Source organism: Salmo salar, chromosome ssa17 (genome assembly GCF_905237065.1).
Source record: "Salmo salar chromosome ssa17, Ssal_v3.1, whole genome shotgun sequence".
In the NCBI taxonomy this organism is placed as follows: Eukaryota; Metazoa; Chordata; class Actinopteri; order Salmoniformes; family Salmonidae; genus Salmo; species Salmo salar.
The window spans coordinates 30,827,937-30,891,053 of NC_059458.1; the positions used below are offsets into that span (position 1 = coordinate 30,827,937).

The 63,117-nt window shown below is 40.3% G+C and overlaps 3 protein-coding genes across 7 annotated transcripts; 2 read left to right on the forward strand and 1 right to left on the reverse strand.

Annotated features, from left to right (window-relative positions):
* Window positions 1–548: 548 nt before the first annotated feature.
* On the forward strand, window positions 549–13,385 carry LOC123728199 (uncharacterized). 2 transcript variants are annotated; one of them, XM_045699399.1, is made up of 5 exons: window positions 549–835; window positions 3,691–4,008; window positions 4,338–4,458; window positions 5,425–5,488; window positions 12,725–13,385. In XM_045699399.1, the coding sequence occupies exons 1-5, from the start codon at window positions 769–771 to the stop codon at window positions 12,815–12,817; spliced, it is 663 nt and encodes a 220-aa protein (XP_045555355.1). In that variant the 5' UTR covers window positions 549–768; the 3' UTR covers window positions 12,818–13,385. The 2 variants fall into 2 exon arrangements, with proteins under 2 accessions (XP_045555355.1, XP_045555356.1); XM_045699400.1 differs by having other exon boundaries at window positions 5,425–5,461.
* Window positions 13,386–13,940: 555 nt separating this feature from the next.
* LOC106575941 (OX-2 membrane glycoprotein) lies at window positions 13,941–19,001 on the reverse strand. Of its 2 annotated transcripts, XR_006760063.1 has the most exons (9): window positions 18,733–19,001; window positions 17,247–17,582; window positions 16,762–17,046; window positions 16,404–16,439; window positions 16,127–16,232; window positions 15,964–16,029; window positions 15,446–15,764; window positions 15,243–15,290; window positions 13,941–14,992 (listed from the first exon to the last, which is right to left on the reverse strand). XR_006760063.1 is itself a non-coding variant. In XM_045699398.1 (7 exons), the coding sequence occupies exons 1-6, from the start codon at window positions 18,884–18,886 to the stop codon at window positions 15,987–15,989; spliced, it is 960 nt and encodes a 319-aa protein (XP_045555354.1). In that variant the 5' UTR covers window positions 18,887–19,001; the 3' UTR covers window positions 15,334–15,764; window positions 15,964–15,986. The 2 variants fall into 2 exon arrangements, 1 of the variants encoding a protein (XP_045555354.1); XM_045699398.1 differs by lacking the exons at window positions 13,941–14,992; window positions 15,243–15,290 and having other exon boundaries at window positions 15,334–15,764.
* Window positions 19,002–28,907: 9,906 nt separating this feature from the next.
* On the forward strand, window positions 28,908–52,728 carry LOC106575847 (gastrula zinc finger protein XlCGF17.1). Of its 3 annotated transcripts, XR_006760064.1 has the most exons (4): window positions 28,908–29,153; window positions 32,893–33,136; window positions 43,862–43,939; window positions 51,812–52,728. XR_006760064.1 is itself a non-coding variant. In XM_045699401.1 (2 exons), exon 1 carries the CDS (start codon window positions 44,239–44,241, stop codon window positions 45,373–45,375), a length of 1,137 nt encoding a protein of 378 aa, XP_045555357.1. In that variant the 5' UTR covers window positions 44,030–44,238; the 3' UTR covers window positions 45,376–45,413; window positions 51,812–52,728. The 3 variants fall into 3 exon arrangements, 1 of the variants encoding a protein (XP_045555357.1); XR_006760065.1 differs by lacking the exon at window positions 43,862–43,939 and having other exon boundaries at window positions 28,927–29,153; XM_045699401.1 differs by lacking the exons at window positions 28,908–29,153; window positions 32,893–33,136; window positions 43,862–43,939 and adding an exon at window positions 44,030–45,413.
* The last annotated feature ends 10,389 nt before the right edge of the window (window positions 52,729–63,117 follow it).

Consider the following 63,117-nt stretch of genomic DNA (forward strand, 5'->3'; position numbering starts at 1 on the left):
AATAATGTTAATAATAATAATAATGTTTATACCCTGTTTTGTGCTGCTACCATGTTGTGTTGCTATGCCATGTTGTGTTGCTACCATGTGTTGTCATGTTGTATTGCTTCCATGCTATGTTGTCATGTGTTGCTGCCATGCTATGTTGGTGTCTTAGGTCTCTCTTTATGTAGTGTTGTGTTGTCTCTTTTGTCATGATGTGTGTTTTGTCCTATATTTATTTAATTTATATATATTTTTAAACCCAGCCCCCAACCCCGCAGGAGGCCTTTTGCCTTTTGGTAGGCCATCATTGTAAATAAGAATTTGTTCTTAACTGACTTGCCTAGTTAAATAAAGGTTAAATAAAAAATGCTAATTAAAAAATCTGTTAAAAGATCCCTTCAGCCTTATGGTGGTGCAAAATCTATAATTGTTGGTGTCTAAAGAAGGAAGTGGACCTGTTGATGTGTCTGTGGTTGATCATAAGACCTCTCTGTGGTGAGAGCTCTACAAAGACCCGGAGTCACAAAAACCAGGTTGCACTAGCAGAGGTGCCATTGTTTCTGCATAGGAGTAACATAAATACAAGCTAGACAACAGCACCTCCTCCTCTCAGCTCTCAAGGCCCATTATAACCAAGTCAAGCCAGTGAAATGAGCATCACTTTGGTTTGATTGAGTTTTATTTTGTTCCTCTACTGAGTAAATAACGTTGTATTGAAGTCATATCTGTAGTCGGTCTGAGCAGGAAGTGTCGGGTCAACGTTTGGTTGTGCAGTTGGTCAGTATGTGTGGAAGTGTATCCAGACTTGCTCTGCTTCTGGTGCTGTGGGGTCTATTCACAGCTGTTGACGGTAAGAGAGATGTATCCCATGATCTATTTAATTTGTACACAAGCCCTGAACCTTACAGGAATACCTACAGGAGTTAGACCTACACAGTAATAAGGACACTGTATTGTAAAGTGTAACCAAATTGTTCACTACAGTTTTAATGCAGTTATTCAGTAAGAATAAACTGTCATTTTTACTACCACTAGCTACTCATGCTCTTTATTTAATTTTTTTAATCAAAAACAACACAAAAACAAAATGGCAACTATACAACATTTTCTCTGAGATGGTGAACATAACATTTCCAAATTCTTTAATATGTATGGTGTAATATGTATGGTTTAATATGTATGGTGTAATATGTATGGTTTAATATGTATGGTGTAATATGTATGGTTTAATATGTATGGTGTAATATGTATGGTTTAATATGTATGGTGTAATATGTATGGTTTAATATGTATGGTGTAATATGTATGGTTTAACTCCAGTTTGTTATTGAGGGTGGATATGGGGCTTTCCAATTGATGGCTTTATTTATTTTTTGCAGCAAGTAGACCTAGATTACAAAAATGTCTATCATATTGATCAGCAATATTTACATTTCTCAACAAACATAATCGTGGAGATGAATGGATAAAAATTCCTAGACACTGTGAAATGATTGCACATATATTATCCCAGAATGGTGTCAGTTTGTCACAGGACCACAGCATATGTAATAGAGTTCCTTTGTGCTTTTTGCATCTCCAACAGAGATGTGACATTTCTGGGTGACATTACATGCATTCTGGCAGGAGTATAGTAAGTCCTATGAATGATCTTACATTGCATTAGTTCATGTCTTTAGTTGTAGGAGCAGGTATGAACATTTTCACGTATCTGTGACCAATGGTGCTCCTCAATTTCTTCATTTATATCTGTTTACCATTTGTTCATTATAGGTTCTGAACCATCAGGTAGAGTTTCAATCAGCTCTTGATATAACTTGGCAATCAACTTCTTTAGCGTAGCAGCTTCTTTCAGTATGTTTTCTATGCTAGATGCCTTAGGTTCATCCAGATTCTGTTGAAGTGATTGAATATGATTTCTGAGTTGTGAGAACTGAAATAAATCGGCCTTGGATAATGTAATTCATTCAATGACAGTAGAGACCCATCATAGTAAACATGTTAAAAATTCATGATGCCACTTCGAAGCATGGTCATCACTAAACGCTGGAGGTAAGGTGGGTTATTCCAGCTAGGGTGACTGGCAATATTGGTTCTTTCCACCTCATGAATTTGATGGTGGTATGATAGATTACATTGAAAAAAAACTGTGGAGATTGTCTGAGGACATCCTATTTCTTATAAACCCTGTTTGATCTGAGTGAGTTAACCTTTGCATTACTGTTTCTATGCCAATGAAAAGCCAATACCTTAGCAATGATTTTGTAATCCACGTTCAAAAGTTATACTGGGCAGAAGATCCGCATGACAGTGGATCATTATCTTTCTTCTTAAGTAGGGTGATTTTAGCCAGACATAGTGACTGGGGAAGTTCATTTTTCTCTAGAGCTGCTGTGAGCATAAGTAACATAGGCCTTAGTAATCTGGGATTAAAGTGTCTATAACATTCCACTGGGAATCCATAATTACCAGGAGATTTCCCAATCTGTAGATTATTTACGGCCTCCAACAGTTCACCTGGGGAAATGTTTTATCCATATTCCTTTTCTCTGGTTCATTTATAATTGGTCAAATGGCCTTATTGAGGAAATTGTCTATATATTCCTTTCAACTTTTGTTTTCAGATTGATACAGTTTGTCATAAAATGTTTTAAAGACTGAGTTAATTTCAGAAGGATCCATTCTTATGCTACCATCTGGGGTTTGAATGCTATGGATGGTATATTCCTCTTTCTTAATTTGCCAAGCAAGCGTTTCCCCTGCACTTTCACCTTGCTCAACATATTGTTGCTTGGATTTTATGGCAGCAATCTCTGCAGATTGAGAGTTTATTGTGTTATATTCAAGCTTCAAAGTGTTCAACTGTTGAAGGGTGTCAACATTTCTATCTAAACTGTGTTTTCTTTCTAAGAGGTGGATTTTCTGTTCTAGTATTTCTAATTATTTATTGGTCTTATTTTTCTTATGTGAAGAGTAAGACATGATACAACCTCTCATGTATGATTTAAGAGCTTCCTAGACTACAGTTGAGCATACTTCATTGTCCACATTTATTTCCAAAAACATGTCTGTGTGTTGCAATATGAGGTAAACTCCTTATCTCCAAGAAACATTGTGTTGGATCTCTATGTCTCTGCTATTGGCATTGGAGGTTTGAGCTTAAACGTTAAAGACAATGGGCTATTGTCCGTAATTGTTCTAGGAAGGTATTTAGATTCAGAAACACAGTCAATTATAGCCAAGTTTACAATAAATAAGTAAATGACTGAATATGAGTTTTGGAGGTGAGAGTAATAGGAGTATTGTCTTTCAGTTGGATGTTTCTATCTCCACAGTTCACACAGACCCATCTCTTTAATGTTGTGGTTTAATACCTTAGACATGTTAGGAAGAGGATATAGTTTAGTTGATGACTTGTCTAGAGTTGCATCCCGTACACAGTTAAACCCCCCATATTATATTTATGTTACATTGAGATAGTTTTAGTATGAGGTTATTAATTCACTTTGGGTCATCTTCATTTGGGCATTAACAATTCAGTAAAGTGACTTTTTACCATTATAAAACATCCATTTGTGTCTGTAGTAATTTCTGTAGACTGAAATGGGACTTTTTATTAATGAGAATTGATAGTACTACTCATGCTCAATCAAACCGATCTCATGAAATAATATACTCACAAACTTTTTCCCTTCCTGTTTACAGTGACCCAAGAGAAAACATTGGAGACAGGAGGAGCAGATGCCACTCTTCTCTGCCCAAACCAAACTCTCACTGACATCATGACAGTAGTATGTCACAAAATAAGAGGTATAAGTGAGGGTCATGAGTGTAGAGTTTCACAAGACTTTGAAACAAATCATACCAACAGCTCTTGTGACCCCAGAGTCACACTGCAGATAGAGAATGACAGAGTGTTTCTACACATCACCAACATACAACCATCTGATGAAGGGAACTACACCTGTGATTGTACATATTATAAAGGCAGTTCTGATATAAACATACATATTTCTGTCAATGGTAAGTGTTTGGTCTGATGGGATTGTTCACAATCATTTTAAAATGAACTCCAGCATATCTTATCACCACATATTTAGTGGAATGCCTGTCATGTGCTTACCTTTATGTTCTGTCAGTGTTTTGTGGTCTTGTTTCGTAACGTCTGTCATAGAAGTTACATCTGACTGAAGTGAGAATTTCTGTAGTCACAATATTGGATTTTGTCATCAATACATGTAATAATGTCTTAAAATATAGAGACTGTCAACAACACGTTGCCTTAATGTAAATGAACAAGATGGCGGAAGAGAAACATACAAGATCATAATATATATTTTCCCCTTTCTCAGGAACCCAAGTGCAACAGGCCACAGACAACAGTCTCTTCTATTGGGGGATGATAACAGGCGTTGCAGCATGTGTAGCTGTCCTGGTGTTTGGTGGCGTAATCATGAGGAAAATTCATCTCAGGTAAGATAATATTAATACATTGGTAAAAGAGTTGCTGTAATGAGTGTTTGACAGATTTTTGGTATTTGAATAACTACTTGGAAGCACTGTAGTAAAAATGGTGCATTCTCAAATACATATTAGATCTACAATGAGGATAGAGTACTGAATTGTTGTCTCAGAAATACATGCAATGATATGAGTTCAGGTGGGCCTTCGCTCTTCAGCAAACAAAGGAAAGGAGGGGTGCTCAACAACAATGATGAAAGACATGAAAAGGGCTTACCAAGAAAAACATCCCAAAGGACTAATTTGAGGCAGAAAGTAATTGGAAAGGCAGACATGGATTTATTTTAGGTCACTTTAATCCATTTTATTGGATGATAACAGGTGACAGTTGAGTGCTCCAACTCCTTTCTGTCTCGAATTAGTCCTTTTGGGAGTTTCTATGTAAGCCCTTTACATACAATACTATATATCCTACTGACACATTTTAAATACCCAAACACAATGTATAACACACAGGCTACTTGACCTACTTTAAGTCTGACTCTATGAGTTTGTGCTGATCACTACCCCCTGGGCAAAAACTGGTTGGAACAATGTTGTTTCCACTTCATTTCAACAAAATGCAATATGATGACAACATAGGACTGATTGGATTCGCAAAAGTAATCAATGTAAGGGAATTTCCTATTCCCCCCTCAACTTTTAACCTAAAAATGCAATAACAATTATTGTTGAATCACTTTAGTTGACAACTCAACCAAAACGAAACTAGGCTAGATGTTCAACTGACATCTGTGACCAGTGAGTAGTTTCCAATAGCTGCACTGTTGTGGCTTCTCACTTCTCATTTCCTGTCAAAAACGAGTGTGGTAAAAAAAACACGTACTCTGCCCACAATCATTTAGCTCCGGAAAATGTGCTGTGTAAAACAGGTTTCATTTGGTGCTATGTTAACTCTTGTTATTTTTTGCTCAACAGGAGAACACAGCTACAAGTGTCTGGAACCGTCAACGAGGTGCCACAACACTGCTTGCTGTTGCCTGTTAGTCAGATGAAGGCATCTGGGTCCTCATTTATAACCGTTGCGTGCAACGGTTGCGTACAATGCGTGCGCCATTTCTGAAAATACCGCACACGTACAAAAATATTGAGATGTATAAACTTGCCGGATGCCATACATACGCATGTTTCCCATTATAAATCAGACCCATTCTGAACCTGTTCAAGCGTGAATGAGCATTAAAATCCGCCTGAAAAACGTCCATAATTGACCTTTTATGGTGACAGTAACGCCCTATTTTGCTGTGTACTGGAATTAAACCATGGCAGTTTCCAAATAGAAATGGTGAGCTTGATCAAATGTCTTGAGAAACTGGCAGAATGTTTTAAACTTTTACAGTGACGTTTGCTGTATCTGACAATTTCTGAAAGAAAAAAACAATTACAAATTGTTGTGAAATTGTAAACAGATTGTTTGAATTCAATAATGTTTTGCATTAACTTTTTAATATGCTGCACTGGCCGTGAAATCTGAAACATTGTCTACTCGGAACAAAATGACAGTATAGGCCTACTTACAGTGGTAGCCTACTCACTTCATTACAAAATATCAACTGTTTGTTCTTCAAATTCAAACCGCGCTCCCTTTCAGGTGATGTTATAGCCAATAGGCCCAATTAAATGGTAATTTATGTTATGGCTACTTTAGGAATATGAACTCATCATGGCCAGAAAAGGTGAGGAATCTATTCTGCAATGGTGATGATACACGTTTTATGTTCATAAATTAAATATTGACTACTCGAGAAATTTGACAGTACAGTATTCAGACGTAGCCTACAAACGTCAATGGAAAAGGTGAACAGTCTGTTCTACTGTTAAACTGTTCTTCGGATCGCATAGAGCAAAATAGTTGAAATAGCTTATCTATTTACTACTGTAAATTGGGTCTAATTACATTTACGATTTAGTCATCTAGCGGACGCGGTTATCCAGAGCGACTTACAGTAGTGAGTGCATACATTTTCATACTGGTCCCCCATGGGAATCGAACCCACAACCCTGGCGCCATTCTCTACCAACTGAGCTACACGTGACTTAAATAAGTTATTCGATGAATTGTAGCCTATCCTAACTTATAGGTCTATAGGCTATGAAACCATCAGTCAGAAAAGGTGAGGAGATTATTCTGCAATTTATTTAACTAGGCAAGTAAGTTAAGAACAAATTGTTATTTACAATAAGGGCCTACCCCGGCCAAACCCAGAGGATACTGGGCCAATTGTGCACTGCCCTATGGTACTGCAGTGACACCTCTTGCACTGAGATGCAGTGTCACTCGGGATGATCATGGAAATTAAATAAATAGTAAAAAGATATCTATTTCTAACTAGAAAATGACATTTACTGAACTAAATGTGGTGTTTGCTCGTCTTGTAGCATTTATGGTTGTGAAATAGTAGTAGTGGTAGTGAAGGCAGTACTAATGGTAGTAGTAGCAATGGTAGTAAAAATGTTTTCATAGGCTATGTGTTAGTTATAGTGACCTATGTTGGGGTGGTTTGTAGGTGTGGAGTTATAGTGGGCTAGTATAGTCAGCTACAGTGAGTACTATATCATCATAAGCCATAGAATTGTCACGGTTGTGTGGAGAGACGGACCAAGGCGCAGCGTGCTCTGAGTTCCACATCTTTATTTTTGTGAAACTTACAAAACAAAAAGGAAACAAACAACGAACCGTAACATAAGCGGTGCAGCATGCACTAACTCAAAATAAGATCCTGCCTAAATATGATCGCTAATCAGAGACAACGATAAACAGCTGCCTCTGATTGGGAACCATACCAGGCCAACATAGAAATAAACACACTAGATCACCCACCCTAGTCACAGCCCGACCTAACCAAAATAGAGAATAAATGGTCAGGGCTCTCTATGGTCAGGGCGTGACAGTACACCCCCCCCCAAAGGTGTGGACTCTGGCCGCAAAACCTGACTCAATAGGGGAGGGTCCGGGTGGGCGTCTAGCGTCGGTGGCGGCTTCGGTGCCGGGGCGAAGTACCCACTCCGCTCGCGGATCCGCCAGCATCGGTGGCGGCTCTGGTGCGGGACTTTGCCCCCGCCCAGACCGTGGGTCTGGCCATGGAGCCGGGTAGGACGCCGTACTCGGACTGGGCATCCACGCCGAGGAAGGCTCCGGCCCTGGAGCTGAGTTGGGCGCCGTGCCTGGACTGGGCACCGGCGCAGAGGAAGGCTCCTGCCATGGATCGGGACTGGACGCCATGCCTGGACTGGGCACTGGTGCAGAGGAAGGCTCCGGCCTTGGAGCTGGACTGGACGCCGTGCTTGGACTGGGCATTGGCGCGGGGAAGGCTCTGGCCTTGGAGCTGAGTTGGCCGCGTGCCTGGAGTAGGCACCCGGCGCAAAGCGAAGGCTCCGGCCTTGGAGCGGGACTGGATGCCGTGCCTGGACTGGGCACCGGTGCAGAGGGAGGCTCCTGCCCTGGCGCGGGACTGTACGCCTTGCCTGGAAGCTCCGGACCGTTGACCCCCGTTGGAGGTTCCAGACTGGGGACCGTCGCCGGAGGCTCTGGACTGGGGACACGCACTTCAGGGCGAGTGCGAGGAGCAGGCACAGGACATACCGGACTGGGGAGGCGCACTGGAGGCCTGATGCGTGGAGCCGGGGCACAGGTTGCAACGGACTGGTGACACGCTCTTCAGGGCGAGTGCGGGGAGCAGGCACAGGACGTACCAGACTGGGGAGGCGCACTGGAGGCCTGATGCGTGGGGCCGACACAGGTTGCACCGGACTGGTGACACGCTCTTCAGGGCGAGTGCGGGGAGCAGGCACAGGACGTACCGGGCTGTGGAGGCGTACTGGAGGTCTGGTGCGTAGAACCGGCACAAATTGTACCGGAACGGTGACACACACCTCAGGGCGAGTGCGTGGAGGAAACACAGGATGTACCGGACTGGGGAGGCGCACTGGAGGCCAGATGTGTGAAACCGGTGCAGATGACAGCGGACTGGTGTCACGCTCCTCAGCACGCCCACGCTGCAGCTCTCTCATCGCCACCACCTCTCTCCGGAATCTTTCATCGAGTTCCTCCTTCGACTCCCTAACGGTCTCTGGCTCATTGCTTGGCTCCGCCCACCACCCCGTGTGCCCCCCCCCCCAAAAAAAAAAATGGGGCTGTCTTTTGGGCTGTCTTTGCGGCCGCGAACCCCGGCGTCGTCGCTGTCCTCCCTTCTCTCCTTGCGTCTGCTTCAACGGCAGGCTTTCGTATCTTGCCAAGATTTCCTCCAAAGTCCAGGATATTCTCTCCTCGATCTCCTCGTAAGTCCAGGAGGTCATCTCCTCCTGGGCACGCTGCTTGGTCCTGTTGTGGTGGGATCTTCTGTCACGGTTGTGTGGAGAGACGGACCAAGGCGCAGCGTGCTCTGAGTTCCACATCTTTATTTTTGTGAAACTTACAAAACAAAAAGGGAACAAACAACGAACCGTAACATAAGCGGTGCAGCATGCACTAACTCAAAATAAGATCCTGCCTAAATATGATCGCTAATCAGAGACAACGATAAACAGCTGCCTCTGATTGGGAACCATACCAGGCCAACATAGAAATAAACACACTAGATCACCCACCCTAGTCACACCCCGACCTAACCAAAATAGAGAATAAAAAGGCTCTCTATGGTCAGAGCGTGACAAGAATAGGTTTTTAAGTTCACAAATTGTTTTAGTTTGAACATTCGGAAAGTTTTATGGCAGTGATTTCAGTTTTGAATGTTGAAGCCTGCATTCCGCAATTGAAATGATTGGGGATACAACAAGCTTTATCGTTCATGAAGTAGGAATGATAGCAAAAAGCTGTGTTGAAGGAACCTACGTTTTGTCAGTCTGCACATGTCATCGTTGGGGTGGTGTTTGTAGCTGTGACTGTGTGGTTGTGTGATTGTGTTGTTGGTTCTTTGGGCCCTACAGTATGGATGAGGTAAATAGTTGTGGTCAGTAGTTGTGTGTTTGTTGTCAGGAGTTGTTGTCAGTAGTTTTGTTGTTCTGTTGCTGGTTCTTTGGGCCCTACAGTGTGGACGTGGTCAGTAGTTGTGGTCAGTAGTTTTGTGGTTGTGGTAAATAGTTGTGTGGTCAGTAGTTGTGGTTCAGTAGTTGTGGTCATTAGTTGTGTGATCAGTAGTTGTGTGGGTGTGGTCAGCAGTTGTGTAGGTGTGGTCAATTGTTGTGGTTCAGTAGTTGTGGTTCATTAGTGATCAATCGTTTTGTGGCTGTGGTCAGTAGCTGTGGTCAGTAGTTATGTGGTCAGTAGTTGTGTGGGTGTGGTCAATTGTTGTGGTTCAGTATTGGTCAATCGTTGTGTGGTTGTGGTCAGTAGCTGTGGTCAGTAGTTGTGTGGTTGTGTTGAAGGTTATTTGGTCCCTACAATATGGATGTGGTCAATAGTTGTGGTCAGCAGTTGTGTGTTTGTGGTCAGTAGTTGTGGTCAGTAGTTGTGTGTTTGTGGTCAGTAGTTGTGTGGTTGTAGTCGGTAGTTGTTGTCAGTAGTTGTGTGGTCAGTAGTTGTGTGGTTGTGGTCAGTAGTTGTGTGGTTGTGGTCAGTAGTTGTTGTCAGTACTTGTGTGGTCAGTAGTTGTGTGGTTGTGGTCAGCAGTTGTGTGGTTGTGGTTAGTAGTTGTGTGGTTGTGGTCAGTAGTTGTTGTCAGTACTTGTGTGGTCAGTAGTTGTGTGGTTGTGGTCAGTAGTTGTGTGGTTGTGGTCAGTAGTTGTGTGGTTGTGGTCAGTAGTTGTTGTCAGTAGTTGTGTGGTTGTGGTCAGTAGTTGTGTTGTTCTGTTGCTGGTTCTTTGGGCCCTACAGTATGGACATGGTCAGTATGGATGTGGTCAATAGTTGTGGTCAGTAGTTGTTGTCAGTAGTTGTGTGGTTGTGGTCAGTAGTTGTGTGGTCAGTAGTTGTGTGGTCAGTAGTTTGTCGGGTGTGGTCAATTGTTGTGGTTCAGTAGTGGTCAATAGTTTTGTGGTTGTGGTCAGTAGTTGTGTGGTCAGTAGTTGTGTGATTGTGGTCAGTAATTGTGGTTCAGTAGTTGTTAGTCGTTTTGTGGTTGTGGTCAGTAGCTGTGTGGTTGTGGTCAGTAGTTGTGGTCAGATCGATTGATTGATAGATTTGATAGCCTGAACATGTGAATGTTGGTTTGGTGTTTCTAGCTTGAACTGTTCAAGAGTTACTGTCCTTGAGTAGTTTATGCTAATTTATGCGAATGCATACAGTTGATGAAAATGTTATTTTTTTAATTTGTAGTTAGGATAGCTGGAATGATGACAGTTATTTACTCCTGCGCCCCCCTCAGTACAGCAGGCCATTCATGCCCTTCAGCATGGGTTTGACTCAATTCAAAAATCACTTACTGATCTTAAACTAGTGCTAAATGCTAATAAAACCAAATGTATGTTGTTCTGTAGGTCTCGTAATATTGACCCTGAGGACATTGAAGGGAGCCCATATTGAGCAAGTTCCCCATTATAAGTACTTGGATATTGGGATGACGATAAAACACACATTGAAAAACTGACACAAAAGTTAAGAATTAAGATTGGTTTCTTTTATAGAAATAAATCCTGCCACACTTTGGAAAGTATAAGGAAGATTGTTCAAGCAACACTTCTCCCAGTGATTTATTATGGTGATATTATCTACATGCATGTGGCAGCCTCAGTTTTAAAACCTTTAGATTCAGTCTATCACTCGTTACTGTGTTTTATCACTGGGGACAATTTTAATACACATCACTGCATTTTGTATAGTTGTCTTAGCTGGGAGTCTCTGACTACCAGAAGGGCCCAGGATTGGCTACTTTTTGTATATAAAGCGGTTCTTCAAAGAGTCCCCCACTACCTCAGCTCACAATATTACTTATTGTGTGTTACATGTTCACAGGGCTCCCTAGCAAATGACATGCTGTTCTCAATGGTGACCCACCCTGTATAAATAAAAGTAATACGTTAAAAAAATAGATATATATATTCCTATGGTTCTCATTCAAACCCATGTTCATTTATGCAAATGTAAAATGGTTACAGTTCAAAAAGTATACACAGCATAAAAAATTATTTGACAAGCAGTCTAAATTGGGGCAGTCTGTAACGCCCTGGCCATAGAGAGGGGTTTTTTGTTCTTTATTTTGGTTAGGCCAGGGTGTTACATTGGGTGGGCGTTCTATGTTCTTTTTCTATGTTTTTGTATTTCTTTGTTTTGGGCCGTGTGTGGCTCCCAATCAGGCACAGCTGAAGTTCGTTGTGGTTGATTGGGAGTCACACATAAGTGCATGTTTTTCCGTTGGGGTTTTGTGGGTAATTGTTTCTGTCATTGTGTTTCACCTGACAGGACTGTTTGGCTGTCAGTTTCTTGTTTTGTAATTGTATAGTGTTCCGTTTAAGAATTAAATATGATGAACACTAACTCCGCTGCGTTTTGGTCCACTCTCTCTTCAAACAGCCGTTACACAGTCTGAACATCTCAACATTGGTTTGGAGATGATAGCTTAAGTGGAGAAAGGAGAATTTTCACACAAAAAATTACCATAAAAGTCTAGGGCCCTTTTTCCCCATTGAAAGGCATTGGGAGCTCATTTAAATATTCTTATAGTTCAAAAATTATAAATGCTATCAAAAATATGTTCTCAAAAGCAATCTAATTTGGTCCAGTCTAGACATTTGGAAATTGTTTTCATTTTAATAGCTTAAACTCTAGAGCAAGCGGAATAAATATAATAATAATAATAAGAGTAAGAAATCTTGAGTTGTGCTTAGCTTAGCAAGCACACCTAATTATTTTAGATGCAAATATAAACTAAATAGATTTTCACGCTTCTCACTAATGGCAAATGATTGCATCTTATATTTAGCAACCAGTTTTATTGTTCTGAATAAGAGTCTCATCATACATTCTCCATTTGCACCATGCTAATACTAGGCTACTTATGCCTTCTTGTAATGCAATATTTCAACCACTTGAAACTGTGTGTACTCATTGTCTAAAGTTAGCGTGAGGATAAGCACATTCTCATGTCAAGTTCAGTTTTTATAAATGACAACTTTTGCTAGAAAACTGGCGCAGGCACGTTATGGGGGATATTTTGTGCGTACGCAGCGTTTATTAATGAGGCCCCTGCAGACTACGCTCTTTTACATTTTCAGTTGAATTTTCCAGAGCCGCATATAAGATTCTACAGTGTAATATGATGACATATTGTTAATGTCTTTGTAGGAGGAGCAACAGGACATGGAGCCCTTCAACATGTTCACAAGGAGAGACAATGGGCTTTACTCAACTCTCCAGCTGCCACATCCTAACCCCTGACCCTCTGGCACCGTTGACCAATGACGACATGGCATTAGACACCTTCTCGTAACAGTTAGCTATACAGCTATACGGTAGAGTGGTAGATATGCATTTACTGTGAATATTTTGATGACTGAAAATTACTTTTTTTCCCTTGTCTAACTTGCCATATATAAGCCTCTCCTTTACTGTAGATGTTCTGTGGTTGTTGTAAATATCAACACATACTGTCTGCAGGCTGCACATCTGTTATGGAAGTACAGGTGTTATATACAGTTATATACAAAATTATAGCTGTTCTGTTTGCGGATAGAACAAAGCATGTTTCTGTGGAGATCACCTGATCCCAAAGTCATAATCTTTTCCACCAGGTGTCAGTGTACTGTTGTAAAATACTTACATTTTCCTGTCATAAACATGAATGGCGAAATCAATAAAAGTCCCAACTGTCACTGTATTGAAACTGTAACTTTAGAATATTCATGTAGACCTGTTTTAGTTTTCTGTTTCCTGTATAGGCCTGGCTACATGAATTATCCTACATGTTTTGGTGCATATGTTAATAAACACACAAAACTAGTAACTAGCTGGATATGATTTATTAGAACTGTTTTTCCCACAAAATGTATGTATGCTGTAGCCTATGTACTTCTGTGGATGCAAGGCCAGTCTATTTAAAGCATGAGAACTGTTTCATGGAGGCCGGTCTGTCGTTTCCTTCCTGCACATCAGTTAGCCTGACTATCCATCCTCATCGCTCCGGCCAAACACCACGCCCACTAGTGTTTCTTCTCCACCATGAGTCTGGATTTGCTTTCCTCCCCGACGGCTTAAGAATGTGAAAACATTCTCACCATTCTGATTGGTCCCAGAAACTGATGGGTTGAGCCAGAACTGGCTTACATGAATCACGTCATTGGCTTTGACATTCTGATTGGTTAGAGACTTCCATTTGCTGGTTTATTTATTTTGTACAATACCCCTCATTTTGATGTCAGCACAAATGATTTCTAGTATTGTCACGTCCTGACCAGTAAAGGGGTCATTTTGTTATTGTAGTTGGTCAGGACGTGGCAGGGGTGTGTTTGTTTTGTGTTGTTGGGTTTTTTGGGTTAGTTCTTTGTTATGTATTTCTATGTTTGATTTTCTAGTATTTCTATTTCTATGTGGTATTGTTTGGGATTGGACTCTAATTGGAGGCAGCTGTATCTCGTTGCCTCTGATTAGAGGCCATATTTAAATAGGGGTTTTTGTCTTGTGTTTTGTGGGTGGTTGTTCCATGTATAGCTGTGTAGCCTTACGGGACTGTTTTTCGTCGTCGTCGTCGTCGGTGTTTGTTATTTTTTGTTAAGTGTTCACGTTTATCCAAATAAAAAAGGAAGATGAGCACGATACCCGCTGCAGTTTGGTCCGATCATTAAGACGTTTATGAGAAGCATGGCAACTTTGGTCACTTATACTTGAATAACTAAAAATTGATTCACATATAAGGCTACACAGAGGGCCAGAGATAATTACAGATATGTGATAATCTGAAGTACCCAAAAATGCTCACTTGATGTGATCTTATAAAATTCCCCCCAAAACTTGAAAGTTACCAAAATTCTGGTAGTTTACTGATAATATACCCTCCCTTTGAAACCTTAAATTTAATATAATAAATGAAACATTTTCCAGAAGGAGCATCAGTTGTGGCACGTCACACAAGATAAAGAAACAGCAACACACATGACAGATGCACATGCTTACAAGGTATATACAAGATAAACATTTAAAAGCAGTACTGATGCTGTCTCTCTTGGTTTTAAGAGGTCAAAACCTGAGTGTTACCTAATAGCAGAACTGCATATTGATTGTTCAGTGGAAGTGTCCAATACGATTGCTCTTCCCCTCTTACGTGTGTGGTCTTTGTAAATGTCTCGGAGAGCTTTTTGTTTTCTCCTTACAATCTCTAAACTGACCTGCACAACTCTCCCTAGGCCCTAGGGTATCATGACCTGAGCCAAACCAGGCAACTAAGATAACTGTTATGACAGTCTCAAAACAACATCTTAAAAAGGATTGCTTTTAAAAAAAACAGATTGATTTGTCACAGACTTTTAAAGATAAAATAACATGAACCAGATTAGTCAGTAATGATCAGGTGTGTGTGGCAATATGAGTACAGTCACTCAGTAGTCATTGAAAAGGTTCCTAAGAAAGAAAGGAGGGGGAAAGAAAATCGTAATATTTCAATTGGATGAAAACACAGGTCATTGTGAGGTAATAAGATGGTCTGACAGCCACTATGACAAACATAACAGAACAGACATTAACATGCAGCTGAGTGTATGATGCAGTCACCATGACTACTCTATGACCACCACAAAATTACATCATTTCAGAGCTTCTTCCTCAAGAAGAGACTACAGCAGACAGTGAGAGAATTAAGTTATAAACCTACTTCTTTACAGCCTCCTGAGCTGGTTGTATCCTGCGCTTCTCAGACGAGCTGAGGGATTGTATCCAGAAAGAAGAGGACATTTTTAAATTATCTTTCAATTTTTGGGTTACTGTAATTTATACTAAAAGTGTTGTAACATTCTCAATATCGTCTGTTTCACGCTTTCTATCGGGATAATCAAATAAAGTTGTAAAAATACTCACATTTGTGACGGACTGGAGCTTGGTGTGAAAGAGATCAAACCAGACAATGTACCGGCAGGAAACATACACCACAGAAATACATTTCCAAGTTTCATTCCCAAGTTTCTTGATCAATGAGAGAGATTACAGAAGACATTAAGAGACTATGAAAGTATGAGAAAGTAAACCTACTTCTTAGTCATCCTACGCTTCATTGTTGAGCTGTTTGGTGAGCTGGTTGACGAGTATGAAGGTAATAAAATTATTACTTATCTTAAAAAGCTGTTAAAAATGTGGAAGAGATACTCACATTTGTGATGGACTGGAGGTTGGTGTGACACTGAAATAAATCAAAATCAACAATATACTGACAAGAACCACATCGGATTCATTTTAATTTTATTACAATTATTTAATGATGAAGAATGATTTTTAACCTGTATAGCACAAATTCTCCGAAAATGCAATTGTAATGTTCCATGTTTTCAAAAAGGTTTCAATCATGATCCCTTAAATGTTCTTTAGAATGAGCATCCTACTGTTTGGATGTTGCTGGTGTCTTTTAGGGAGTTGGGCTGATTTCAGGGTCAGGAACTGGGGGTTTTCTACATCAAATTAGAGATCAACTGGTAAACAACTGGCAGTCAAATCACATTCAATTCAGAGTAACTGTTCAGTTTCAAGGTAATAGTTTTTATCTACCTGGAAGAGGTATCTTTTCTCCTCTTTTGCAGCCATATTACACAGAATACAGCAATGAGACACACTGAACACAACACTGAACCCATCACTGCACCAACCACTGCACCTGTGAATGAGAGAGATGACAAGAGAAGACAGAGGTCAACTTCCCAGGTACACTACATCAAAGCCTCATACATGTAAATATGTCTCTGCACTACACCTGAAAGTTGAATAGTAAAACAGTCAGTCAATAGGTTGATTATGACCTGTCATTATTAGAATAACAACCACTTACCACTGATCCTGTCATCATCAGAGACCTGAGATTGACCTAGCACAGAAATACACAGGAAGTACTTCATCATGAACACAGGCAGTACCTCATCATGAACACAGACAGTACTTCATCATGAACACAGGCAGTACTTCATCATGAACACAGGCAGTACTTCATCATGAACACAGGCAGTACCTTATCATGAACACAGGCAGTACTTCATCATGAACACAGGCAGTACTTCGTCATGAACACAGGCAGTACTTCATCATAAACACAGACTGTACTTCATCATAAACACAGACAGTACTTCATCATGACATCATGTTCCTGATCATGTCAATATATTACACATTGATCTACAGACATTTCTCACCAGTAATTGAAGCTGGAATCACCATGGAAGCATTCTTGGTGACATCACTGAAGAACATAGAAGCAACACACCTAACTTCTTTGTCAGTTAGACTGGACACTACCACTGTTACAGTAGTTGTCATAGTGACCGTTCCATTGGGATGGGTGACATCAACCATGGTGGAATGTTCTATCATTATGTCATCCCAGGTCACTATAGGAACAGGTCGTCCAGTAGCAGAACAGGACAGAGTGGTGTGACTGTTGTTGGTTTGTGTGATGAGGAGTGAGGGTCCATACAGCTCTATAGAACAACAAACACAGTTCACAGTGAATGTAAATACTTTAATGTTTTCATGCACATGATTTACTAAATTATTCCATTTACATGATTTACTAAATGATTGGACATTGGAAGTATGATCTGATGAAATGGCTGCCTGAAGTTCTGAAGAAGTTGTTCTGGGTCAATAATTTAATGTACATTATGTTATCAGATTTGACCATTTACAAGAAGGCAGGTCCTTCCACTGATAGGTCCATCTGGAAAGGTGTTAAACAGACACTTGTAGCAGGACTCATCTCCTCTTGACACTCCTCTGATGACAATAGAACAGTTCTGCAGTCCCTCGTCTTCAAACTCCACTTTCCCCTGAAAAGGTAGGTTGACATCGGGACCTCGTTTGCTGTAAGTGGCCACATTTTCATTCGCCCCAGTTGTCTCTTTTTGCCAGGTGACTTGCCGCAAGTCTTTGGGTTTCATGAGCTCACAGTTTAAGACTGCATCTTCTCCCAGGGTTGCTGTGACAACCTGCTGTGTTCTCACCAACTGAGAGAGCCCTGCATGAAGACAGTTACAATAGTTCTTAGACACTAGTAGTACTCAGAATGGTCAGAAAGGGGAGTATGGTGGTAAGGGAAGTCCAGTCTTGGTGGGAGGAAGTTATGGGACCTGTTGTAAAACTATCAATTTCTATCAATTTCAGGACAGAATGTACATGATATGTGCATAAGGCCACAGCATACATCAACATTAAAGTACTCTTTAGAGCGACATCAATCATTCCATACAGTAAGAGTACTGAGCTGCAGATGAAATCATGCATTTACTATAGTCAAATGAACTGGTTTGTCAACAGTTAACACACAATACGCATGTGTAACCGGTGTGAAATGGCTAGCTAGTTACAGGGGTGAGCACTAATAAAACAAATGTATTAATGTCAAGAATTGTTTACAGACACCTTTGTGTATAGCTCAGCTCAATGTTTTTGTTTATTAACCTTTATTTAACTAGGCAAGTCAGTTAAGAACAAATTCTTATTTACAATGACAGACTAACCCAGCCAAACCCCGACGACGGTGGGCCAATTGTGCGCCGCCCTATGGGACTCCCAATCACGGCTGGATGTGACACAGCCTGGATTCAAACCATGTACTGTAGTGACGCTTCTTGTACTGAGGTGCAGTGTCTTTTATCACTGCGCCACTCGAGAGCCCAATGATTTTTAAGTATGTCACACTCTTGTTCTAATGTATATATTGAATTAGTCAACTTTACAGATCAAATTTGATCAAACACTGTATAGCCTCAAAACATTTATTTTGATATCATGGATGGTCTATCCTTGCATCCATTAGTTACATTAGTCTCATAGTCTAGTAGCACGATCTAGTGGCTTAAAGCCTCATGTATCTTGTCCTAGTTCTGTGAAACCAAAACGCGTCGTGCTGTGCCCAGCCTTTGTCTTACTACTTTTTGCTAATAAATACGAATTATTTAACAATTCAGAGTTGGTGGCTATTTACCCATGCAACAAGAAGATTGAGCTACAGCTTCAATATGACATGTATTTAGTCTTGTGAAATTAACAGGTTTGTCAACAGTTGTAAAAGCACACAATTAGATCACGACATTGGCACTAACAATATCGCGCCACTTTCAAAGTGGTAGTCAAGTATTATCATGCATAAAACTGATATAACTCACCATTAGGGATGAATATGAGCAGAATAAACAGAGAGTTAAAGAGTGCAGGAGACATGGTGAAAATGTAATTTACTACTACAGTAATAAAATAAGAGAAAAAGAGCGGGAAATTCCTTCTTCCCATATGGAGCCTGCTCCATAGCCTGGGTATCATTTGTTAGTGCTCTCTTTCCAAATCTTCATTGAATTGCCATACCAACAATGTTTGGCTTGGCAATGACAATAGAGTAGGCAAAAGCACAAACGGATCTGGGACCAGGCAACCTCCTGCATAAAAGTGAAAGTAATCTTGCTCTCTGTATTCTGTCTACAGTCACAGTTAAACTCAATCAATTTAGTATTGTGTATATCTATCTGCTGGGGAAATTTGCTTAGGCTTTTTCTTCTTCAGAAGCAGGAAAATAATTAAATTGTTCAATAAACTGTGGAATCTAACACAACAAGCATCTGGAAATTCTGTATTTACATAATAAAATAAATGACGATATGATCTCAAACTCGACACACTTCAGTCTAATGAAAATATGGTATCAAACAATCGTCCTCAACATGACATGCAAGCGGTACCGATGCACCAAGTCTGGACCGTGAACAGCTTCTACCCCCAAGCCATAAGACTGCGAAATAGTTAGTTATATAGTTAACCGAATAGCTACCCGGGCTATCTGCAATGAATATTTTTACACTAACTCTTTTGACTCATCACATACGCAGCTGTTACTGTTTATCCTGTTGCAGTCACTTTATTCCTAGTTAAATGTAAATATCGACCTCAATTACGTTGTACCCCTGCACATCGACTCGCTACCCCGTGTATATAGCTATATTATCGTTACTCAATGTGTATGTATTATTACTTTTATTATTACGTGTTATTACATTTCTATTATTTCTATATTTACTTTCTCTCTACGTTGTTGTGAAGGGCCCCTAAGTAAGCATTTCACTGTTAGTCTACATATGTTGTTTACGAAGTATGTGACTTACAACATTTGATTTGATTTTGAAGTTGTATGCGTTGCACTGACAGGAATCATAGATGAGATCGGACAACAATGTAACTCAATAATACATGATGTAGGACAAGTTTATTAAAATGCACTGGAGAGATGGAGCACATGAGAACATACACGATATCTGAAGACAGTGGGCCTGGCTTCAGCTTTTGTATCTGTGGTGTAGGGTAAATCAATGTTGTCATGGCAACATTTCCAGATAATGATATTGTTTCTCATGGGCTATGGGACGTTCTGAACTTTGAAGGCCGAGCCTAGGCACTAATGACGCCAAAAGCATTTCTCTACCTAAGTAATAATTACTATTACTTAATTGATACCCAAGATTTACTCAACCAAACACAGTCAATTTTTTTCCATCACTTTTTACAACCACAAGACCTCATACACCTTACTTCAATGTAAGTTCAACACGTGCTATCATTTTGAAATGAATTGAGGTGAAATAAATGGAGGATAAAATATTGCAGACAAAGAAAATAACTGGACTAATGTCATATTTTGTGAGAGAAGTGAACATTATCTACGCTCCTCTTCTCTTTGGTCTTTCAATAAGTAAACAGCAGGTGGTGCTGCTGTCTTGATATAACCACAATCTGGAGTTTGTGTTTCAGCCCAATGATAGCCACATTAGCTGCGGGATGGGGATGGAGAAAGGTAACATCACAAGCATGGATACTGTAATAATACCATAAAATTAACAATATATGTCTGGTTATGATGTGATAAGACAGTTGGGTAACATAGTTATGACAGCTATTAGGACATACACTGCATGACTTAACGTATGTGGACACCTGCTCATACAGCATCTCATTCCAAAATCATGGGCATTAATATTGAGTTGGTCCCTCCTTTGCTGCTATATCAGCCTCCACTCTTCTGTGAAGGCTTTCCACTAGATGTTGGAACATTGCTGCTGGGACTTTCTTCCATTCAGTCACAAGAGCATTAGTGAGGTCGTGCACTGATGTTGGGCGATTAGGCCTGGCTCGCAGTTGGCGTTCCAATTCATCCTAAAGGTGTTCGATGGGGTTGAGATCAGGGCTCTGTGCAGGCCAGTCAAGTTCTTCCACACCGATCTCGACAAACCATTTCTGTGTGGACCTCGCTTTGTACACGGGGGGATTGTCATGCTGAAACAGGAAAGGGCCTTCCCCAAACTATTGCCATAAAGTTAGAAGCACAGAATCGTCTAGAATGTCATTGTATGCTGTAGCATTAATATTTCCCTTCACTGGAACTAAGGGGCCTAGCCCGAACCATGAAAAACAGCCCCAGACCATTATTCTTCCTCCACCAAACTTTACAGTTGGCACTATGAATTGGATCATGTAGCGTTCTCCTGGTATCCGCCAAACCCAGATTTGTCCGTCGAACTGCCAGATGATGAAGCTCCTGACGAACAGTTCTTGTGCTGACGTTGCTTCCAGAGGCAGTTTGGAACTTAGTAGTGAGTGTTGCACTAATTTGAAGGGGTGTCCACATACTTTTGTATATATAGTCTAAGACGACATAACAGTTAATGACACTTGCCCACTTACGGAAAAATTGCTTCTCATTTCGGGGGTTTCTTCTATAGAACTACAACATGAGTACACATTGGCCATTTCAGGGTTGATTGAAACCAGCCAATACCTGCTTGATAAAAAGCACCCTTCAGCCTTATGGTGGTGCAGAATCTATCATTGTTTGTGTCTAAAGAAGGAAGTGGACCTGTTGATGTGTCTGTGGTTGATCATAAGACCTCTCTGTGGTGAGTTCTCAGCAAAGATCCCAGTCACAAAAACCAAGATGCACTAGCAGAGGTGTAACACGAATACAAGCTAGACAACAGCAGCACTTCCTATGCTCAGCTCTCAAGGTCCATTATAACTAAGTCAACCCAGTCAAATGAGCATCGCTTTGTTTTGATTAAGTTTTATGGTGTTCCTCTACTGAGTAAATACGTCATATCTATAGTCGGTCTGAGCAGGAAGTGTTGGGTCAACGTTTGGTTGTGCAGTTGGTCAGTATGTGTGGAAGTGTATCCAGACTTGCTCTGCTTCTGGTGCTGTGGGGTCTATTCACAGCTGTTCACAGGTCCTTCCGCTGATAGGTCCATCTGGAAAGGTGTTAAACAGACACTTGTAGCAGGACTCATCTCCTCTTGACACTCCTCTGATGACGATAGTGCAGTTCTGCAGTCCCTCGTCTTAAAACTCCACGTTCCTCTGAAAAGGTGGGTTGACTACTGGTCCAAATCGATTGTTGTAGGTGGCCACATTTTCTATCTCCCCTGGTGTCACTTTCTGCCAGGTGACTTGAAGCACTCTTTGGGTTTCATGAGCCTGCAGCTGAAGTGAGCTTCCTCTCCCAGGGTTGCTGTGACAACCTGCTGTGTTCACACCAGCTGAGAGAGCCCTGCATGAAGACAGTTACAGGCTGTTTAGTACACACATCTAATACAGCGCTACATTTTAGCAACCTGCAGTGCACACTGTGAAGGGACTAAGCAACTGCATAAATACAGTGCCTTCGGAAAGTATTCAGACACCTTGACTTTCCACATTTTGTTACCTTACAGCCTTATTCTAAAATGGATTAATTGAAAAAAAATCGTCAGAAATCTACACACAATACCCCATAATGACAAAGTGAAAAAAAAAAAAAAAATATTTTGCGAAAAACTGAAATACCTTATTTACATCAGTATTCAGACCCTTTGCTATGAGACTTCAAATTGAGCTCCGGTGCATCCTGTTTCCATTGATCATCCTTGAGATGTTTCTACAACTTGATTGGAGTCCACCTGTGGTAAATTCAATTGATTGGACATGATTTGGAAAGGCACACACCTGTCTATATAAGGTCCCACAAACCAAGCCATGAGGTCGAACTAATTGTCCGTAGAGCTCTGAGACAGGATTGTGTCGAGGCACAGATCTGGGGAACGGTACCAAAACATGTCTTCAGCATTGAAGGTCCCCAAGAACACAGTGGGCTCCATCATTTCTAAATGGAAGAAGTTTGGAACCACCAAGACTCTTCCTAGAGCTGGCCGCCCGGCCAAACTGAGCAATCGGGGGAGAAGGGCCTTAGTCAGGGAGGTGACCAAGAACCTTATGGACAGAGCTCTAACGTTCCTCTGTGGAGATGGGAGAACCTTCCAGAAGGACAACCATCTCAGCAGCACTCCACCAATCAAGCCTTTATGGTAATGGCCTGACGGAAGCCACTCCTCAGTAAAAGGCACATGACAGCCCACTTGGAGTTTGCCAAAAGGCACCTAAAGACTTTCAGACCATGAGAAACAAGATTTTTTGGCCTGAATGTCAAGAGTCCCGTCTGGAGGAAACCTGCCACCATCCCTACGGTGAATCATGGTGGTGGCAACATTATAATGTGGGGATGATTTTCAGTGGCAGGGACTGGGAGACTAGTCAGGATCATGGTAAATATGAATGGAGCAAAGTACAGAGAGATCCTTGATGAAAACCTGCTCCAGAGTGCTCAGGACCTCGGACTTGGGGCAAAGGTTCACCTTCCAACAAACAGGACAATGACCCTAAGCACACAGCCAAGACAACGCAGGAGTGGCTACGGGACAAGTCTCTGAATGTCCTTGAGTGGCCCTGCTAGAGTCCGGACTTGAACCCGATCGAACATGTCTGGAGAGACCTGAAAATAGCTGTGCAGCAATGCTCCCCATCCAACCTAACAGAGCTTGAGAGGATCTGCAGAGAAGAATGGGAGAAACTCCCCAAATACAGGTGTGCCAAGCTTGTAGCGTCATACCCAAGAAGACTCAAGGCTGTAATCGCTGTCAAAGCTGCTTCAACAAAGTACTGAGTTAAAGGTGTGAATACTTATGTAAATGTTATATTTCAGTGTTTTATGTGTAATAAATTAGCAAAAATTACAACTGTTTTTGCTTTGTCATTTTGGGGTATTATGTGTAGATTGATGAAGAAAAAAATCTATTTAATACATTTTATGATAAGGTTGTAACCTAACAAAATGTGGAAAAAGTCAAGGAGGCACTGTACTTTTAAAGGTATATGCAGTATTGTATCAAAGAGATCCTAATAAAATGAATGCTGCAATATGTAACATTTTGGACGACCCGACCAAATTCACATAGAAATTATAGATCTGTCATTCTTATTGAAAGCAAATCTAAGAAGCGGTAGATCTGTTCTGTGTGTGTTATTTCTATTCTTCACATGTTTTGCAGCTCAAAATACAATGTTTTTGGTTAAGGAAAATAAATATTAATGCAGTTTAGATGGTAGAATGATTCCCTACACTAAGCATTACTTGTTTTGTCACAAAAACTAGAATTTTAGAAACCAGGAAATGGCGGCGCGATTTCTGCGAGAACCACACTGTAAAAACAAAATATCAAGGTGGCCCAACTCAAGATATTTTAGTAACTAGTCCCACAGCCTTTTTCAGTCAGCGTTGCATAAGCTTCACATTTTAAAATAAACATTTCTAAATCAATTAGACAAGTTGGCCAAAACTTTGTTCCAACTTCACTAGACAAGTTGAATTTCAATCAACTTTAAATCATGTGTTTGATAGATGCTTGTATGGAAATTATTTTGCAGGTTGTTATATTTGTATGAAGTTTGAGACACATATGTTAATGTTGTACAAGAGTCCCCATTGACTCGTTTCCAGTTTCAGTTATTATCCAATTAACTGTCTGGACAGTGTTTTTTTTTCTGTCCTGACAACAAATCCACTTTTTTGCTATAGCTGATGTAATGCATCACCTCATCTACTGAAATCTATATTTTAATTATAAACTGATCCCTGACAAAAACATTATTTCAGTTTCAAATTAGGATCATATAATGTTGAGCGGACCGGAAGATGTCTGTGTAAAACAAGCCAATTAAAATCTTTCAGTCTGTTGTCTAAACCTTGTAATTGTGTCTGTAGCCAGGTGGCTAAAAAGACATAGGCCAATAACAATAGCGTGTCGTTTTTTAATCTTTCTGTAGAGCCATGTATGATAAAGCCATTGCGAGGCAGCCTTCATAAAGTTGCCCTCCTGACTTACTAGAGACCAAATTTCAAAGTTGTCCATGGCACTGGACTGCAATAAGAGCTAGCCCTACAGTGCGACCTACAGTACGGCGTACTGAGCAGTCCTGGCGTTTGGTCCTGGCTGCCTACATTTTTCCTCCACATAATAAACTGTACAAACATGGCACTTTTGAGGCTTACTTTTACAATTAGGCTTACTCAGTCACTACAACAAACTTCATATCATGGACATAAAATGCCATTAGGCCTAATGAAGATACCGCATATGTAAGTTACTTGTTTGGTGTCTTGTGAATCAACCTGTATGCGCATTATTCTCCCAGGTAAAGCAGTATTTTCCGCCAAAACCGGAAGTGTTAATCATAAGCATTACAACGCATATAAATGTCTGGATTTGATTAGAGCTTTCATCAGCATGAAAATTCAAACCTGATGCTCCCTGAGCCCGATGAGACATATTAAATACATTTAATGAGCCATACATTTAATGAGCCCAAGCCCAAAAAAGTCCAAATGATTGTGCAGTTATCCAATAGGTCCACTAGGTCCTCACTTACAATGACTGTAAAACATTGTTGCATTTAAACTGTATATCACTGGTTAGTGGGATGAAATGATAAAATATATTGTCAATGGGAAGTAATAGCTGGTTTGTTCAATTCATTTTGGAAATGAAATGGTTGTGCTTTTTGTATTGTTATGACTTCATGGGGCCTACTGGAGTGAATAGGCTGCTTATTCTGTAACATTATTTGATGCTGTGTGTGACTGCTGTCTCCTGGCTATGTGTTTGACCTAAACTGTCTCTCCTTCAGCGCCATGGAGTGCACAGGTATTACGCTCGCTGTCCTTTCAACACCAGGAGCCTTTCTCCTTTGACGTGACACTGTCGTTGTCTCTATTGGTGATTTTGTGATAGTGGTGCTGGCTACCATCAGCTGTGTAAACATAACATTATGTTATGCTGTGTGTCATGTTGTGTCCATCCGGTTCTGTCTGTGAGTGCGGCAGCCCGAAGCGAGCCTGTTTGATTCATTCATAATGTCATCAAAAAGCATTGCTCCTCCTTCACTAGAACTAGAATGGCCCGACAACAGAATTTATAATGTCGGACGCGTTAAGTGATGCTATGTTTTCTGTTATATTGGAAGATGTTTGGTCCCTCTGAAGGCCTAGGTCCTATAGTCACGGGTCACCACTGGATCTAAGTGAAGGCTTCAATTAAACCTGTCCAGAGGCAGGTTTAACTTGAGATTAATGGATGTTGGCCCCCAGGTTGACCTTGGCAATGAGAGAAACTGGATTACCTGGACTATTTCAATGATCTCAGAACAATTAGTGTTTTATGAAGAGTCTTTCATCCTGTGTTTAATATTTATTTATTTTTTGTTTATAGTGTTTAGAATGGAATCATGTTAGGGGTTAAGACAATGGGATGATTCTGGAAGGTGTTCCGGAAATACCATTTTCAGAAAGTGTCGCACTTCGCCAATACTCAAAACAAAATATCCTTTACATATTCAGTCATGTATGTACTGTTTATTATTTCTCCAGTGGATGTCAATTCTGGTGTTATACGTAGAGGAGTAGGCAATCATTTGGAAAGGTGGAATTATTTAATATTATGTTAATAATACTAATAATAACAATTTACCACCATCAAAAGGAACAATGTAGTTATACCTCTAGATTGGATATTTTATTATGAATTCGTTTTTCTAGCCATTTACCAAACTTATTACTGTGTTGATAATTTATTTGAAATATTGATCATGCTTTTTTCCCCCAGTACCTTCTCTCTCTCGCTCTCTCGTAATCTCTGCTCAGTCAGTCTACGCTTTTAGCCATTCGTTACTGTTAGATCATGTTGTGCCTGTTTTCCTTGCCTGACGCTGTTTTCCTCTCCGCTACGGTTCCGCCCGCTCTGACTCTGGTCCATGTCTCCGGTTCCACGTCTCGTCATCCTGCTACTCTGCCCTGGATTCCCTTCTCTACTACTCCCTTGGATTCCCCTCCGGACCTGCTTACCCTGTCCCAACCCCTCTCGCTCCAGCCTTAGCCTCCGCACCTCGTCCCCTGCAACCCACCTGAGCTTCCCCTGGCCTGCAATCCGTCTTCCCCCTGTGTTTCAATAAATACCTTGGTTCCTTCATCCCAGTTTCCTCGTCTTAGCTTGCTCTTGGGTTCCCCTGTTCCACTCCGAGTAACAACTGGGGTTGATTAAAAAAGTACACTTAAATTACAATGTTTAATTATAATTTCATTATGATTGTCATACTGTCGTAAACATCAAATATTAATCATACAACTACATAAAGTGTATATAGTGCATAAAACAGCCCCAAATTAATGTGAAATAAAATAACAAAAAATTCACTGTAATATGCAGTAAACTAGTGTTTTCCAATGGTGTAGCTGGCATATTATGGTCATGTTGATGACAATGGAGTAGAGATCTATTAGTGGCAGACATCTCTAAAAAAGTCTACCAGACATTTTTACAGCAATCATTTTTTTACATAGTGGTCATCAAAGTTAACTGTAATATAACTACTTTAAAAAAACATGATAACAATAAAGAATGTGGAGATAGACCATTTAACACTATGTATTATCTCTCTTTAATAAAATATTTAAAAAACACAGTAGGTTGTGGTAGATACATATGATGAATGATAAGAGGTGTGATAAGTGTGCAGAAGGGGTATGAGACAAATAATTGTGTAGTTTAGTAGTATCGGGGGAAGAAGTGCTATGTTTTAATTGTACGGGTGCCCATGGTGCTGGGGATCAGAAGTGTCTGGTGGGAGAGAGGCAGGTTGAGGTTAATTTGGTCAGAGTAGTGCAGGGGGTGTGGTTAGAGTAGTGCAGGGGGTGTGGTCAGAGTAGTGCAGGGGTGTGGTCAGAGTAGTGCAGCGGGTGTGGTCAGAGTAGTGCATTGGGTGTGGTTAGTGTAGTGCAGGGGGTGTGGTCAGTGTAGTGCAGGGGGTGTGGTTAGAGTAGTGCAGGGGGTGTGGTCAGAGTAGTGCAGGGGGGTTAGAGTAGTGCAGTGCAGTTAGAGTAGTGCAGGGGTGTGGTCAGAGTAGTGCAGGGGGGTCAGAGTAGTGCAGTGCAGTTAGAGTAGTGCAGTGCAGTTAGAGTAGTGCAGGGGTGTGGTCAGAGTAGTGCAGGGGGGTGTGGTTAGAGTAGTGCAGGGGGTGTGGTCAGAGTAGTGCAGGGGGTGTGGTCAGAGTAGTGCAGGGGTGTGGTTAGAGTAGTGCAGGGGGTGTGGTCAGAGTAGTGCAGGGGGTGTGGTCAGAGTAGTGCAGGGCGGTGTGGTCAGAGTAGTGCAGGGGGTGTGGTCAGAGTAATGCAGGAGGTGTGGTCAGAGTAGTGCAGTGCAGTTAGAGTAGTGCATTGCAGTTAGAGTAGTGCAGGGGTGTGGTCAGAGTAGTCCAGGGGTGTGGTCAGAGTAGTGCAGGGGGGTGTGGTTAGAGTAGTGCAGGGGGGTGTGGTTAGAGTAGTGCAGGGGGTGTGGTTAGAGTAGTGCAGGGGTGTGGTCAGAGTAGTGCAGGGGTGTGGTCAGAGTAGTGCAGGGGGTGTGGTTAGAGTAGTGCAGGGGGGTGTGGTTAGAGTAGTGCAGGGGGTGTGGTCAGAGTAGTGCAGGGGGGTGTGGTCAGAGTAGTGCAGGGCGGTGTGGTCAGAGTAGTGCAGGGGGGTGTGGTCAGAGTAGTGCAGGGCGGTGTGGTATGCTGAAGCAGTGAAGAAATTAGAGGAGGATGGGTCAAGGGGGAGGGATCCTGAGAGGATCTGTGCCAGCACAGAGGGATAGGCCAGCAAGTCATATGCTATCGAGTCATATGCTTCAGTAAGGTTGACTTCTTAGCGTTCATAGTAATGATTATCAACTGTACTGCAGAGATGGAACGTAAATCACAGAATATAGATGTTGTGATGGCAGCCGCAGAGAAGTATTTGGGTATACGAGATCTGATTTGATTTGATTCCAGAAGAGTACAGGGTGTGTTGATGGGTGGTGTCCCGCCCTCCGAGGCCATTGGCATGGTGCAGGAGCAGATAGGATCACAGTAGTGGAATGGGGTAGTGGGTTTTAAATGAGTGTAGAGTTATTTGGAAGGGTATTTTTAGGGGGTATAGAACATTTATTTTATGTTTTTTCCATTTTGTAAGACAAAGTATAATGGGTTTATATTATAATCTAGTTGGGGGCGGTAATGCAACATTTTCGATGCCAACCACCGTTCAATTCCAGAGAGGAGGAGGAGGAGAAGAAGAAGAAGTTCCGGGTAGGCGTGGACCATTCTTCAGAATAACAAAAGCGTTAGAACTGTGCTGTCAAGACGATAACCTTTGTATGTATTACTACAGGTATGTCTTTGCACGTTTGCACTTTCTAATATCGAAAGAACATGTCATAACATGCTAGGTAACAAATCCGTAACAAAGGTTGTTATGTGTTGTTTTTGTGTCAAAAACCGAGTGAGAGAAGAACGCGAACAAATATTTTACATGTCACATAGCTAGAAGATTTGGGGTTTGTCTTTTTGAATGTTCTGTACGTTATGTCAAGGTAATTTAATAAAGAATCAATTTAATTGAGATGTTATTGTTTTTTTGTTTTAAAAAAAAGTCTCACGAGCATGTAAAATGGCGGCGCCAACTCTGTCTGTGTTCCATGATATAACACAGTAAAAACACCACATCAACCAAATTGTAGTCAGTCAAGAAAAACACCTGTGAAAATTTGTATCTTAGACGAAAATCTGTATTTTGCTCCTAAATAACTGCCATTTACACAACGTTCTAATGATTATTGAGAAAAATGTAGGATGTTCTGTCACCATTATTTTGTAAGGCTTGATAATCTGAAATCAGAATAGAAATACATTTTATTAGTAAAATCACTGTGGAAGCCCAAAACATATTATAACCTATGTAATGATTGCATTGTTTGCGCTATAACCTGTTAGTTCATATGCCTTGCCACTGTGATATATAGGCCTCAGGCCTAGACAATAAGACGCAGTGGCAGAATAAATTCAACCACACATTTTTAATAACAAAACCGGAGAGCAACATCTGTCCGGTGAAGTCTACAAAACATATTGCATGTAACAAACAGTTAAGTGACCTACAACATGGTCAAGCAAGGTAATGTTTCCGACATTTTCGGACTACTAAACAGCTATTGATGTAGAACCATGGAGAGTTACCGCAAGTCAAAGAAAACAGGAGCTGCCTCCACTATTCCAGCACCATTTCAACTTCAACATCTAATCATTTATGCTTAGTCTTTTTGGTAAAAGATACAAATTACATTTTAGTCAACGTCAGCTAAATATGATGTGGCTGTCCATGGCACTGATGTGTGTGTGTGTGTGTGTGTGTGTGTGTGTGTGTGTGCAAGTAGAAAACACATGTTGACTCACCCTACTTGTAGAGAAAGGCCAATGCTATCCAACTCTTTCATGTTGCTTAAATGGTCTATAACTCTGTCATATAGAACACGCTTTAAGTTTTTCTTTGTCCTAGGCTACCTGGCTAAAATGCTTGCTCACTAGGCTTTCATGGGCAACAATGCGCCAGGCCAGCTAGGTAACATTAGCGTACTACAGTGCATTCGGAAAGTATTCAGACCACTTGACTTTTTCCACATTTTATCACGTTACATCTGTATTCTAAAATGGATTAAATTTATGAGGAAAAAAATGCAATCTACACACAATACCCCATAATGACAAAGCAAAAACAGTTTATTTTTTATTTTAGCCAATTTATTTAAAAACAAACAAAAAACAGATACCTTATTTACATAAATATTCAGACCCTGTACTCAGTACTTTGTTGAAGCACCTTTGGCAACGATTACAGCCTCGTCTTCTTGGGAATGACGCTACAAGCTTGGCACACCTGTATTTGTGGAGTTTCTCTGCATTGTTCTCTGCAGATCCTCTCATGCATTGTCAGGTTGGATGGAGAGCACTGCACAGCTGTTTTCAGGTCTCTCCAGAGATGTTTGATCGGGTTCAAATCTGGGCTCTGCTTTGGCCACTCAAGGACATTGAGACTTGCCCCGAAGCCACTCCTGCGTTGTGTTGGCTGTGTGCTTAGGGTCGTTGTCCTGTTGGAATGAGAACCTTCTCCCTAATCTGAGGTCCAGAGTGCTCTGGAACAGGTTCTCATCAAGGATCTCTCAGTACTTTGCATCCTTAATCTTTTCCTTGATCCTGACTAGTCTCCCAGTCCCTGCTGCTGAAAAATATGCCCACAGCATGATGCTGCCACCACCATGCTTCACCGTAGGGATGGTGCCAGGTTTCCTCCAGATGTGATGCCAGAACAGCTTCAATGCGCCTTGGCATAGATTCTACAAGTGTCTGGAACTTCCTGTGTGGAAGCACTTCATGCTTTCAATATACTTTGTATCCCTCATTTATTCAAAGTGTTTCCTTTATTACATCTAAAATGGACAGAGTTATTGCTCGAGTTGCAAAACAAAATGGAATATGAATTTGCGGATAAAGTTCGGAATGACACAATTTCATGCGTACAACATCTAAAGACCTGGATCACTATACTATGCAGTTTCTAAAAGGACGAATTTGGGTGTTTTTGTGCCGCCTTTGTTGATGTTTTTTTCGTGGCCCCCATACTGCTAAACAGCAATATCATCCAATTCACGCATTGTCATCCCTACTGCCTCTGATCTGGCAGACCCATTAAACGCCATAAACACTCACTAAACACAAATGCATTTTTGAATAAAACCTGAGTGTTGGAGTGTGCCCCCGGCTTTCCGTAAATAAAATAAAAAAACTGGAAAATCATGCCATCTGGTTTGCTTAGAGTTGCGCTATGCAGAAATCCCTCCATTTCCTGGTTGCAAAAATGTGAATAGTTCATCTAATTTCAGTTTGTGGCAAAACAAGCAGTCTTTGTGTGGAGAATCATTGTACCATCTAAACCGCTGTGAAATATATTTTCCATAACCAAAAATAATGTATAGTCAGTTGTTTGACGCTGGTGTACAGTACAAGACCGAAAGTAAAAGACTCAAAAACTAAACTTAAGAATGGAAAGCACAGGAATGGCGCACAAAGAACGTATCTACCGGTTCTTAGACTTGCTTTCAATGAGACTGAAAGATCTATTACTCACAATTGTGCATTTGGTCGGGTTGCCCAAAAAGTTACACATTGTTGCTTTAATATAAGGAATTTGATGTATAGCATTTACTTTTACTCAAGTATGAAAATTGAGTTATTTTTCAACCACTGACGATTTGGGTTTTGAGAGTGAAAATATACAGTGAAAACAAGGTTATTCAGTAAAATAGTACATAGTGCGGCCTAAAACAAACTGCAACCTTGTACTAAATGTCTTTTGAGTCAGTTATGCATTTATATTCATTTTTAAATCTACTATAGGTTACATGCACTTACTTTGTCATTTAAAGTGTGAACTTTGTCTAATGTAAATGAATGAAAGTTTTGTTGTCAATGTTTAGCTGCCTGATGTATTGAAATTAAATAAGTGAATAAGAAATGTTAGTTTTTTAATCTGTTTATTTAGAACCTAACAGACAACTAGTCAAAGCTCCAACCAAATGTATTCACTCACTGGGTCAAACAGCTGCATAAGACAGACATGTTTTCACAAACTCCTACCCATTCTAGACAGACAATAGATCTCTGTTGCTAGGCAGGAACTTAAGTTGTTCTTCTCATTGGTGTAGTCATGGCCCTGCCTCCTATGTGTGTATGTCATAGGAGTGTTCCTTCATCTGACCTGACCTCGGCCCACATTCCTCACTCCTCCCTAATCCACAGCTATACAATCTTATCAGTGACTGAAACCAGACCGTTGCCCTTCTCTCCATAGGATACATGAGATTTAACCATAACATGTTCTGAGAATGTAAACTATCTGCACTCCCTTTTCTCCCTCAGTACATTTGCATACACCCAATTCTAATATGTTAATATGAATAAGGATATTTCAAGTTAGAAGCCAAGAGAATAAATCTAATATATTTTTAGAGAATAGAGAAAGCGCCAGAACTGTCAAGTCAATAACTTTTTGTGTCCGTTCCTCTTTATTACTACAGGCCAACTCAGATTGTCTGAGGCCGGTAACATCAACAGTGAGGACAAACCCAGCCTGCCTCTCTCCTTCCACACTGAGTCCAAACCTACAGTCACTGGGTCCAGATTGTGACAGTGGAGCCCAGTTTGCAATGCAGGATCCAGAGATGACATCAGTGAAGCTGGAAGACTGCAGTCAAACACTGGAGCTGAATGTCAACATTAAAGATGAAGAAGAGGAGAAGATTGGAAAATCTGTTAGTCATGGTAAGAGCAGGTTTTGTCTATAAGTTATCTTCATAAGTTAGACCTCCACAAGTTATGACCCAGTCTGTTGCTAGGTTGAATTCTGTAATTCAACATCACACATCCCTGAACAACTGGTCTATCTGGAGTGATCAGAGAATAGACTAAAGAAATGAAGAAGACAACCTGACAGTGTTTTGAAGTTGTATGAAATGAGTCTGTAGTTACTAGGCTTGGGTGGTATACTGTATACCAGGGTATTTGGAAAATGCCACGGGATGGTTTTTCAATATCGTTGAAACTATTTATTTGATTTAAAAAAAATGTTAATATTTGTATAAGGTCACCCTTGGAGCCTTTTTCCTCGCTCGGTTTTTTTCCTAGGTTCCTCCATTCTAGGGAGTTTTTATTAGCCACCGTGCTTCTACATCTGCATTGCTTGCTCTTTGGGGTCTTAGGCTGGGTTCCTGTAAAGCACTTTGTGACAACTGCTGATGTAAAAAGGGCTTCTTAAAATACATTTGATTGATATGTACAGTTGAAGTTGGAAGTTTACATACACCTTAGCCAAATACATATAAACTCAGTTTTTCACAATTCCTGACATTTAATCCTAGTAAAAATGCCCTGTCTTAGTTCAGTTAGGATCACCACTTTATTTTAAGAATGTGAAATGTCAGAAAAATAGTAGAGATAATTATTTATTTCAGATTTTATTTCTTTCATCACATTCCCAGTGGGTCAGAAGTTTACATACACTCAATTAGTATTTGTTAGCATTGCCTTTACATTGTTTAACTTGGGTCAAACATTTCGGGTAGCCTTCCACAAGCGTCCCACAATAAGTAGGGTGAATTTTGGCCCATTCCTCCTGACAGAGCTGGTGTAACTGAGTCAGGTTTGTAGGCCTTGCTCGCACATGTTTTTCAGTTCTGCCCACACATTTTCTATAGGATTGAGGTCAGGGCTTTGTGATGGCCACTCCAATACCTTGACTTTGTTGTCCTTAAGCCATTTTGCCACAACTTCATTGTCCATTTGGAAGACCCATTTGCGACCAAGCTTTAACTTCCTGACTGATGTCTTGAGCTGTTGCTTCAATATATGCACATCATTTTCCATCCTCATGATGCCATCTATTTTGTGAAGTGCACGAGTCCCTCCTGCAGCAAATTACCCTCACAACCACGACATGATGCTGCCACCCCCGTGCTTCACGGTTGGGATGATGTTCTTCGGCTTGCAAGCCTCCCCCTTTTTCCTTCAACCATAACAATGGTCATTATGGCCAAACAGTTCCATTTTTGTTTCATCAGACCAGAGGACATTTCTCCAAAAAGTACGATCTTTATCCCCATGTGCAATTGCAAACCATAGTCAGGCTTTTTTATGGCGGTTTTGGAGCAGTGGCTTCTTCCTTGCTGAGCGGCCTTTCAGGTTATGTCGATATAGGACTCGTTTTACTGTGGATATAGATACTTTTGTACCTGTTTCCTCCAGCATCCTCACAAGGTACTTTGCTGTTGTTCTGGGATTGATTTGTTATTTTCGCACCAAATTACGTTCATCTCTAGGAGACAGAACGCATTCCTTCCTGAGCAGTATGACAGCTGCGTGGTCCCATGGTGTTTATACTTGTGTACTATTGTATTAACAGATGAACGTGGTACCTTCAGGCGTTTGGAAATTGCTCCCAAGGATGATCCAGACTTGTGGAGGTCTACCATTTTTTTTCTAAGGTCTTGGCTGATTTCTTTTGATTTTCCCATGATGTCAAGCGAAGAGGCACTGAGTTTGCAGGTAGGCCTTGAAATACATCCACAGGTACACCTCTAATTGACTCAAATTATGTAAATTAGCCTACCAGAAGCTTCTAAAGTCATGACATAATTTTCTGAAATTTTCCAAGCTGTTTAAAGGCACAGTCAACTTAGTGTATGTAAACTTCTGACCCACTAGAATTGTGTTACAGTGAATTATAAGTGAAATAATCTTTCTGTAAACAATTGTTGGAAAAATGACTTGTGTCACGCACAAAGTGGATGTCCTAACCGACTTTCCAAAACTATAGTTTGTTTACAAGAAATTTGTGGAGTGGTTGAAAAACGAGTTTTAATGCCTCCAACCTAATTGTATATGAACTTCCGACTTCAACTGTACACTGAGAGTTCAAAACATTTTAATATTGAGTTGCACCCCCCCACAGAACATGGAGCATGGACTCTAGGGCTGACCCCATTTAGTCGATTATTTGGTCGATAGGCTGTTGGTCCACGAACATTTCTTAGGTCGAGCAGTAGCAAATATAAAACAAATTAAATTCATGGTGTACGAGTGACCTGTTTGTTTCACGCCTGTCTGAGTGGACTAATCCATTGTGGAGGCTGTGGGGATGGCGCAGTCCATCACTCTAAGACATGTGCTACTGAAATTGTCTATGGTTATATTATGTAAGAACAATGGTGCATCACTAATAAAAAAAAGTTGTATTTTATAACAAATGCGCTTTTTCCTGTGTTGGATAGTGGTCGCTGTCTGTGGTTCTGAAACACATCAATGTGCTTGGGAGAAATGTTGTCAGTAGTTTGTAGAATAAAACAAAAATGTTAATTTTACCAAAACATACCTATAAATAGTAAAACCACTGAAACCGATAATTATGCAGTGGTCTGTTAATTTTTTCCAGAGCTGTATATCAACAGAAATAATACAGATCTTGCTTGTGTTGCCTGTTTGAGTGTTTGTTTAATAGCCTACTGATTCCATGAGCACCAAGACTCATGCAACCACATGTTGGATAAACAATTTCACGAATTTGGCTGTTTGTAGTCTTTGCTAAGCTGTAATAAAGGCTTTACTTTCTCTTTCTGTTAAAACAGCCTCTCTGGTATTATTTATGATTCATTTAGTGACAGAAAAATAATAATAATAATAATAGCCTTCCTTTTTTTCTTGAATATTACTATTATTATGATCATCATTATGATAATAGGTAATGGCGTTATCATTGGTAGGCTTAGTATAATAGCCTTGTATAACCACCATCCAGCTGTAGTCCTAAGAGCGCATCCTTTAAAGTATTAATACCGTAACTTACTTAGGCCTGTATTTCAATACTTATATAGTCTACTGTATCAATCAGTCATGAATTCGTTCATGTCATCACACAGCATACCAGTCATTCATGATTTTAAATGGAATCAAGCATTTTAGTTTTAAAATCAAATAAAAAAGCAACACTTGAATAATTAGCGTAAACAATAAATAAACCGTTCCATTTCGGAAATTGCTTTCACGAATGTGACTGTTTTTAGTCTTTGCTGTAATAAAGGCATAACATTTAATTTTTTTACAACAGACTCTCCGGTCCGCTTATAATTTATTTTGTGTTGTTTACATTGTTGCAAACGGTCAGAAAAAGGATATTGTAATCTAACAGCACCTGTTTGGCTCACATAATATGCCGACAGCATTTGCTCCTTACCTCATTTGTCTTGATCTCCATTTTTTTCCACAACTAGTCACATGTATTCCATACATCTGACTTCCCCTTTACCTCCTGAGCAACCAGTAAACATTCTCCAGTTTCGAGTTTGTCACTTTGTCGTGTCTTTGGCATCATTAAAACTGAAGACTTATTTTTATCAAATAACTCTCTGTAATTATTATTACGCGATTAAACTAATTAATCATGTAACTGTAATTAACTAGGAAGTCGGGCACCAAGGAAGATATTCAGATTACAAAGTTATAATTTTCCTAATATAACATTTCAGTTATTTTAATATCTGATCAATTAGTCTTCAAATTAATGGATTATTCTTTACCTCACGTTAGTCTCACTCCAAACGTCTTAAATTGTTGGTTATCTGCACGAACCCAGTCTTCACTATGAGTCATCCATACATCAATTGTCTTAAATTATTTATTTACTAACTAAGTAATCACAGAAATGCATAAACAAACAGTAGATATAGTTACAAGGAAATCATAGTGGAGTTTCCCTAGCGGGATAAACCGCTATCGCGGCTTGGTGGGCAAAAGGGAAGTGGGGGTCGACAGATAAGACACTACAAAGTCGATAATTATAACAATTGAAATGCTAATCCTTTGCACATGAACGCTCACTCATTCAGGAATAATTGCAATCAATATATATATTTATGCTCAGTGTGTCGTCCTGATCTCTGTTGGAAAGTTTGTTTCTGTTGGAGAGTTTGTCCACCCTCTCTCTCTCTGCCGTGGTTAGAATGGATAGTGCAGAGTAACATTCAGCAAAGTCGTTATAGAATAGATGTTTCGGCGGTTGTCGGTCTTCGCGTTCAATGATACCGAATTCCTAGCTGCAGACTAGTAATTAGTATCAAAGATTTGTTCTTATTCTGTCGGTTAGATAGTCTAAGAGTTTAACCTCTATGGGCTAGGTGGGACGCTAGCGTGCCACCCGTGGTGCACTCCATCAACAGCAGGTGCATTTCAAGAGCGGCAAATTTGAATCCAAATAAATGTCAAAATTCAAATTTTTCAAACATACAACTATTTTACACCCTTTGAAAGATAAACATCTCCTTAATCTAACCACGTTTTACGATTTCAAAAAGGTTTTACGGCGAAAGCATAAATCTAGAGTATGTTAGGACAGTACATTTACAAGAGTTGTGTGTAATGTTTTGTCAAGTCAAAGACAGGGTCACCAAAACCATAAAACCAGCTAAAATGATGCACTAACCTTTTACAATCTCCATCAGATGACACTCCTAGGACATTATGTTAGACAATGCATGCATTTTTAGTTCTATCAAGTTCATATTTATATCCAAAAACAGCGTTTTACTATGGCATTGATGTTGAGGAAATCGTTTCCCTCCAATAACCGGCAGTCAAGTCAGCGTCACAAATTAAATAATTAAAATTAGAAAACATTGGTAAAATATTATATTGTCATTTAAAGAATTATAGATTTACATCTCTTGAACGCAATCAACTTGCCAGATTTAAAAATAACCTTACTGGGAAATCACACTTTGCAATAATCTGAGCACTGCGCCCAGAAAAATACGCGTTGCGATACAGACTAGACGTCATGTTGGGGAGATCTAAAATCGAAAATACTATGTAAATAATCCATTACCTTTGATTCTCTTCATCAGATGTCACTTCCAGGTATCACAGGTCCATAACGAATGTAGTTTTGTTCAAAAAAGCTCATCATTTATGTCCAAAAATCTCCGTCTTGTTAGCACATGATCTAAGCCAGCCGGACTTCTTGTCATGAACGAGGGGAAAAAATATATTTCCGTTCGTTCAAACATGTCAAACGTTGTATAGCATAAATCATTAGGGCCTTTTTAACCAGAACATGAATAATATTCAAGGTGGACGAATGCATACTCTTTTATAACGTATTGGAACGAGGGTACCCAACATGAACTCGCGCGCCAGGTGTCTAATGGGACATCATCGTTCCATGGCTCTTGTTCGGTCAGATCTCCCTCCAGAAGACTCAAAACACTTTGTAAAGGCTGGTGACATCTAGTGGAAGCAATAGGAAGTGCCAAAATATTCCTCAGCCCCTGTGTTTTTCAATGGGATAGGTTTAAAGGTAATACAACACATCAGGTATCCACTTCCTGTCAGAAAATGTCTCAGGGTTTTGCCTGCCAAATGAGTTCTGTTATACTCACAGACACCATTTAAACAGTTTTAGAAACTTTAGAGTGTTTTCTATCCATATATAATAAGTATATGCATATTCTAGTTACTGGGTAGGATTAGTAACCAGATTAAATCGGGTACATTTTTTTTATCCAGACGTGCAAATGCTGCCCCCTAGCCCTAACAGGTTAACCACGTGGTATGGTTGAGAAATGCATGGTCTCTACTCAAACCTTAGCCCTCTGTGATGAGGTACTGGTCTACAACCTTAGTCCTCTCGTGGGTGTCGAGGTAAGCTGGTCTGAAATGGGAAAACCCAGGTGGGGGTTTTATTCGGAACATAGAAAAGGGCTGTCCCATGACGCCGGGTCCTGCCTGTGCTCAGGGGGCGGTCCTCTGATTTAGTTCAACTCCAAAGGGAATTGGAGTTTCCTTCATTAAACAGTCTAAAATCACATTACATCATTTCACAAATAGTTTAATCTTTACTCATTCATTTTATACAACAATTAGATGTAAGCCTCATAACTGAGACTCTTGTATAAACAGGGTTATGGTAATGTGGCTGTATTGTCTCTCATGAGTTTCACAAAATTGTACCAAACGGACCAGTTCATAGCTGGATTCTTCCCCGGCCGTGTATACATTCTCCAGAACATGAATATTGTTCAGTTCTCACGTTCTGTGCTGTGGAAGAAATTCATTTGTTCTCTCTATGAAACTCACTCTCTCTCTATACTGTCTGGCCATGAGGAAGAATCTCCTCCAGGAATTTATGACCACTCTGACCACAGCAGCCTGGGTGTAGGAGAGAGAGAGAGAGAGAGGGGGATGGTGCAGAGGTAGGGGGATGGTGCTCGCTGTGTCCAAAGAGGGCAACGTCATGACAACGTCCTCCTCATCAATTTTGCTGTTATGATGTTCTGAGTTTGTTTATGTGATTATGATATGCTATAGGTTAGGCCCTATTGGTCATGTGCATGCGATGCATACATATCTCTCATAAATAGAGTAAGGATTGAGGGAATAGGGTATGATTTTCCTAAACAAATCAGGGATTTCAGTAACAGAAATTTTCTGTCAGAAATGGGTGTAATTATGTTGCAGCTTCAGCAACACGGACAGCGCGATAAACACTGTTGATGTTCTGTGGTGGTCGGTGCAGCAGGGAGGAGAGTGAGACAATGGGTGCTAGTCACAGTCACTCACTGTTTATAAAAATAAATAAAAAGTCTGAGCCCAGCCAGGCACGATCAAATCACTTGTGGTCGGACTCCCTCTAGTCATTTGTGTGTCTTAATTATTTCATCAAACAGTGCACTTAAACCATCAGAAACGCTCAGTGCATATGGTTGATTTGATTAAAACACAACAGATGTGTCTATACAGTGCATTCGGAAAGTATTCAGACCCCTTGATTTTTTACACATTTTGTTACATTACAGCCTTATTCTAAAATTGATTAAATAAATAAAAAGCCTCATCAGTCTACACACAATAACCCACAAGGACAAAGCGAAAACAGGTTAAGACATTTATGCTAATTTAAAAACAGAAATACCTTATTTACATAACTATTCAGACCCTTTGATATGAGACTCGAAATTGAGCTCAGATACATTGTTTCCATTGATCATTCTTGATATGTTTCTACAACTTGATTGGAGTCCACCTGTGGTAAATTCAATTGAGTAGGCACATGTCTATGCAAGGTCCCACAGTTGACAGTGTATGTCAGAGCAAAAACCAAAGCCTCTCCTCAGTTAAAGGCATGAAATCCGTCATGGAGTTGGCCGAAAGGCACCTAAAGACTCTCAGACCATGCGAAACAAGATTCTCTGGTCTGATGTTACCAATATTGAAGTCTTTGGCCTGAATGCCGAGCGTCACGTCTGGAGGAAACCTGACACCATCCTTACGGTGAAGCATGGTGGTGGCAGCATCATGCTGTAGGGCTGTTTTTCTGCACCATGTACTGGGAGACTAGTCAGGATCGATGGAAAGACAGAGTAAAGAACAGAGAGCTCCTTGGGGAAAACCTGCTCAGGACCTCAGACTGGGGTGAAGGTTCACCTTCCAACAGGACAACGACCCTAAGCATACAGTCAAGACAACACAGGAGTGGCTTTGGGACAAGTCTCTCAATGTCCTTGAGTTGCCCAGACAGAGCACGAATTTGAACCCGATCGAACATCTCTGGAGAGACCTGAAAATAGCTGTCCAACCTGACAGAGCTTGGAAGGATCTGCAGAGAAGAATGGGAGAAACTCCCCAAATACAGGTGTGCCAAGCTTGTAGCGTCATACCGAAGAAGACTCGAGGCTGTAATAGCTGTCAAAGGTGCTTCAACAAAGTACTGAGTTAAGCATCTGAATTAGTGATGCACCGATATGACATTTTTGGCCGATACCGTTATCATATATTTTCCTTGCCCATAAAAAAGATACCGATAACCAATATTTACATTTTTTGTGGCCTTTTAAACATTCTAGTACAGTGAAATAGTTAACACACACACGGACGCAGCGGTCTAAGGCACTGCATCTCAGTGCAAGAGTCGTAACAACATCCCCTGGTTTGAATCCAGGCTGTATCACATCCGGCTGTGCACAATTGGCCTGGTGTCGTCTGGGCAGTCATTGTAAATAAGAATTTGTTCTTAACTGACTTGCCTAGTTATATAAAGGTTACACACACACTGACCAAAAAGTTATTTTGTTGGCATTTAAGTATATCCCCATTACCAGTAAAACATAATCAAAACCTATTTCTTTCACTTACTTGCTGTGCTGTTTCGTTGTTCAGTTGTTTCATTCTCAACCAGGATTTCTATTTGACGTGTCAAATAAGCTTGTTGACCAATCAGGACCTGAATATGACTGCACGTCACAGTAATTCTACGCATTCATTCATTTTTTACGTAGTTATTACACATTGATTACACTATCACTCGTATTTCATATGTCACAACGATTCATTGATACGTATGCTATGATGCTGGTAAAGTTGTCTCGCGCAGGTACAGTGCTGGTCAGAAGAGAAGAAAAAAAAGCCAGCTAGCTCATGGATGCAAACAATGTTCTTCCCCAAAAACATAGCAAAACGACATCTGTTTCAGTAGCTAAAGTTATCTAGCTAACTATATAGCTAGGTGTCATCTAAAATAACCCTAATTTATAAGACTGTTCTTATTTGATTAATGGTGGTTGGACCCATCTATGTGTAGTTAGCCACAATAAGGATTAGCCACAATAGTGGACTTTGCGGTTAGCCTTCAAAATAAAGGTATGGCATAATTCTACTATTTGTATTAATTTGCATCACTGTCAATGACATACTTTTATTTTGTAGGCAAACCGCAAATTCCACTAGTGTGCCTAATCCTTATTGTGGCTAGCTTCACAACACATAACCCGGTCCGGTCGAGCCTCACTAGGAAGATGAAGCTAGCTGGCTGCTTATAATGTTAGCTTTGGGCAACAGGGTTAAGTAGCTGGCTAGCTATTTATTTTCATGAACTGAAGTTCAATTTAATAGGCGAACCACAAGTGACAACCTAGCTAATACTTACAAGGATTCCTAAATCATTGCTAAGATTAATGAAAATGACTGCAGTTTCTACTGGTCATTGTTTTCAGGCTGGTTGTATTGGTGCTAACTAGGTACCAAGCTAAAGCTAGCTAGCTAGCTACCCCAGAAGTTGCGGTCAAAGAAATTATGCTTTATTACCAACACAGTAATAAACACATCGTTCACGGCCGGTGTTTGCTTGTTAGCAGACTTTTTTGTACAGCTTTGACAGTGCTACTGTATCTTTTTTGACACGCAAAGACTCAAACGGCGTTCCATAGTATGTATGTCGAGAAGCTAATAGCAGTGACTCTATTACTGTGTAACTCCGGTAGTGCAACAAATAGCACACTTGGTAGTGTGTATCGGTGCTTGACCAGTCGGCGAAAGCCAACGTCACCCACGATAGAGAACGGTTGATTGTCAAGGGCAATGAATTCCATTATCTTGGCTTTAATGGATTTCGCCTTTGAGTTGTCTCGCTGAAATTTTCTTACTCTTTCAAATGACTGCTCGACTTGTTGACCACTCGATCCACACAGCGGATATTGTGTGGGCTAGGTTAGGAATGCGATGTTGCACGTGTAGCTTCATTTTACGTGGCGTCATTACGTAGGTATGCACGGTAGCTTTGACATTGGTTTTTAACATCGGCGTTAAACTAGACATCGGGCCGATACCGATGTTGGCATTTTTAGCTAGTATCGACAGATTCCGATATGTTCACCGATATATCGTGCATCCCTTGTCTGAATACTTAGGTAAATGTAATATTTCTGTTTTTTATTATTTATACATTTAAAAAAAAACTGTTTTTGCTTTGTCATTATGGGGTAATATGTGTAGATTGATGAGAAATAACAAACAATGTAATCCATTTTAGAATAAGGCTGTAACGTAACAAAATGTGGAAAAATTCTAGGGGTCTGAATAATTTCCGAATGCACTGGAGAAATACATGTTTAAACATTTTTGACCAATCGATTAGCTGAATGAACCACATATTTTTGTTGTTGTTGGGGACAGCCATAATGGACACTACAAGGTGTCGAAAGCATTTCACACGGAGGCTGGCCCATGTTGACTCAAATGCTTCCCACAGTTGTGTTAAGTTGTTTGGATGTCCTTTGGGTGGTGGACCATCCTTGATACATAAGTTAAACTGTTCAGCGTCAACCCAGCAGCATTGGAGGTCTTGACACAAACCGGTGCGCCTGGCACATACTACCATACCCCATTCAAAGGCACTTAAATCTTTAGTTTTGCCCATTCACCCTCTGAATGCCACACATACACAATCCATGTCTCACCTGTATCAAGGCTTACAAATCCTTATTTAACCTGTCTCCTCCCCTTCAGCTACACTGATTTAAAGCGGATTTAACAAGTGATATCAATAAGGGATCAAAGCTTGCACCTGGTCAGTCTATGTCATGGAATGAGCAGGTGTTCGTAATGTTTTTCCGATTCTGCGTATGTCACAAAAACTTGACTTTTTTTCTCCTGATACTGTTCACACAGGTGACGTTGAGACATTCTCTACATCCAGAAAGCAGCAGGAAGATCACAGAGCTAAGAGGTCTCACCACTGCCCACATTGTGAGGAGATTTTCCCAATTCTATCAAAGCTAAAAATACACCTAAAAATACACACAGGAGAGAATCTGTATTCCTGCACTGACTGTGGGAAGAGCTTCACAACATCAAGGGCTCTGACAGTTCATCAGAGAGTGCACACAGGAGAGAAGCCTTACTCCTGCTCCGACTGTGAAAAGAGTTTCTCCCGATTGGATAAGTTAAATAGGCACCAGCTAATACATACAGGAGAAAAGTCTTACGTCTGCTCTGAGTGTGGGAATTGTTTCGCCCAATTTAATACCTTAAAATCTCACCAGCGTATGCACACAGGAGAGAGGCCTTACTCCTGCTCTGACTGTGGGAAGAGTTTCTCTCAACTGGGAAGCTTACAAACACACCAGCGTATTCATACGGGAGAGAAGCCTTACTCCTGTTCTGACTGTGGGAAGAGCTTTAGAACATCAGGGGCTCTGACAGTTCATCAGAGCGTGCACACTGGAGAGAAGCCTTACTCCTGCTCTGACTGTGGGTGCAGATTCTCTCAAAGGAGAAACTTAAAAAACCACCAACATATACACACAGGAGAGAAGCCTTACTCTTGCTCTGACTGTGTAAAATGCTTCACAACATCATATGAGCTAACAGTTCATCGGAGAACACACACAGGAGAGAATCCTTACTTCTGCTCTGACTGTGGGAAGAGTTTCTCCCTATTGGATACCTTAATCAAACATGAACGTATACATACAGGAGAAAAGCCTTACTCCTGCTCTGACTGTGGGAAGAGTTTCTCTCAACAGAGTAACTTAAAAAGACACCAACGTTCACATACAGGAGAAAAGCCTTACTCCTGCTCAGACTGTGAAAAGCGTTTTTCCCAATTGGATAAGTTAAATAGTCACAAGCGAATACATACAGGAGAGAAGCCTTACTCCTGCTCTGACTGTGGGCAAAATTTCTCCCAACACAGCAGCTTAAAGAAACACCAACGTATACACACAGGAGAAAAGCCTTACTTCTGCTCTGACTGTGGAAAATGCTTCACAACATCATCTGAGCTAACAGTTCAACAGAGAACACACACAGGAGAGAAGCCTTACTTCTGCTCTGACTGTGGAAAATGCTTCAAAACATCATCCGAGGTAACAGTTCACCAGAGAACGCACACAGGAGAAAAGCCTTACTCCTGCGCTGAATGTGGGAAGAGTTTCTCTCAACAGAGCAACTTAAAAAAACACCAATGTTTACATGCAGGAGAAAAGACTCACTTCTGCTCTGACTGTGGGAATTGTTTCACCCAATTATATACCTTAACATGTCACCAGCGTATACATACAGGAGAGAAGCCTTACTCCTGCTCTGACTGTGGGAAAAATTTCTCTCAACACAGCAGCTTAAAGAAACACCAACGTATACATAAAGGAGAAAAGCCTCATAAGTTCTCTCAGACCAGCTAAGATAAAGTCACTCCATCACTTAATTCTCATGTCATAAAGTAAGTGGTAACAGTGAATTGGATCCTATTGTTTCTCACTGTGTGAACTGTGTAGAGGAAAGGGAGAATTATAGAATGTTAGCCTCTACTAATCAGTGTGCACCTTGTCAGTTTTGGTGTGTTTTGTTAGCTTCTACTGTAAAGATATTGAGATGACCTTGGATTTGTCCTTAGGGTTGAATACCCTCTGCGGTTTCTCTTGTTGAAACAACGGAGTCTGATGGTTGACTGTGTGGTACTGCTTCCCTCTGCAGTTTTCTGTGGGAATGAGCTAGTAGACACAACATGTATCAGATAGAGATGGTGTGAGGATCGGTTTTCACCTTGGATATATATTTTTTGACTACTAAGGGACTGTAAGGTATTTATAATAAGGGATACCTGGAGAAAATCTCTCTGAAATGGAAATGGATGGCCCTCCCTTCAGTTAAATATATTTTTACTCGACCCTTCCTGAACACTTGAAAAAAAACACAAGTGACCCTCCCCTATACCCAAAATAATAATTGAAATATAAAGTGGATTGCAGAGTGTTTACCCTCACTCCCAGGACAGACCAGAGCCTTAGATATGCAGTTTTAGAAACTGTTCTTCATTTTGTAAGCATTACATGGCAAAGTAGCCAGAAGGTTGTGGATTCGCAGAACACCGTGGATAAGGGTAGGGGTGAACATACAGGTCCCTCCACTAAAATTGTGACCCTTGGTAAATATGAGCAAAACGGGCTGTGAAAAAAATGTCTTTGCTGTTTATCCTCTTGGTGTTTCATTAAAAATAATCACCAAAATCTAACCTTTAATTAAAGTAAAATGATTGAAAAAAATACATGTGAAATAAATGTTTTTCTTCAAAACATGTGTGCCACAATTATTGGCACCCCTAGAAATTATTATGAGTAAAATCTAACTGAAGTATATTCCCATTCATATTTTATGTTCTTAAGTTCACCTGAGTGATTAGGAACACTTAAGTGGTAAGCCATGACTTCCTGTTTCACTGGGGTATAAATATATGGTGACACACAGGCCAAGTTACCATAGTCATCCATCACTATGGCAAAGACCACAGAATACAGTGATGATGTGCGATAAAAGGTTGTTGAGCTGCACAAGTCAGGAAATGGCTATAAGAAAATAGCTCAACGGTTGAAAATGCCCATTTCCACTATCAGGGCAATAACTAAGAAGTTTAAAGTTACCGGAGATGTTAACAATGGGCCTGGAAGAGGACGTGTGTCTATATTGACCCCACGCACAGTGAGGAGGATGGTTTGAGTGGCCAAAAAATCTCCAAGGATCACAGCTGGAAAATTGCAAACAGTTGGGTCTTGGGGTCAGAAAGTCTCCAAAACTACAATCAGACGCCACCTACATAAACACAATTTGTTTGGGTGGGTTGCCATAAAAACGCCTTTGCTGTCATCAAACAACAAACTCAAGCGCCTACAGTTTGCCAGACTTTACTGGAACTTTCAATGGGACCGGGTTCTATGGTCAGATGAGACCAAAATTGAGCTTTTTGGAAACAAACACCAGAGGTGGGTTTGGTGTAGACAGAAAGATAGCCATGCAGAAAAGTACCTCATCCCCACTGTGAAGTATGGTGATGGATCTTTGATGTTGTGGGGCTGTTTTTCTTCCGAAGGCCCTGAACCACTTGTTAGGATACATGGTATCATGGACTCCATCAAGTACCAGCAGATATTAAATCTAAACCGGACTACATCTGCTAGGAAGCTTAAATGGGCTGTGGTTGGATCTTCCAGCAGGACAATGATCCAAAGCACACCTCAAAATCAACACAAAAAAATGGTTCACTGACCACAGAATCAAGGTTTTGCCATGGCCATCCCAGTCCCCTGAACTGAACCCAGTAGAAAACCTGTGGGATGAGCTGATGAGGAGAATCCACAAGTGTGGGCCTCGGAATCTGAAGGATCTGGACAGATTCTGTATGGAGGAATGCTCTCAGATCCCTTGCCATGTGTTCTCCAACCTCATTACCTATTATAGGAGAAGACTTAGAGCTGTTATCTTGGCAAAGGAAGGTTGCACAAGGTATTGAATGAAGGGGTGTCAATAATTGTGGCACACATACACTATCATTCAAAAGTTTGGGGTCACTTAGAAATGTCCTTGTTTTTGAAAGAAAAGCAAATTTTTTGCCCATTTAGATAACATAAAATTGATCAGAAATACAGTGTAGACATTGTTAATGTTGTAAATGACTATTACAGCTGGAAACTGCAGATTTTTAAGGGAATATCTACGTAGGCGTACAGAGGCCCATTATCAGCAACCATCACTCCTGTGTTCCAATGGCACATTGTGTTAGCTAATCCAAATGTATCATTGTAAAAGGCTAATTGATCATTAGAAAACCCTTTTGCAATTATGTTAGCACAGCTGAAAACTGTTGTCCTGATTAAAGAAGCAATAAAACTGGCCTTCATTAGACTAGTTGAGTATCTGGAGCATCAACATTTGTAGGTTCGATTACATGCTCAAAATGGACGGAAACAAATAACTTTCTTCTGAAACTCGTCAGTCTATTCTTGTTCTGAGAAATTAAGGCTATTCCATGCGAGAAATTGCCAAGAAACTGAAGATGACGTACAAAACTATGTACTACTCCCTTCAGAGAACAGCGCAAACTGGCTCTAACCAAAATAGAAAGAGTGGTAGGCCCTGGTGCACAACTGAGCAAGAGGACAAGTACATTAGAGTGTCTAGTTTGAGAAACAGATGCCTCACAAGTCCTCAACTGGCAATTCATTAAATAGTACCCGCAAAACACCAGTCTCAACGTCAACAGTGAAGAGGCTACTCCGCGATGCTGGCCTTCTAGGCAGAGTTGCAAAGAAAAAGCCATATCTCAGACTGGCCAATAAAAATAAAAGATTAAGATGGGCAAAAGAACACAGCCACCTTTAACCGCAGGACTACCATGCTAAAAAAGTTGTTTTGCACGCCCTCTCATGTACAATGGCTTTAGCATAGTCTAAGATTGGAACCGTGCTAAAGTTTACTATCAACTGTAAAAATGTTGTTTAACAGAACCAGTTACAACTGAAGTATCTGACATCAACAAATGTCATCAGGCAGGCCTACAGTGCATTCGGAAAGTTTTCAGACCACTTCCCTTTTTCCACATTTTGTTATGTTACAACCTTATTCTAAAATTGATTAAATAAAACATTTTCTTTATCAATCTTCACGCAATACCCCATAATGACAAAGAGAAAACAACAGGTTTTTAGACATTTTTGCAAATTTCTTACAAATTAACAACAGATACCTTATTTACCTAAGTATTCAGAATATTTGTTGTGAGACTCGAAATTGAGCTCATGTGCATCTTGTTTCCATTGATCGTCCTTGAGATGTTTCTACAACTTGATTGTAGTCCACCTGTGCTAAATTCAATTGATTGGGCATGATTTTGAAAGGCACTATATAAGGTCCCACAGTTGACCGTGCATTTCAGAGCAAAAACCAAGCCATGAGGTCGAAGGAATTGTCCGTAGAGCTCAGAGACAGGATTGTGTTGAGGTACAGATCTGGGAAAGGGTACCAAAAAATGTCTGCAGCATTGAAGGTCCCCAAGAACACAGTGGCTGCCATCATATTTAAATGGAAGAAGTTTGGGATCACCACGTCTCTTCCTAGAGCTGGCCATCCTGCCAAACTAAGCAATCAGGGGAGAAGGGCCTAGGTCTCGGTGGTGACCAAGAACCCAATGGTCACTCTGACAGAGCTCCAGAGTTCCTCTGTGGAGATGGGAGAATCTCCCAGAAGGACAACCAAATCCACAAATCACAGAAGCCACTCCTCCAAAGTAAAAGGCACATGAAAGCCTGCTTGGAGTTTGCCAAAAGGCACCTAAAGGACTCTCAGACCATGAGAAACAATATTCTCTTGTCTGATGAAACCAAGATTGAACTCTTTGGCCTGAATGCCAAACTTCACGTCTGGAGGAAATCTGGCACCTCCCTATGATGAAGCATGGTGGTGGCGGCATCATGCTATGGGGGATGTTTTTCAACGGCAGGGACTGAGAGACTAGTCAGGATTGAAGGAAAGATGAACGGAGCACAGAGAGAGTACAGAGAGATCCTTGATGTAAATCTGCTCCAGAGCGCTCAGGATCTCAGACTGGGGGCGAAGGTTCACCTTCCAACAGGACAACAACCCTAAGCACACAGCTAAGACAACGCAGGAGTGGCTTCGGGACAAGTCCTTGATTGGCCCAGCCAGAGCCCGGACTTGAACCCGATCGAACATCTCTGGAAAGACTTGAAAATAGCTGTGCAGCAACGCTTCCCATCGAACCTGACAGAGCTTGAGAGGATCTGCAGAGAAGAATGGGAGAAACTCCCGAAATACAGGCGTACCAAGCTTGTAGTGTCATACCCAAGAAGACTCAAGGCTGTAATCGCTGCCAAAGATGCTTCAACAATGTACTGAGTAAAGGGTCTGAATATATATGTAAATGGATTTTTTTTTCATTCTTAAAACCTTTTTTGCTTTGTCATTATTGGGTATTGTGTGTAGATTGATGAGAGTGAAGAAAAAAACCTATTTAACCCATTTTAGAATAAGGCTGTAAAATAAGAAAATGTGGACAAATTCAAGGGGTCTTTATACTTTCCGAATGCACTGTATTTTATAGGCTATGCATTGGATAATGGCACAAAGCTCTAATCAAATTCAGAAATGTATATGCTTTTGAATGACATGTCTGGTTTCGTGGGATGTACCGGGTTACCCGAAAGAAAAGTGATTTATTCTCTGGATGGGACATTTGTAAAATACCAGGAAAATATTCAACCCTAATGGTGATTGAAGGAATTTGCTGACAAAATATATGGATAGTTTACTATAATTTCATCTGTCAAACAGGTACAGGCCTTCCTCTTTTTTCTTAAATAGGAAGGAATATGCTCCAACACAAAGCGCTCTTATTGTTAGTAGCCTAAAGTCATTTTCATTTGAAGACCGTTTAAATGAATTAGACCTTCTCGAATTAGTCTACTTTCAGGACCTGTGCTCTGTCCATCTCCGCAGCTCCCACTTCATAGTAATGTAAATTACTCTATGGCTTATTGTGAGATCAATAACTCTAAAGAAATAGTTTCATTATATGCAATGAAACACATTGCTTTAATTCAAATCAATTATAGTCGTAGCTCTAGTTGTCCTCGTCTTCAGGTTCTCCCTCTCAAACTGAACAGGACATCAGTAGGCCTAGTCCGCGCCACAGATTATTTTAATTTTTTACACCCTCACACCTCCTGAAATCAAATCAAATGTTATTTGTCAAATGTGCTGAATACAACAGGTGTAGACATTACAGTGAAATGCTTAATTACAAGCCCATAACCAACAATGCAGTTTTAAGAAAGTGCCACAGTACACAGCACAGTTATTGGTAGGTAGCACAAAGGGTTTACCTCAGCAAAAACAGGGCAGGCCAGGGCTCATGCTTACATTTTTATTTGTTTTATTTAACTAGGCAAGTCAGTTAAATAGCATGCTATAGAGGCAATGTATGGTATCACTGTATAAGTGAGTTAGCTAGCATGCTTTTTTAACATTTTAAAATGTATTTTTAAAATGCTATAAATGTAATATGTTATTGCTCTATAAGGGAGTTAGCTAGCATGCTTTAAATGTAATGTGTGTTATTGCTCTATTAGTGAGTCAGCTAGCATGCTCTAGATGTAATGTGTGTTATTGCTGTATAAGTGAGTCAGCTAGCATGCTCTAGGTGTAATGTATGTTATTGCTGTATAAGTGAGTTAACTAGCATGCTCTAGATGTAATGTATGTTATTGCTCTATTAGTGAGTTAGCTAGCATGCTCTAGATGTAATGTGTGTTATTGCTGTATAAGTGAGTCAGCTAGCATGCTCTAGATGTAATGTGTGTTATTGCTCTATTAGTGAGTTAGCTAGCATGCTCTAGATGTAATGTGTGTTATTGCTCTATTAGTGAGTTAGCTAGCATGCTCTAGATGTAATGTATGTTATTGCTGTATAAGTGAGTTAGCTAGCATGCTCTAGATGTAATGTATGTTATTGCTGTATAAGTGACTTAGCTAGCATGCTCTAGATATAATGTATGTTATTGCTGTATAAGTGAGTTAGCTAGCATGCTCTAGGTGTAATGTATGTTATTGCTGTATAAGTGACTTAGCTAGCATGCTCTAGGTGTAATGTATGTTATTGCTGTATAAGTGACTTAGCTAGCATGCTCTAGATATAATGTATGTTATTGCTGTATAAGTGACTTAGCTAGCATGCTCTAGATATAATGTATGTTATTGCTGTATAAGTGAGTAAACTAGCATGCGCTAGATGTAATGGCCGCATTAGCTAATACACTGTTGTTGTTACAGATTCATCAACATCATTGAGCCATCAACATGATTGAGCCCTGCACATCTATGTAAGAGTGGCAGGTAGCCTAGCAGATAGAGCGTTGGGCCAGTGAAACCAAAAGTGAAAAATCTGTCGACGTGCCCTTGACCAACAAATTCTTATTTAAAATGACGACCTACCTCGGCCAAACCCGGACAACGCTGGGCTAATTGTGCGCCACCCTATGGGACTACCAATCACGGCCGGATGTGATGCATCCTGGATTGGGAACGCCTATCCATTGCAGTGTAGCCTAGTTTTATATACACCATCCCAGCAGCACAAAAACTAGGGAAGGAAGTCCATTTTCGTAGAAATATAACTTTGCACTGTGCTTCTCCGTGCATGGTCTTGGTATAGCCTCTGCCTATAGTATAGGCTATGGATCATGTTGGATTCTAACTACTTTATTGAACTTTGTATAGGAAAGTTACTGTGAGGTGAGTACAGAAGGTGTCTGTCCAGACATGTTTTGTTCTTGCTGTGTATTAATATTTCTAAGGATGGAGGTTAAGAGCAACAGGCTAGTCTCAGTTCCTGATAAGTTAGGTTAGTTTCTATGTAACTAGGGCAAGGAGAGAGGTGGAACTCAACATCGAGATGAGGACAACAGTTGAAGAGAGAAGAAACCTCTGGGAGGAGGGCGGCAGGGGTCCACCCCAACGACACTAACCACAGTCCTATCTCACACACCTCTCCGCTCACGCTGCTCTGGACTCAGGCAGGGCCATGACAATGTAATAAGTAAGAGGAACAGAGACTGATTGTTTATCTTAGAAGTGGTGAGTGGTGACTCCACCTAGTTGGAAGGTATAAATATATGCTTGTGTGACTTGTATGTTGTATTTGCAGCTGAAGCATCCAGTGGGTTTAATAAAGCTGGTTTGTGCTTTTACTAGTTGTCCATCTGCGTTTCTACTCTGTTTGTTCAGAACTTAGCTTGATATTGCGGACCCAGCAGAGAATCAGGGATGAGGGGCATGATGAGATACTATAATATGCAACTAATTCTCAAACCCTGAGCAATGAGACATTTAATTGATTACAAATTACATGACCCTCCCGTGAATTTAATTAAAAAAATACTAAACCCTCCCCAATTTTCCGCCGTGTAACAATGGTGTACATTTAAATCTCTCCCTAAGAAACATTTGTTTAATGATATACATACTTTGAAAATACCACGTTTATTAAATTGTCTTCTAAAACTTGATTTGTTATTTTAGTCATTGGTGATGAATGTATTTGGATAACTGCATTGAAGTTGATTGATCTGCTCATGAAAAATAAATATTCTAGATTCGTTTGTGCTGCTCAACCTATGGGTTATCTATACAGAAAATATGTTTTCGTTTAATTTATGTCATTCAAACTAATTTAAATGTATATGTACAGTTGAAGTCGGAAGTTTACATACACTTAGGTTGGAGTCATTAAAACTCGTTTTTCAACCACTCCACACATTTCTTGTTAACAAACTATAGTTTTGGCAAGTCAGTTAGGACATCTACTTTGTGCATGACACAAGTACATTTTTCAACAATTGTTTACAGACAGATTATTTCCCTTATAATTCACTGTATCACAATTCCAGTGGGTCAGAAGTTTACATACATTAAATTGACTGTCTTTAAACAGCTTGGAAAATTCCAGAAAATTATGTCATGGCTTTAGAAGCTTCTGATAGGCTAATTGACATAATGGGAGGTGTACCTGTGGATGTTTTTTATTGAACCAGGCAAGTGAGTTAAAACAAATTCTTATTTTCAATGATGGCCTAGGAACAGTGGGTTAACTGCCTTGTTCAGGGGCAGAATGACAGATTTGTCCCTTGGGGATTTGAACTTGCAACCTTTCAGTTACTAGCCCAACTCTCTAACCACTAGGCTACCCTGCCTAGTGGGGTACGTTCAAGGCCTACCTTCAAACTCAGTGCCTCTTTGCTTGACATCATGGGAAAATGAAAAGAAATCAGTCAAGACCTCAGAAACAATTGTAGACCTCCACAAGTCTGGTTCATCCTTGGGAGCAATTTCCAAATGCATGAAGGTACCACGCTCATCTGTACAAACAATAGTACGCAAGTATAAACACCACGCTGCCGTCATACCGCTCAGGAAGGAGACGTCTCCTAGAGATGAACGTACTTTGGTGCGAAAAGTGCAAATCAATCCCAGAACAACAGCAAATGACCTTGTGAAGATGCTGGAGGAAACAGGTACAAAAGTATCTATATGCACAGTAAAACAAGTCCTATATCGACATAACCTGAAAGGTCGCTCAGCAAGGAAGAAGCCACTGCTCCAAAACCGCCATAAAAAAGCCAGACTACGGTTTGCAACTGCACATGGGGACAAAAATCGTACTTTTTGGAGAAATGTCCTCTGGTCTGATGAAAAAAAATTGAACTGTTTGGCCATAATGACCATCGTTATGTTTGGAGGAAAAAGGGGGAGGCTTGCAAGCCGAAGAACATCATCCCAACCGTGAAGCACGGGGTTGGCATCATCATGTTGTGGGGGTGCTTTGCTGCAGGAGGGACTTGTGCGTTTCACAAAATAGATGGCATCATGAGGATGGAAAATTATGTGGATATATTGACTCAACATCTCAAGACATCAGTCAGGAAGTTAAAGCTTGGTCGCAAATGAGTCTTCCAAATGGACAGTGACTCCAAGCATACTTCCAAAGTTGTGGCAAAATGGATTAAGGACAACAAAGTCAAGGTATTGGAGTGGCCATCACAAAGCCCTGACCTCAATCCTATAGAAAATGTGTGGGCAGAACTGAAAAAGCATGTGCGAGCAAGGCCTACAAACCTGACTCAGTTACACCAGCTTTGTCAGGAGGAATGGGACAAAATTCACCCAACTTATTGTGGGATGGTTGTGGAAGGCTACCCGAAACGTTTGAGCCAAGTTAAACAATTTAAAAGCAATGCTACCAAAAACGAATTGGGTGTATGTAAACTTCTGACCCACTGGGAATGTGATGAAAGAAAATAAAAGCTGAAATAAATCATTCCCTCTGCTATTATTCTGACATTTCACATTATTCAAATAAAGTGGTGATCCTAACTGACCTAAGACAGGGAATTTTTACTATGGTTAAATGTCAGGAATTGTGAAAAACTGAGTTTAAATGTAGTTGGCTAAGGTGTATGTAAACTTCGGACTTCAACTGTATCTACTCAATAGATGTTTCTACACCTCTACAAGCCAATTAGCTAGCCCCCAGTTGTTTCTACAATGTATACAAATACAGGTTTTGCAGTATAAGGGACATGTTTTCATATTCAATTTCATATTGAACAGTTCAGGTATGACACACTTACTATTGGGGAATGGAACCAGAGAGGAAGCTTGAAGCCCTTTCCATGCCTCATTGTTCAGATTGGAAGCGCTGTGAACTCACCTGTGAATGCCCAAGTCTACCACAACCTTTCCTATTTTGTTCGTAAGCACCACAGCACTTTAGGCAGCCATTGTTCAAAATGTGTTCATGTGTCCAGTACAATGGGAGGGGGTCTGGCATGCACAGGGGAGGACCAGGAGGTTGAGCTCAGACTTCTATTTAGGACTAGGATCCTATCCAGAGTTTCCAGATTAAAAGTGAGGACAAAACCAGCCTGCCTCTCTCCTTCCACACTGGGTCCTGATTGTGACAGTTGAGCCCAGTTTGCACTGCAGGATCCAGATATGGCATCAGTGAAGCTGGAAGACTGCAGTCAAACACTGGAGCTGAATGTCAACATTAAAGACGAAGAAGAGGAGAAGAAGAGGAAATCTGTTAGTCATGGTAAAACCAGGGTCTAGCTATGAATTATCTTAAGATATTAGACCTCCATAAGTTATGACCCAGTCTATTGCTATGTTGAATTCTGACATTACACATCCCTGAAGCACTTCTGACTATACATGTAATTACGGAAGTTCAATCAATAAGGCTGGTCTGAATGGTTCATCACTTCATTCATCTAGTAAACTCTATGGACACAGATTAAGCCTAGTCCTGGAATAATTTGCACTTTTAAACTGAACTCACTGAAATGGCTTTTCTCAGACATGGTTTAAAATAGTCTCAGACTTGCCATAGTCTAGATTTAAAAAGTCTGACTTTCAGAAGGATGATTATAGTTAACCTAGATCTAAGCAGTGGGGAACCATGAGGGCCTTCAGAGAAGGCTAAGGATTGATATAAATGTATAGAATTTTTTTAAAGAATTTCGATTTTAATTTGTATTTCATCTATACAATAATTGTAATCATTTTCTGATTTCATCTCTTCAGTTTGTGTTGGAAAGAGGAGGGTTAAAACTGAAGAAGGAGCAGACCAAAGTGCAGCGTGTGTGTCGTTACACATTTTATTTTCACTGTGAAACTATGCAGTACATAAACATAAACTAAAGGGGGAAAAAGAACGTGACGCAGAGGTGAAACACACTAACTCACAAAAAATCTCCCACAAAGCCAGGTGGAAAAAAACACCTACTTAAGTATGATCTCCAATCATCCCAAACAAAACCCAACATAGAAATGCGAAACTAGAACATAACAACATAGAAAAACTAAACTAGAAAACCCCCATCACACCCTGACCTACTCTACCATAGAAAATAACAGCTTTCTATGGTCAGGACGTGACACTCTAGATAGAAAAATCAAGCTAGCTCAGCCAGCCATTTGCTAGAGTCATGGGTAACAGCTTATATGGAGAGTGTCTGAAAGTGGGTGTGTTGACAGAAGTGGGAGGATAAAAAGAAGTGGGTGTATGGACAGCAAATCCACTAATTGGGAAGATTGGTTACAACAGAAGACCATTTTGCGTGGCTGATTGTTGATTGTAGAATTTTAGCTAAGCAAAACCCTAACCACATTTTGCAACACCCTAAATTGGAATACTAATATATCAAATACGGGTGGGGGGAAACAATTTGGAGATAATATTATTCACATAACATTTGATCTTGTATCAAATATCTCTGGTAGTATTTCTGCCACAAGGGAACTGAAGCAATTGTCCACTTGGTGGAGCAAGAGTTCCACTGACCGTCGCCTTTTCCAAGCTGTCCTGTGGTCCATCAAACTGCATTTGAATGTTGAACCACATCATCAACGCAAATATTGTGAACAATAAAAATAGCCTGTCTTTTTATATCTGTCTGTAAAGCCTTGTATGATAAGACCATTGTGAGGAGGCCTTCATAAAGTTGACCTCCTAAATTACTAGAGACCAAACTTCAAAGATGTCCATGGTACTGGACTGCAGTAAGAGCTAGGCCGGAGCTGTCCTGACGTATGGTTCTGGCTGCCTTACTCAGTCACTACAACAAACTTCATATCATGGACATAAAATGCCATTAGGCCTATTGAAGATACCATATATGTAAGTTACTTGTTTGGTGTCTTGTGAATCAACCTGTATGGGCATTAGGGTTGAATATTTTACCAGTATTATACAAATGTTCCTTCCCGAGAATAAATCACTTTTCTCCCGGGTAACCCAGTATTTTCTGCCAAAACCGGAAGTGTCATTAAAAAGCATTATAACACATATAAATGTCTGGATTTGATTAGAGCTTTGATCAGCATGAAAATTCAAACCTGATGCTACCTGTCCCGACTACTCCCGCTCGTCCTCTCTGGCACTCGTTGTCAACAGTTTACTCATCATTACACACACCTGCCACCATCGTTACGCGTACCTGCCCTTCATGAGACTTACCTGGACTCCATCACCTTCCTGATTACCTCCCCTATATCTGTCACTCCCTTTGGTTCTTTCCCCAGGCTTTATTGACTCTGTTTCATGTCTGTATGCTACTCGTGTTTCTTGTTTTGTTCCATGTTCATTTATTTATTAAATTCACTCCATGTACTTGCTTCCCGATTATTAGCTTACACGTTACACTACCTGAGCCTGATGAGACATATATTAAATACATTTTATGAGCCTTATATTAAAGACATTTAATGAGCCCAAGCCCAAAAAAGGCCAAATGATTGATTGTGCTGTTATCCAATAGGTCCACCAGGGGCCAGATTCACAAAACTTTCTTAAGAAGAAAGTTCTTCTTAACTGCCATTTATCCCTTAAATATACACTTAGGAAGAAAGTTAAACAAAGTTGGTTTTCCCATTTTCTTGCACTTGTTCTTATGTTTCTCCTTTTAAGCTAACAGTTAAGAAGAAATTTGATTCTTGAAAATAATGTTCTTAATTCCAATAACTAAACCCTTAAACTCAGGGCAGTGAGAGAAAAAGCTCTTCAAAGCCATTGAACATGTTTAATTCACTCACAAACTTCATTTGAAAGTTTCAGTATTGGTTATTTTAAACCCAATAAAAAAATGTAGAACCGTAATCTCAGTAAGAAATATGCTAACATGATTGGCATTGTTAGATATATAGCTATCTAAAAGTGGTTGCCTAGCAACAATCACTTAAGAAGAATTGTAAGAAGATATTTGAGAAGTTGGTTAGAAAATCATTAAATCTTAAGATATTGTTGAGAAATTGCACTTATTTTCATAATTTTGTTGTTTGATACAAAGTATTGGAAGATGTTTGGTCTCTCTGAAGGCCTAGGTCCTATAGTCACGGGTCACCACTGGATCTAAGTGAAGGCTTCAATTAAACCTGTCCAGAGGCAGGTTTAACTTGAGATTAATGGATGTTGGCCCCCAGGTTGACCTTGGCAATGAGAGAAACTGGATTACCTGGACTATTTCAATGATCTCAGAACAATTAGTGTTTTATGAAGAGTCTTTCATCCTGTGTTTAATATTTATTTATTTTTTGTTTAGAATGTTTAGAATGGTATCATGTTAGGGGTTAAGACAATGGGATGATTCTGGAAGGTGTTCCGGAAATACCATTTTCAGAAAGTGTCACTTTTTGCCAATACTCACCTTCCTTAAAAGTAAAAATTATCCTTCACATATTCAGTCAGTTTATGTACTGTTTATTATTTCTCCAGTGGATGTAAATTCTGGTGTTATACGTAGAGGAGTAGGCAATCAATACAATTTCACAATTTTGATTACACTGAGTTTGATTAAAAAATGACACTTAAATTACAATGTTTAATTCTAATTTCATTATAATTGTCATACCGTTGTAAACACCAAATATTAATCATACAACTAAATAAAGTGTATATAGTGCATAAAACAGTCCCAAATTAAATGTGAAATAAAATAACAAAAAATTCACTGTAATATGCAGCAAACTAGTGTTTTTCCAATGTTGTAGCTGTCATATTATGGTCATGATATGCTTTGCAATGTTGATGACAATGGAGTAGAGATCTATTAGTGGCAGACATCTCTAAAAAAGTCTACCAGACATTTTTACAGCAATCATTTTTTTTTTTACATAGTGGTCATCAAAGTTTACTGTAATGTAACTAGTTTGTAAAAAATGACAACGCTAAAGAATGTGGAGATAGACCATGTAGTTATTTAACACTTTATTATGTATAATCTCTATTTAATAAATTACAAAAACAATACATAGTGTGTGTGTCTATGTACTGTGCTTGCATGTCATGACTTGAAACACATTTTTCAACATTTGCTAAACAACACTCCCGTTAGGCTACTGCAGCATAACTCTACCTGTGATGTAGTTATTATCTCTATCTGTGGAGTAGAGTGCGTCTGACTCAGTTTCTCTACCAGAAAACATGTGATACTGTAAAGTGCTGTGTATTCGCGCGCACAAATGTAGGAGCAAACTGAAGAGCTACTGGATGACTTGACTGCGATTTGCAGGTGTGGGCTCACCAGAAGCCAAGGCAAGTTTTTATAGACTCCCTAAATCAGCTGGCATCTGATTGGCTCACTTGCCAAGGTATTTGAATGATCACGGCTGTTGACTAGAAAACAAACTACTTGGTAAATCTAAGATTATACGTAACAATAGATACATTCCATGTTTATTCTTTCTACGTTTTAAGATTCTTCAACACATCAGACAACTGTTCATAAAAAATATCAAAGTTAGCTAGGTAGCTATCAACTTTGACAACTGAAGACCACCATGTTGAATGAACATTTTTACTCAGGATGTACAGTACATTACCTACCGTACGTTGATGAAGTATGTTACATTTATCTCCAAACGGCTGCAAACTCATTGGGTTTGCTTCTTGCAAAAACGAAATATCAAAAGCCTCTTTAATTGAAAACATGTTATGCTGTTCATGTCAATAATAAAATGAAAGTTCTGTGCACTCCAAAATTAAGTGTCAATTTAGCACAACTATTTCACCAATACCGTGTTTCCCTCAATCAAATAAATCAGTTAATGTAACTGTCAGGGTTTACAGATGGGTAAAGGAAGCGTTAGGAAAGGTAGAGTCAGGCAGAGTGGTTTTGTTTTGATTTCATGCATCTCAGAAGAGCAGAAGGAGAGAGTGTTGTGGCTTCATAAAATGTCGACATCTGAAGTGGGGTGCTTTGATCTTCAGAGCAGAGCACCAATAAAAAGGTGTTATATCTGGAGTTTAATTAAGGTGTTATATAAAGGTGGTATAAAAGGTGTTATATATGGAGTTTAATTAAGGTGTTATATAAAGGTGGTATAAAAGGTGTTATATCTGGAGTTTAATTAAGGTGTTATATAAAGGTGGTATAAAAGGTGTTATATATGGAGTTTAATTAAGGTGTTATATAAAGGTGGTATAAAAGGTGTTATATATGGAGTTTAATTAAGGTGTTATATAAAGGTGGTATAAAAGGTGTTATATATGGAGTTTAATTAAGGTGTTATATAAAGGTGGTATAAAAGGTGTTATATCTGGAGTTTAATTAAGGTGTTATATAAAGGTGGTATAAAAGGTGTTATATCGGGAGTTTAATTAAGGTGGTATATAAAGGTGGTATAAAAGGTGATATCTGGAGTTTCCTCGGACATTGAGGTTCATCGTCTTAAGCAGAAGATTCCAGGAGTGGTTGGAGCACTAAACTGTGTAGTAGATGGAAAGGAGGAAGGAAGTCAATCAGTTTTACTGTTGTTTGAAGAATAGTATCTGTCTATTCATGTGAAGCTGGGATACATAAGATACACAGTGAGAGTTTTTATGAATAAGCTGTTGCAGTGACAAAATTGCTAAAAGTATGGCCATGTATCAAGTGTGTGCCGATGGATTCAATATGTTATTGAAGAATCTGATGATGTACGGGGAAGCAATTGTGGTGGAAATCACATTGACGAATTCCCAGAGTGCCCTGCTTGGTAGTGAAGGAGTTTGAAGTAGCAAGGATGTTGTCTGTACAGTAGAGTAGTTCTCTTACAGGGAGGCGTGGGAAATAGTTGAAGGAGTGGAGCTGAGGAAGCTATAGCAGTGGATGCCCCGCATCCTGTTGAGATTGAAAATGTCGTTCACCAGTTGAGGGATGCCGATACACGGATTGTAAAGAATTTGGATTTTGTTGCATTTATTATGCAGGTGATTATTTATACTGCCCAAACGTACAATAAGTCTAAGAAACTGGGCATACTGTAATTGTATGTGCGGCTGAATGTTTTTTGAGTCTCCAGGAATTACCAGGTGAAGCATTGCAGGGAATACTGGCTGAAAATGTTACCCCCTCCCAGGCCCCTGAGTCTGTGTAGAGATGTGATTTTGATTGGACTGTGACTGAAGATGTTACCCCGTCCCAGGCCCCTGAGTCTGTGTAGGGATGTGATTTGGATTGGACTGTGACTGAAGATGTTACCCCGTCCCAGGCCCCTGAGTCTGTGTAGGGATGTGATTTGGATTGGACTGTGACTGAAGATGTTACCCCCTCCCAGGCCCCTGAGTCTGTGTAGGGATGTGATTTTGATTGGACTGTGACTGAAGATGTTACCCCCTCCCAGGCCACTGAGTCTGTGTAGGGATGTGATTTGGATTGGACTGTGACTGAAGATGTTACCCCGTCCCAGGCCCCTGAGTCTGTGTAGGGATGTGATTTGGATTGGACTGTGACTGAAGATGTTACCCCCTCCCAGGCCCCTGAGTCTGTGTAGGGATGTGATTTGGATTGGACTGTGACTGAAGATGTTACCCCCTCCCAGGCCCCTGAGTCTGTGTAGGGATGTGATTTGGATTGGACTGTGACTGAAGGAGTGGGATGTTTTTTTAATTGATCTGTTTTTGTATTTTGTGTGATGACGTCCCTCACATCCCCCGTCCCCCTTTTCTACAATGGACATATTTTTGTTCCTCCAGTTTTCTAACCGTACAGTAAATGGTGGCAGACACATATGATGAATGATAAGAGGCTGTATGCTCTCTTATAAAGGTCCTTACTACTGAATAGTGTTAGTTCACATTACATTTGTGTGAACATCATTTACCAAAGAAGAAGTCATTTGTACATCAGTCCAATAGATGTCTCTGTGGTTACAGGTGCCAAGCGTATGGGCATGTGGCAGCAGTGTGTTGGAGGGATGTTCCTAGGTGTGAGAAGTGTGCAGAAGGTGCATTAGTGTAGTAGTATTGGGGGAAGAAGTGCTATGTTTTAATTGTACGGGTGCCCATGGTGCTGGGGTTCAGAAGTGTCTGGTGGGAGAGAGGCAGGTTGAGATTAATTGAGTTAGAGTAGTGCAGGGGGTGTGGTTAGAGTAGTGCAAGGGGTGTGGTTAGAGTAGTGCAGGGGGTGTGGTTAGAGTAGTCAATTAAGATAACCTTTATTGCTACAAGTATGTAATAGCATGTTAACACTTTCTAATATCGAAAGAACATGTCATAACATGCTAGGTGACAAATCCGTCAAGTTATTACCACGTTCAGTGAAGGTTGTTATCTGTTGTTTTTTTGTCAAACCGAGTGAGTGAAGAACGCAAACAAATATTTGAAGTCTCATAGCTAGAGATTTGGGGTTAGAATAGAAATACCTTTTATCATTAGTGGTACATGGGTAAAATCACTGAGGAAGTCCAAAACATATTGTAAGCTATGTGTTGTGATAATTGCATTGTTTGCGCTATAACCTGTTAGTTCATATGACTTGCCCCTGTGGTATATAAATATACATTTTATTTCACCTTTATTTAACCAGGTACGCTAGTTGAGAACAAGTTCTCATTTACAACTGCGACCTGGCCAAGATAAAGCAAAGCAGTGCGACAAAAACAACAACACAGAGTTACACATGGGATAAACAGACGTACAGTCAATAACACAATAGAAAATCTGTATACAGTGTGTGCAAATGAAGTAAGGATGTAAGGCAATAAATAGTTTCCAACTTCGGTCATTTTTGCAATTCGTTCCAGTCATTGGCAGCAGAGAA

Excerpts from the sequence above, each read along its gene's own strand:
- LOC123728199 (XM_045699399.1), top strand. The coding sequence starts at position 769 with ATGTGTGGAAGTGTATCCAGACTTGCTCTGCTTCTGGTGCTGTGGGGT. Across the intron at positions 836-3,690 it reads TCTATTCACAGCTGTTGACG|TGACCCAAGAGAAAACATTG; the intron begins GTAAGAGAGATG and ends TCCTGTTTACAG. Across the intron at positions 5,489-12,724 it reads AACACTGCTTGCTGTTGCCT|GAGGAGCAACAGGACATGGA; the intron begins GTTAGTCAGATG and ends ATGTCTTTGTAG.
- LOC106575941 (XM_045699398.1), bottom strand. The coding sequence starts at position 18,886 with ATGATACCCAGGCTATGGAGCAGGCTCCATATGGGAAGAAGGAATTTC. Across the intron at positions 17,583-18,732 it reads GCTCATATTCATCCCTAATG|GGCTCTCTCAGTTGGTGAGA; the intron begins GTGAGTTATATC and ends GTCTTCATGCAG. Across the intron at positions 16,233-16,403 it reads TGATGATGACAGGATCAGTG|GTGCAGTGGTTGGTGCAGTG; the intron begins GTAAGTGGTTGT and ends TCTCATTCACAG.
- LOC106575847 (XM_045699401.1), top strand. The coding sequence starts at position 44,239 with ATGCACACAGGAGAGAGGCCTTACTCCTGCTCTGACTGTGGGAAGAGT.